Here is a 62,787-nt window from a genome sequence, read left to right on the forward strand (position 1 = left end):
TTTGATGTTTCTGTTGGATAAAGTTTTAGTTGACAATAATAAACTGGATTTTTGTGATAATTTATGGTTATTTTTCACTGTGGTCATCAGAAAACGTCAGAAGAAAATGATTAATGTTTTAGTGTTTTACACTGTAAGGTTCAGATGTAGAATGTAAACACTAGCATGGCGGCTAACGAACATAGAAACTTGACACAACATAACCCCGTTTAGTTCGCTTTAATCCAACTCCAGTCCATTTGTCTAGAAAGTCTGGTTCGCGTGGGGAGGCGTGAACGCTAATCGGATCAAAAAAATCCAAACCTCAACCTCAGTCTGGCTGAAGTGAACTCTGGTTCAGTTTGAATGCCTATGTGAACACCAAGCAGACCAGAGACTGCTCCAAAAGCAGGAACTGGACTACAGAGCAGGGTATTCTGGGTAAATGCAACCAAAGCATTATGCATTAGCCAAGCGCTAGCGCAGTGGTTTTGAGGTTCTTCCGGGGGAACCTCTAAGGAGGGGGCTGAACCGTTAGACTGGTCGGTTGGACGGTTGAATAAAAGTCTACACATGCTACGCTATTCCCTCTCAGTGTATGCTCTTTCTCTACCCACGACCTCCTATATTATTGTGACACTGATTTAGATCACTACACAGTGTTAACCTTTTTTGAGGTAACGAACCCCCCAGTTGCATATGCGCATTCACCAAACCCTTCTTATCCCCCCCTCCCCGACACACAAGATACTTTGTGGTATTCTGATTTAGTAATGTAATTTTATTAGCTGTGTTACCACCCCCACACCACTAGAGGCAGTAGCAACCCCGAAAAGATGCGACTAAGGAGCAGATTTAGATTATAGAATTTGGTAAAAACTGTGAGCTTTGCTGAAGTAATTAAAGACAGAAGTTCAAATCCATGCTGAGAGTGGAGCTCCTTCAATCAGGGCTACTCCGCAGCTCTGATTGGCTAAGCAATGCAACGTGATCCTCTGCAGCAAGTGACGGCAAAGCGGGGCGTCATCACGACTTTACACAAGTGTGTGTTTACCTCCGCGGTCGGCAGAGGCTCCGCCGAACCCCTGAGGCCGACTCACCGAACCCCTGGGGTTCGATCGAACCAGGTTGTTCAAAGGGTTTGGTTGGTTTGGGAACCACAGCAGCTGGAAACGTAACAAATGTAGCAGAATTAGTTGCAAATCGAACAGGGACTACTGGAACATTAAAGACCTTACCCAAGTTTAATTAGTAAAATGTCCATTTAAAGAAACTTTTAAAAAGATAAGTGTATTTATTTATTTCATGGCTCCAGTGCGAGCGCTGTTATCATAAAATAATTTAAACTGCCCAACTCAGCCAGAAGCTAACATGAAAACGTGTCTATGGTGCGTATTTGTGGTAAATTATTTCATGGTAAAAGTTTTTTCTCACAACTAAAACCCATAAATACTAGAAGTTCATTCTGGAGACTTATTACTCAAACGTAGAGCTGATTCTAGTGGTGAGATGTAAACAAAGTGAAGAAAAGCACAGAAAGAGGAAACCAGAGTCAGAATCCAACAGGTTGTTAATCATCACCAGTCGGACAAAAGCAGCAAAGCAAACAGAGCCTTTGATAATGGGACACCAGGAAGGACAAAGCAGCAAAATTAGTTTTGGGAATAGGCGATGAGCAAGCAAGCAATTAGTTCCCAAACACAATAAAGTGTCGCCTGGCGAAACAAAGGTCCAGCGTGAACCGACACATGATCTGAGCAGCTCCCCCCCCCGTGAGACGAAGATGTTAAAGAAAAGAAAAGCTGCACAAGGCCGCAACCCGTCTCACCCAGAGAGTCTCTATGTGCCGCTCAGGCCCAGTTTCGCGCCCCGAAGCTAACGCTGTTTGGGTCGGCCATGTTGAAAAGTTTTGCAGTGCGTTGTTTCCTATCAGCTGACACCGAATTATTGTTTCTTTTGCTCCATTTCTTTGGTTTAGCCTCAACATTTTGCAGCATCTTAATCTCTGTCCTCACATGTTGAACAAACCAGCTGCGAACGGATTCAGTCCCTCATGATGATGATGATGATGATGATGATGATGATATTCATGTAATCTGATTACTTATCACATCGTTGTTCCACCTGCAGCACAGCTGGAAACACAATTATTCATTTGTTGTTGTAAATAAACCATAACCTCTTGTGTTTTTTTTGTTTTCTGCGTACAGAAATTAAATTGTCAGGATTTAAAATTTAAGGACTGAAAGGAGCTCTGAGAAAACTGCAAATCAAACGAAGCCGTCTTTTAGTTTCCGTTTATTGTTTCTGGTTTTTGCATTGAAATAGTTTTTGGGTCTTTTGATAAACCTGTTTACTGCCCGTATTTTCTCAAGAAAAAAAACAAAAGTTTAACGTTTAAACATCATAAATCGGCTTCAGAAACGCAGCCGGGTCAGAAAAGGGTCGAATTATTTACCTTTTAGAGTAAATGACAGTCATGAATTCTGCCATCAGAGTGAGAGTTTCAGAGAAAACAGAAGAAAGGTGGATCTGAGAAGGTGTGAGAGGCAGCTGACCCCGAGGCGAACAGCTCAGAGAAACGCCTGACGGATGTTTAAAAGCTCTGCCGCTTCCAGCGTGGGCGGCGCTGTCAAACGGGTTCACCGGAGCCCAGCTTAAACCGTTTTAATGGAGCGTTTGGTGCTAAGCTGCATCTTTTGTCACAGCCGTAGGAAAACAGACTGTTTTATATCCCCTTATGCAACATTTGCATATGAAAGCGCCGCATGTTTTCATATCATCTCGGTGCTTGAAGTGGGCAAGAGCGCTGGGATTATTTCATAAACAAATCAATGGCACTTTAATTGGGAAAATCTGATGTCAGGTATTTCAGACTTTCTTTGCTTTGGAGCAGCGGTGGAAATTTGCATCACAATGGCTGCTGCGTTCAGAAACCTCAAACAAGCCGGCTCATTAGGATTCCAGAGGCGAACGCCAATTTACAGGGTGATCATGTGAGGAGATGCTCTCTAAAGTTGTGGGAAACAGTAAAGATAATGCAGCTTCTTGCAGAGTGAATAACTAAGCCAGGTAAATCAATGTGCAGGAATTCACCATAATCCTTCCTGAGGATCAGAGACTCTTCTCGAATATTGAAATTTTCACATGAGAACCTAAAGTGCTGCTTGGTTTTGTTGGGGATGTTTTTGGGGTTTTACGTTACTTGGATGCTGACGTAACGTGACGTCCTATGAACCTGTAAACTGCCTTCATGCATAAAATAATTAGTCTTGGTGCTTCCTGTCGCGGCCTGCAAACGGCTAACAGCTCCTAGTTTTAGTCCATTTCCCCAGAACAAACAGATTAGCTAAGCACTACAGCTGCTTTATTGTCTAATGATTTCAAATCTCCTTTGATCCCTGCAGTAATAACTCGACATGTTTCTGAATAGGGGCGGATAAATATTTGTCTGATTACACCGAGATGTTTCCCTTTGAGTCCGCTGTGGGATTTGGACTCGGTGAGTCTCGGTTTGTTTTGGTCGTATAAATAATAATGATAAAAGTAACGCTGGGAGGAAAAGTCTGAATGCTCCGATGAGGCAGAAGAGTCAGATTCTTGCTTTGTGTTTGACACCGAGGCGTGATCCGGGAGCCCGGTGGCTCCTGGCGCCGCAGAGGCAGCAGAACCAACACGGGCCTGTTTGAGCCCAGGATTAGACCCGTTCCACTAAATTAGCTGCAGCTTCTTAAACAGGATCTGCAGCAGTTCTTGTTTAGTTCATTATTCTGCTTCGCCTTCATCCACAGCAACACGCAGATTTCAGATGAATAATAAACCTTCTCCGTTTCCTAAAACATCATTTTTTCCCACTACGTCAAATTATTTCTGGTTGTCATTGACTCAATTTTACTGATTAAAAAAAAAAACAACTAGAATTGAAAAGCTAATTTGGTCCAAATAAAATGCAATTCAGTACGAAAATATATAGTTATGTCTGGATTTTTCTGTCGCTGTGGTTTTATTTTCAATCAATCAATCAAATTTAATTTGTATAGCACATTTCAGCAGCAATAATTAAAATAAAAACAGCATGTGACAGTGAATAAACAGAAAGACAAAGAGAATTTTTTTATTTTTTTTTAAGAAAAAGAAAAAAGGTTAAATAAAGATAACAACATTAAAACCCGCACCCCTTGTAGGACTTCAGTTAAACGTCTCACACCTCAGAGTTTTAGTTAAAACGCCATTTAACAAGGATTCTGACACCTCAGAGTTTTAGTTAAGATGTAATTTAACAAGGATTCTCACACCCCTACCTATAGATTACTTTAACTGGGACGTTTTCCCAGTTAAACGGGGCTTTACATAGACAGTGTGAAAGAGAAATAAAAAGAAGTTAATAACTAGATGAAAAGTAAAGATAAAAACATTAAAAACATCAAAGACATCAAAACCCGCACTCTAACCCTAATTTAGCCATAAGCAACTCTAAACAGGTGGGTTTTAAGTTGAGATTTAAAGGCTCTCAGTGTTTCAGCTGTTTTACAGTTTTCTGGAAGTTTGTTCCAAATCTGTGGTGCATAGAAACTGAATGCTGCTTCTCCTCGTTTGGTTCTGGTTCTGGTTCTGCTCTGCATCCCCAGAACCAGAAGATCTGAGGGGTCTAGACGGTTGGTACAGCAATAACAGATCTTTAATGTATTGTGGTGCTAAACCGTTCAGTGATTTATAAACTAACAACAGTATTTTAAAGTCTATTCTATTTTAATAAAAACTTCTCATGCTGCCATGGTGTTTTTTAAATTTGCTCATAATTAATAATTAATGCTATAAGGAAATTATTTCCTCTCTGTGTTTCCACAGCCAGAAGGTTGTTATATCACTGACACCTTACTAACTTAGTTTTTATAAAAGTAATACCAGCGCCACATTGCTAAAAAACAGTATTGTACTCAAAAACGTTTTCATCCACATGAACCAACACAAATCCGACCCTGAGCGTTGCTATGAACATGCCAGACCCATAGGGGGCAGTGCAGCGCAACGCTAAAACCCGTCAGCCAATCAGAATCCTTCAATACGGCGATGACTTCCTGTTAGGAGTCAAACATGGAGGTTCACTTGTGTGGATGAAGATTGTATTCATTATAGTTTAGTTTTATTTAGTTTTTAGAGTCTGTTTGATGGTTTTTATTTATTATTAGTTACATTTTATTGAGTATTACTTTAGTTTTTATTAGTTAGATCAGAAGTTTTAGTTTTTCCATATTTTGGTTCATTTTTAAGTGCAGAATTCAAAAAGTTCAAAGTATTGTGATTACTTGCACATCAGTTGGGTAATAAATAACTGAACAGAAGAAACAATTTTCAGAACAATTATATTTACTATAACAGTTAAAATCTAACCTGCTTCATTTATTCTCCTATATTTATAACACGAAGCTGCGACTTAATAAATTAGGTGTGTTTTTATTTTCATGTGTGCAGCAGTGACAGAATCATTTTCATGCGTATGTCAGACGATAAAGAGGATTTATGTGTGCGCTGCTGCCACATGTGCGCCGCCGCCGCGTTTCCATCAGGATGAGGGCCATGCAGGGATCTGATTGGCCGACGCCTGGATGAAGGAGGGGCCGTTTATGGGAAATGTAAATAAACCTGCCGGCGAGATTCCTTTCTTTCTTTCTTTTTTATTTTTTCGTGGTAATGCAGGCCAGACAGAAATCCACCAACGTGACAAATGAAGAGAATTTATTTTGTGTTGCAGCGATGAGAAGCAGAGCCTTCGTGTTTTTAAAGAACCAGACGGGTTTTGGCATCTCCATTTTTCCCACTTTGCTAAAAAGAAATGAAATAAACACACGGAGAGCTGCTTTCAGAGGCTCCAACTCACCAGGAGAGTCAGGTTTCATACATAAACTAAACATTTTTACAGAAAAATGGATTTTAATGTCAAACTTATGAGCACATCGTTAATGGAGGACATTTTTCTGCCTATAATGAGCTTCAAATTGGGTTGATAATGGATGGAACCTGGATTATTAGTGAAAATCATTGAATAGAACACAGTCTATTCAAGTAAATCCTCCCGTGGCTTTTGCAGGAGATTGAAAAGAGCTTTTTAGCTCCGTTTAGTTCGCTTTACTTCAACTCCAGTCCGTTTGTCTGGACAGTCTGGTTCGCTTGGGAGGTGTGAACGCTAATCGGACCAAACAACCGAACTCTGGTCCGCCTGCGAACCTCAGTCTGCATTTGGTTGAAGTGAACTCTGCTTTGATTTGAACGCATGTGTGAACACCAAACGGACTCAAAAAGCAGGAAGTGGACTACAGCGCAGGGCATTCTGGGTAACAAATGCGTTAGCTTAGCACTAGCGGGAGAAATGGCTGCTGTAATCGCTAAAATCTGACACCGCTCCATTTTTGATTACGTTTAGTGAAGGAAGCAGAGCTCAGTGTCTTCCTCTGAGGATTTTATGTCGTTTCCTTCAGTGGTTCTTGGTGCAGCGCCCCCACAGGCGAGGAGGGGAACAGGTTTTTCACAGGGTTAGTTGGTTTGAGAACCACAGCAGTTGAAAACGTAACAAATGTTGCAACTTTGGTCCAAATCTACGACGACGTATTAGGACCATTGTAGATAGGAAAAAGGAAGTAAATTTCTGCCCCAAACTCTTTTAGATAAATCTCAGAAATTTTCAAGAAAAAACACAAAAAAGTTGAAAATCTGCTGAAAAAAAACTCAGAAATTTCTAGAAAATTTTTTTCCTAGGAATTTCTGAGATTAATCTAGATTGTTTGAGTTTAAAACCGAGTCTACTGGACTACCAGGAGTGAAACTCACTAACATGGGAACATATTTGAGTTGCTGCTGCCAAACTCATGCAGGCAGATGGACCAAAACATGAACGCATCGACTCACTTTTACATACTTTAACTAGTTCAGTTACAACTTGCCTCCCGTTGACATTTAGCAAGCGGTTTTTCATTGGTAATTTTAATGTAGCAGCTGAGAAACACAGCAGAACCGCCATCTAAAACACTCATTACTTACTCATTCTGTCTAACTCAAAGAGCTTTTAGTCGCATCTCCTGCTGCTTTTGGTGGGAAGGCACCTCCCAGTTTGCTTCAGGAAATAATTGCAACCTTTTTTTTCAGTGTTTACACACCGGTTGGCAGTTCTGGGTCTTGAGTACTGCGTCCTTCATGTCTGAAATGTTTCGCTGCTTGAACACGGCTGATTAAAATAAATGTGTTATTAGCAGCAGAACAGGCGGAAGAGATTAAACTATTAGATTCAGACATGCTGAACGCTGCTCACAAAATAATTAAAGAGCTAGCTATGCTAACCCTGAAGCGCTAATTGTAAACATTAGTTCTGCTAACACTAAACCGTTACACCAAGTATTTAGCAGAAGCTAATGCTAAAACGCTAACTTTAATTGAAATTTGATCCCCCAAGCTCTATTTATAATTTACACATTCTATGATGCTCCAAGACATTTAATTTATGTTTATGTCTGTCTGTGTTTTATTCTGTTCCTATTTTAAATAAAGTTATTGGGGGGAAAAGTCAGAGAATGTGAGAAGAGGAAGCAGAACTACCGTCTTCCTGCACTTCAAAATAAGAGCTTGAATGTAAATTTTAAGATACTTGAATAATTCTTAACAGTGGATAAAGAAAACGTCATCACAGATGTCAAACTTTAGTCAATTGAAAGTTTATAAAACAGCAAAGTAAATTAGTGCTTTAGAATTTATCCCTTCTGAAGCTGCTGCCCCCGCAACCCGACCCCGGATAATGATGGATGGATGGATGGATGGATGGATGGATGGATGGATGGATGGATGGATGGATGGATGATGGATAGATGGATGAATGGATGGATGGATGGATGGATGGATGGATGGATGGATGGATGGATGGATGGATGGATGGATGATGGATAGATGGATGAATGGATGGATGATGGATGGATGATGATGGATGGATGGATGGATGGATGGATGGATGGATGGATGGATGGATGGATGGATGGATGGATGATGGATAGATGATGGATGATGATGGATGATGATGGATGGATGGATGATAGATGGATGATGGATGGATGGATGATGGATGGATGATGATGGATGGATGGATGATAGATGGATGATGGATGGATGATGGATGGATGATGGATAGATGGATGAATGGATGGATGATGGATGGATGATGATGGATGGATGGATGATAGATGGATGATGGATGATGATGATGGATGGATGATGGATGGATGATGGATGGATGAATGGATGGATGATGGATGGATGATGGATAGATGGATGAATGGATGGATGATGGATGGATGATGATGGATGGATGGATGATAGATGGATGATGGATGATGATGATGGATGGATGATGGATGGATGATGGATGGATGATGGATGGATGGATGGATGGATGGATGATGGATGGATGGATGGATGGATGGATGGATGGATGATGGATGATGGATGATGGATGGATGGATGGATGGATGGATGGATGGATGGATGGATGATGGATAGATGATGGATGATGATGGATGATGATGGATGGATGGATGATAGATGGATGATGGATGGATGATGGATGGATGATGGATAGATGGATGAATGGATGGATGATGGATGGATGATGATGGATGGATGGATGATAGATGGATGATGGATGATGATGATGGATGGATGATGGATGGATGATGGATGGATGAATGGATGGATGGATGGATGGATGGATGGATGGATGGATGGATGGATGGATGGATGGATGGATGGATGGATGGATGGATGGATGGATGGATGGATGGATGGATGATGGATAGATGATGGATGATGATGGATGATGGATAGATGGATGATGGATGGATGATGATGGATGGATGGATGATAGATGGATGATGGATGGATGATAGATGGATGGATGGATGGATGGATGGATGGACGGGCGGGCGGAAGGATGGATGGATGGATGGATGGATGGATGAATATGCTACACATTTTAAAAGCAAAGGAAATTGGCTACAGATTTGCTCTGCTGTTAGCGGATTAGCTCACCACTGGTGATAAACATTAAATTTCTCTCATTTGGATATACTTTATACCTCTAAAAGCACTAATAACTATTTTAATTGTGTAAACACAGAATATACCTTAATATGCATTAATAGAAACAGTATTAGCACTACGGTAGACGTTAGCATGGTCAGTCTTCCTGAGTTGAGGCTTCAGCCAATCAGATTCAAGGAAACTGAATGGTGCTACTGGATTGGCTGATTTGTAAATAAATACCAGCCTCAGCTTCCAAGCTGCATTTTCTTTTAAATATTTTAGAAATGCTCTTTAAAAACAATAAGAATATTGGTACAATTTTCCAGAAAAATTCACAAATATTGAACTATAAGTAAAAAATTTGCGAAAATCTCATGAAAAACTGTCCAATAGTTTGAGCTTCATGCAAAAGAAGAAACTGACCAAGTAAGGTTTTCTTTTTGATCTACTTCAGCAACTTGAATTGTACATTTGATCTCCTGCTGATGCATGAATGTGACTTGAATTCATTTTACTGAACAGGTCAAATAAATATGTCATCATCCTGATGGGTTTAGACAGTTTCTTCAGGCATAACTAGCTACACCGTCTTCAATTCAACGCCGTCAGATCAGAGCTTAAAATGTGGATGTTTTTCAGGGATTGAATTCATGAGGTTGAATAAAGAAGAAAATCTGCTGTTAATTACCAGAGCATGGCTGAGAGCCGTCAGTGGAAAACGGATCAGAACTCATTAAACCTTTTAAATACTGCAAGCAACAATACGAGAAACTAAGCGTGGAAAAAATGATTAAAGGAGAGTTAATTAAAACATGACAGGAGGGCTTTTTTAGTCATATCAGACATTAAAAAAAATTAATTAATGATTTAAAGAAAAAGTAGTCAAAGTAGAGGTGAAGAAATAAATAAAATAATGACTAATAATGAGAAGCAATTAGCATGATGAGGATAGTCCAACTCATCAGTATGTTTTTGAGATTTTAATTAAAATATTTCTATTTTAAGTCATTCTTAAGTTCTCAACTTGGACTTTTTAAACATTTTAAAATATTTTCTGATCACTGGATTCTGAATAAACGTTATTTGCTGCGCTGCATCACGACTGGAGAACATGTGGAGAGGAAACAGAACTGCTGCTTCAAAATAAGAGCCTGATTGGAAACACTTAACTGTTTGAACAATGTTTAACAGTCAATAACAAAACCTTAAACGCAGATCTTGAACTTTCCAGAAACAGCTCAGTAAATTAGCGTAATCTCGGAGAAGCTAGCTGCGCTAATCATTATAAGTTAGCAGAAACACCGTTTGTTTTGTTTTTGTTGTTTTCGCTTTCTCTGTTTGCCCTAAAAGCGCTAAAGGAAGTAAAAAGTAAAAACTAAAGTTAAATGCTAATGTGGTAAATGAAAAATTAGCTCCTCTATTAGCATTTTAATGGGAATGTGCACAGCACTGCTTTTAAAGCATAAAATCTTTGACTTTTGACTGTTAGAAAACTATTAAAATGAAAACAACTTAGAACAGACTTAATTGTTTCTGGAGAATATACTGAGATAATTGGATATGAACTTTTGGCATCTCTATGAGGGAACAAAAGATGTTAAACAGAAAAACAGCATGAAGGGTGGGATATTTTTCCCTTGGTCACCATTTTCCCTAACAGTGGCTTGTTGTGAAATGTAAGTGTTAAGCTCACAGAAGTGTTGACCCAGCCTCGCTGCTGCGCTGTGGCTAACAGGAGTGAACAGCAGGTCTGGGAGGCTGGGACTCTGCAGAGCCCTGAACCCTGCGGCAACCCAACAGCAGCTGGGTCCAGTTCCTCCAGGAGCCTCGTCTCAATTAACACCCAGCTGTTTTCCTCTGCAGAGCGCGGATCAAGGCCTCTGTGGCCTCTTCTTCTGCAACAGTCTGAAGAGTCAAGCCTCACACCGAGGATCTGCAGCCTTTTTCACACTTCAGAGCCAAGGCTGCTGCTCTGGCTCTGCAGTGCAGTGGTGTCAAGTGTGAAAGGAAAGAACGACGGGTCGGAGATTTTACCCGGATTCCCTGCAGATCAGCCTCTGAATCGTCAACAGAGGAAGGAACCAAGTCAAACTGGTGCCAACAGAGTATCTGTAGACCTCAGGAAATGTAAGACTTTTTAATGCCATTTACCTTAAATTTAAGACGGAAAAAGCTAAACGTAAGGGATGGTTGGGAGGACGTGCTTCATTACAATCAAGCATAGCAGAACCTGTGAACCTGGCTTCAGGTAGCCTGTAGTGAATAGTTCTAAGTTTTTGCAACTCGCATCATATGGACAACAGAAGTGAGCCGGCAATGAAAACAAACGTCATACAGCTAGCTGCAGGGTCTGATGTTTCATTTAAATGTTTTTGCTGAAACAGGGTATCAGTTCCAATTTAAGACTTTTTAAGACCCTATATTGGTCTTAAAACTATAAGAATTTAAGACCTATATCTCCATAGCAATGTATGAACTTCAACCAGCAACCGGCAAAACATCTGCACTTTCCCATTATAGCTGCAAACGAGCTAGCTAGCTACTAGGGATGTATTAGCAACCATTGACAGCTAGTTAGTGGATCCACAGAAATCAATCAATCAATCAATCTGCAGGTGACTAAAACTTTTGCCTGACAGAAAAGTCCCTCAAGAACCAAAACTACATTAAATAATCCAGCCACAGCATAATTTAAGACCTTTGATTAAGGTCTTTAAGACCAACTTACATGTTTTATTATGAATTTAAGGCATTTTAAGGATGTGCGGACACCCTGACCAATGTGTGCTGAGCTAACGCTCCTCGCCAAGTCAGGTCTGCAGTGGTTTAACAACTTCATTTTCTACGCCAATAAAGTTCAAGTAGTCTCTGAAAGGCCTTGTTTCATGTAATGATGTGGATGAAGTTGAGCATTAAATGGCGATGAACAACACTTCCCCCCCTGTGCAGAGTTTGCTGCAGTGAATCAGAGCCAAACTGTGATTGAAGCAGAACAATCCAAGGAGCTGAGACAGATGGGACGGCCTGGCGCGGCGCCACGGCGGGCCTCGGAGGTGAGACGCAGCACGCCTGCTGCAGGCGCCCAGGAGGGCCTGACCTAATTGACTGACGAAATACAAACGTAAACCTGCATGCCAACATTTAAAGCTTTTTCATCTCGCAGACAAAAAGAGAGCTGCTGCGGATTTTTACCCTTTAAACTTTCACATTTTGTTTCGTTCCAACTGCAGACAAAAGTGTGATTTGCTAGGATTTTATGTAACAGAGCAACAAAAAGTTGCTTTTTTCCGTGTTTTTAAACGAGTTTCTACAAGTAATACTCTGAGCTTAGCAGTGAGGCAACACACAGCAGGCGAATGCGACCCGAATCCGATGTTTTCTTTGCACATTGTTAAGAAAAATACGTTTAAAATATGCTAGTTTTAAAACTTAGCATGTTTGATTGAAATAGCCTAATTATAGTTTTAAAATGTATAACTTATTCTGGCCCATTGACCTTTATTTTACCTGTAGTTAAAGCAGATTGTTTGCCAAGATCTTTGATCTGCCCTCAGTAGCAATCAGTAGAAAGTTCCAGCTTTTCACACTGATCTGTGAAAGCCATGAAGCAGCAGGAGATCAGGAAAGTCTGTTTCCACCTTATTTAGATAATGGTGACAACTGGTGTTTGATCTTGTAAACAAGTTGCAGGGAGTTTCTAACTTTAAAAAGGGTCAGAGACCATGTCCTGGTTGGATGAGCAAAGATACGCCTTATTTGAATAAATTAAAAACAAAAAACACGCCTTCCCTGTAAAACTAGGGAACTTAGCTTCACATCGGTCCGAGGGTTCCCTTGTGACGCGATCTCCGAGGACGCATGCGTAGCGGTGAAATGCTTCCCCGTAATGTTTCGTCGTGTGTGTGGATGTCTGTCGTGTGAGGTAAATATTGCTGGTTTTATTCAGTTCTGTCAGTTTCAGTAGTTGTCTAATAAATGTTACGTTTTGGACTTGGAGAAACGTTTTGTCTTGTCTTCATGGTTCAGCTGATACAACGACGACTTCAATGAATCCGGGCAGAAGGGAAAATAAAACGAGTCAAAAGGTTTTTAAATATTCCTCTTCTGAACATTTTTAACAACATATCCCGACTTTTTGAGGAAGTTTTCTCCCCCAAACAAAATCAGAGCATTTTGTCCGTGGAACTAAATCGGATACGTATCTGATAGTTTCAAGGCATCTGAAGTCTGAACGGTCATGTCGCATTTTATCCGACTGTGACGTTAATTCTGCTCCAGAAGAAGCCGAACGAACGCGAGGTGAATCTAGACATGAACGGCAGCTGACGCGAGCTTCCCTTCGTCTCATGATGATCTGGTGATGATTCTGTCGGCTCCACAGACGGCGGCGGCCATTTTTACTTCCATGAACATAGAGCTGCGGTGTGACATCTACGTTGTTGTTCTGCGTGTGTGGGTCGTTCTGGGGCCAGAAGGCGTTCACACTGAAGTCTGACTGCAGTCGCAACACAATCACACAAAAAAGAAACTGGATTTCAGTAAAAATCTAAATGTGACACAGATCCAACTCTCACAGATGTCTGAATAACCCTTTTCACCTAAAATAAATCTGATTCGTGTCACTTCCTTCCATAATGACCACGCAAAGAAAAAAAAGTACTTCAGCAAAAGAATCAGATGTTTTTCTCCCATAGTCGATTCTTTTGAACGGCCCAAAAACATTTTTACCAAACAATAAAAATCAGATCCGCATGTGGAACTGGATTTATTACTGTTGCTAAACTCTAAAATCGGTCCATAATGGCGGCGTCCAGTAAACATGGCGCTGCTGTGACGTCGTCGTCGTTCTTCTGCGTGTCGCTCTGAAGTCGTAAACCGCAAACAGAAATCTGACTGTAGTTGCATTTAGTTAGAAGCACAAACAACAACGTAAAACATAATCACAATTCAACAAAAACATGAGTTTGAGCGAATGAGATCCAAATCCGGTTTCCTTCGCTCATATTCAGCTCTTACTCAGGAGTGTGAAAGGCCCGGTTCTGATGTCGAGCCTCTTCCATGTAAATCTGACATCTGATTGATTCCAAAGCTTTTTCTTTGCCTCATTCCATAGAAGAGTAAAAACACGCAGCGCTAACACTTAGCTTTCCTCTCTTAGCGTCGATGCTGTTGCTTTCTGTCACTCGGCAGCTTTAAAATCCTTATTACTCCATTTCACTTCTGCTGCTGTTTCACGTTTTTCTGATTCTGACTTTAATTAGTAGAAGGACCAAAAAATGTCCCAAACGTTTCACAAAGAAACTGTTCAACTTCTGGAAATGGGTCCGAAATGATTTTATATTTGTAATAAAGCTCTGAAGTGAACGTCAAAGCAGGAAGGTTTTTTTTATTTACTTGCCTCTCTCTCTCTATTTGTGTCATCTTGACAGGATCAATAGATAACGCAGCTGCATCCAGAATCTGATGCCTTGCTGGTAATTTTTAGCCCAACCTGGAGATAAATGGCTGAGCGTTTTATCACTGATGTCATCTGAAAACAGAGAATCAGGCTGCAGCGAGCTGCGCTGCGAGAGCTTTGACTGACAGGTGAGCCCAGCAGGAGTTTGTCCTGAGGGCTGGATCTTTAATGTTGTCTCCCAGTCTGGATTGTTCTTTTTTTCGGCTGCTGAGAGGAGGGAATCGCAGATAAAAAGCCAGAGCTTTAGGGGAAGAAGTCTGCTCTGCATCTTTAAGCTGCATTTAAACATTTTTTGACAATATTTGTCAGAAGAGAGGCTGGTGTTTGCCTTCAGTTCTCAGCCATCTTGGTTAAAATTCAAAGCCGTCTCCAATCAGACGTGGGTCAGCGTGCCGTTCCTCCATCCGCTGTGATTATCCAGTTACCCAAATGGATCCCGACAATCCGCCACCTAATCATTTGTCTCATTCTGAGACGTGTTGCTGTGTGAACTGAATATCAGGTTGGAAGCCTGTCATTTTCCATTTCTAAATCAAACCCAGCATGACAATGTGTGCACAGCCCACAGATCCTCCCATCAGCTTTTGTCCACAGCGAGAGGGAGCCGACGCTGCGGCCAGTGATGCAGGTCACAAGCGACAAGACGAGAGCACTCGGCTTATTTTCTGCCTGTGCCTTTCCTTGCTCCACCGGAGGCACGGCGGAGACCTGCCACTGTCTCCATCCATCATCTTACCTCATCTTTGATCGTCCTTTATTCCTGTTTTGGTCTGCTGTCCCCCACAGAGGTCTCTCACTGATCTTTTACCCTCTTTTGTTCTCTCTGTTTCCACCTTGTAGCCTGAAACTTCTCAGCAGTCGTCTGAAGGTTGAATAAAGGATTTAAATGCTTTACTCCAAAATAACTGCTTCCACTGGTTGGCATTAGCCCCCAGAAGGTTAAATAAATGCACATTTTATTGCAGCAGCATGAACTCAGAGCACAGTCAGTTGGAAAATAGCTACACGGTCTAGTTTCCAGTGCAGATATATTCGCATGTTTGATATAAGACACTTGCCTCTTTGGTAAATTTTCAGTTGAATAAAGTCTAAAATGTTACGAATTCTTTAAGTAGTTAGGTGTTTACATTCATGCTCTTATTTTGAAGTGGACGCAGCTGTTCCGCTTCCTGTTCACACGCTGGTGCAGCAAATGATGTTTATTCTGTACCCATAATGCATTGCATAAATATCTTCTGTGTGCTTTCACAGTAGCTCCTGATAAATACAGTGATAGCGCTTTAGCGTTAGCAGAGCTACTGGCTATGATTAGCGTTTCAGTGTTACAGCAGCTAACGTTTTAGCTAGCAGTAACTCTATTGGCACGCCCAGCACTTCCTATGTTAAAGTTTACGTATCTGAAGCTTTGTGGCTTTCATACTTTACTTTTTCAAATCAAATCAAATTTTATTTGTATAGCACATTTCAGCAGCAAGGCATTTCAAAGTGCTTTACATAATTAAAATAAAAACAGAAATAATCAGTGAGAAAGAGAGAGATTTAAAAAAATAAAAAAACAAAATAAAAATAAAAACAAAAAAGCAAAAAACATTACATTATTAAAACGTCGAAAAGAAATAAGAAGAAATTAAAAACATTAAAGACATAAAAAGATGGAAGACATCAAAACCTGCACTCTAACCCTAATTTAGCCATAAGCAACTCTGAACAGGTGAGTTTTAAGTTGAGATTTAAAGGCACCCAGTGTTTCAGCTGTTTTACAGTTTTCTGGAAGTTTGTTCCAAATCTGTGGTGCATAGAAGCTGAATGCTGCTTCTCCTCGTTTGGTTCTGGTTCTGGGGATGCAGAGCAGACCAGAACCATCAGGGTTTTTATGATCTTCAGAGATTTCTGATCCTTGCTTAGACTCACGGAGGAGTTTTAGCTAGCAAGGATGATGGTAACGGAGCTAAAAACATCTCGAGATATTTTGTAGAAATGTGCATGTATTCATTTATGTTACAGTATTTAATTACAGTTACAACAGCAAACACTCTCAGGAATCCAGTTTAAAGGAGAAACATGATAAAACCATAGCAGATACAAATATCTTCATTTGTTTATCAAGACACGTTTTACACAAATTTATGTTCCATGAATCATAAAGTTATACATTTATGCAGCAGGTACTTGACCTGGTTCATGTTTGAATTTATTTAAGCCGTGTTTGATTGTAGTGACCTTTATCTGGAATAAATCAAACTTCAGAGGATATATATGGATTGTGTTTCATTTTTTATCTGATTTCCCTTTTAAAGATGCCTCCCCGTCAAATAAATGTGAACAAATGACACTTTCCATTCAGATCCATTCTTCCTCTGCTGCAGCTTACAGGTGGAATATGGATACATGTTAGAAAGCACTTAAAATAACCCCCAATTTGAGGCTCATGGCGACTGGAGCTCAGCCTGATCAAAGAACATCAGTCCCACTGATTGTTGGTTACAGCAGCTAACAAAGCCTCTTTGTGCTCCTCAAGCAATCCTGCAGCTACTGAAGTGTGCAGAGCTGAAATAATTCAGCAATGAGCTGAATGTCTCCTTTCAATAGTCCACAGAGTTCGGTTTGATTCTGCAAAAACGCTGGACTGAAATATTCACTGGTACAACGAGGTTATGTTAATTTCATTTTATGATAAAGAAAGTTTATTCATTTAGAACAGTGGTTCTTAACCTTCGGTACCGAACCCACCAGTTTCATATGCGCATTCACTAAACCCTTCTGTAGTGATAAATATAATATGATTTTTTTCCCCCACAAATTCAAGACATAGGGGTGACTGAACTAGAGTCCAGTTGGGTCACCCCAAGATCACTAAGTCTTCTTAAAAGGTAGAGTCTCTGACAACAGTTCTTCAAAATATAGTCAGTGTTTTCAGCAAAGTTGAGCTGGAACGACCAGGACCAGGAACGACCAAAGGTATTTAAAATTTGCCACAGTTTGTTAGCTGGAGATCGGCACCAGCAACCCTCCCGACCCCACTAAGGGACAAGGGTGTAAAGAAAATGGACGGATGGACAGATATAGAGAGAAACTGGAACCACTTTAAGGTCTCGTTTAGATCATTTAATTAGCTCTACATTCTTAAGAGAATGAAAAATTAATAAAAAATAATGAAGACTTGGCGGTATTCTGATTTAGTAATGTAATTATATTAGTTGTGTTACCACCTCCACGCCACTAGAGGCAGTAGCAACCCTGAAAAGATGCGACTAAGGAGCAGATTTAGAAGTTCACCGAAAGCTACAGGATTTGGTAAAAACTGTGAGCTTTGCTGAAGTAACAAAAGTCACAAGTTCAAATCCATGCTGAGAGTGGAGCTCCTTCAATCAGGGCTCCTCCACAGCTCTGATTGGCTAAGCAATGTAACGTGATCCTCTGATTGGCTAAGCTATGTAACGTGATCCTCTGATTGGCTAAGCAATGTAACGTGATCCTCTGATTGGCTAAGCAATGTAACGTGATCCTCTGATTGGCTAAGCAATGTAACGTGATCCTCTGATTGGCTAAACAATGTAACGTGATCCTCTGATTGGCTAAACAATGTAACGTGATCCTCTGATTGGCTAAACAATGTAACGTGATCCTCTGATTGGCTAAACAATGTAACGTGATCCTCTGCAGCAAGTGATGGCAAAGCGGGGCGTCATCACGACTTTACACAAGTGTGTCTTTACCTCCGAGGCAGAGGCTCCGCCGAACCCCTGAGACCGACTCACCGAACCCCTGGGGTTCGATCGAACCCAGGTTAAGAACCACTGCTTTAGAAGTATATGGAAGAAAATAAAATATAGATTAGAAGAAGAGCGATACCGTTTGTTGTCCTACTGTGAGGACAACAAAGGATGTGAAATATATGAAAACAGAATAAAGAATAACATGCTGCACAGTGAGGGCAACACTAATACTGTGTTGTTTTTAAAAATAGCGATCCAAAGGAATGTGCAACTGGGTCGGTTAATTAAAAAAAAAAAATTTATGCATTAAATACAATAAGTTACAATAAGCTACTGCAAAAACTGTGCAACAACAGAAATGTTCTTTAAAACGAGCAAAAACTGCAAATACCAGCAAAGATTTAAACACATTGAATTGGATGGGAGCAGTGATGCTGGGAGGAAGGATCTGCGATGACGCCCCTTTGTGCACCTTGGATGCAGCAAAATTCAAGATCTTCAATTTCCCCCAAAGTATTTCACTCTCACTTGAGGCGATCTTAATGTGCTGAAGGGGAAATGGAAACACATTTCCCAAATAAGCTCTGACCTAAAGAACTTTCCCATGCACCAGTGGGTCTGTGCCTAACCAGAGGCACGAAACGCTGGAAAAGTCCAAACCTCCAACTCAGACAGAGGACTCTTCATTTTCATGACATGTCTCATCCATGCTGCACTTCCTGTTTATTATTAGCAATTTGTAGCGTCAACATCTGGCGAAATGATGCTTTGAGGTTTTCTGTTTCATTCGCTCTGAACCAGCAGATGGAAACACGTTATTTGCATTTTCTTCTTCTGTTTTGCTGCATTTCAAAAGTTTTCTTCACATGACATTTAAATGGAATCAGATACTGAAGCAGATCTTTATTTTAGCCATTTCACATTTAGCATTTCCAGTTTACAGAAATTGAATCAGTAAAGGGCTGCACAGTGGCGCAGTTGGTAAAGCTGTTGCCTTGCAGCAAGAAGGTTCTGGGTTCGATTCCCGGCCCCGGTCTTTCTGCATGGAGTTTGCATGTTCTCCCTGTGCATGGTGGGTTTTCTCCGGGTACTCCGGTTTCCTCCCACAGTCCAAAAACATGACTGTCAGGTTAATTGGTCTGTCTAAATTGCCCCTAGGTGTGAGTGTGTGTGTGCATGGTTGTGTGTCCTGTGTGTCCTGTGTGTCTCTGTGTTGCCCTGTGACAGACTGGCGACCTGTTCAGGGTGACCCCGCCCCTCGCCCGGCATGCTAGCTGGAGATAGGCACCAGCAACCCTCCCAACCCCACTGAGGGACAAGCATGAAAGAAAATGGATGGGTGGATGAATCAGTAAAAGTGACTAAAGTTTTTAAACAGACGTCTTAAAATGGTTGCTATCTGGGTTAAGTTGGTCATACTCTGATTCGATGTGAAGGTTTAAATAATGTCCAGAAGAAGCAGTCCCAGTGACCAGCGCTGGACAACACATCCTCAGTAAAAGCACGCGATGCAGAGATTAGACAGCTGCAGGGTTTTGAATTAAATCTGAAAGTATCCTGGATGCTAACCAAGAACCCTATGCTTCATCATTAAGTTTACATTACAGGAAGTGCTGGATAAATCTCTGCCGGATCGCTCCTAAAGGTGTTTTACTGACGCCGTTTGCTTTTTATAGTGCGTTCTTAAACTTCCCCACAAGAAGCTTAAATATTCTGTTTAATATCATCATTATAGAGCCTCGTTGTGTGGAGATGCGGATCCAGAATCCATGTTTAAACACGTTGCTGCCAAGTGGTGTGACTTCAAAGCTAATTATGTAACTAAATATATCCAGAAATCCAAGGTTGGAGGCAGTGCACCTTTGCTTACCAGGCTTTAATAGTAATAGTTCAATAATGGATTTATTCATAAGGAGAGCAGCCTTATTAAGCTAATGATGCCCCTTAAATTGGAGTGTATGTGCAAAAGGAGAACTGGCAGAAGGTGCTGGCAGCGCAGCTTGACGGGGTTTTTGGCAGCTTTTCTGCAGGTTTCTGGTTCCTCAGCTGGAGAGATGGAGCATCAGCAGAGACGAGGAAACAGACTCTGCCACACTTCCTGTCTGCGCCGAGCGCACTGGCAGCGCGGCGACATGAGCAGAGACACTTCCTGTCAGAAGTGAAGCCCAGAAGTTAAATACTTTCGACAGCTGCCTCTGTTCCAGTTTTCAAAAAAAGGGCAAATTCATAATTGAATGCCAGATTTTTAAAATCAGAAACGTGTTTCGGCGCCTTTTCCAGCTCCAGGGGATTTATGTGACATACATTTAAGCCTCAGTCTGGTTTAACTTTATACAAGCAGATTTTTTGTTTTGTTTTTACTTTTAAAAAACAGAAATGCAAATAAGCATAAACAGCATTTTGTATCTGCTGCACAGAACACATGGTGATATTCTAAACAAGTTAAAAAAGATTAGAAAACACCAATTAGATTTCTTACGTCAACCTGAATTTTTATTTTTTTAAATAATGGTGGAAAAGCTAATAAGTTTTTATATTTTTCCTTCCAAAACAGTAACTTAAAGGTCTATAATTGGTGCAGGTAATAACTCTGAAACCTGAGTTTGGCTTTAAGTGATGCAGCATCTTTGCAGACAACCAGCTGCTGCCAGTGAGAATTTACTCACCTGAAAATCTCCAGAATTATTCATATCTTTGGAACAAAACTTAATAATTCATTTGGTTTTATTTAGACGAAGAGGGAAGACGCTGAGCCAAATTCAGATATAATTTCGTCTCTCTGAAGCTCCAACTTCTGCAGATAAAACCCCAGCATTTTCAACTTATAAGAAGTTGCTCTGCTGGTTTAGAGGTTATTTTTCCGAGGTAATGCGGAAATCAGACACTATTTTAATTTAACAAAGAAATATCTGATTAAATATTGCAGCTGCGGATTAAAAATAAAATATTTTCCGAGCATTAACTTCCAGGTTGAAAAAATAAAGCTGGATGGTGTTTCAGAATCATCCCTTTGTGGTATTTTATCACAACAGGGAGCTGAATCTCTGTGGCCGGCTGACACTAATATATTGGCTCCTGGTGAATCGGACTTCAGACAGAAAGAGTAAAAGAGCCGTCAGGAGGCGACGGAGGGCTGATTACACCCACACACTCACACCTGAGCCCTTCCCTGCAAAATACAGCCTGGTGCACACATGCAGCTACATGCCGGCCATGCATAAACATGTTAAATATAATTTCACCATGGCAACAGAGATGTCTGGGCCTCCGTCCAGCTTTTACAGGTGCAAACAGCTGGTTACGCTTTCATCTTTTCATTTATTAAAGTAATAAAACCTGTCCTGTTTTGCTCAACACGCATGCTTTCCACCGCAACTAGATCTTTATTTAAGAATTTCAAAAAATAGAATATATAAAAAAGTTGACTAGAATTCATTGAGATTAATATGTTGGAGATGAAATATTTAATGTCTTTATTCAGATAAAGTGAAACTAAAAAGTTGGTCCATTAACTGTTTCTCTTTTCTATTTATTGGTGTATAAATAAACCAAACTAAATATAATTGCTAATGTATCTGCTCTTCTAACATTCTAAGAAATCTGTATTTATGCTTTTATTTAGAAGGTTTTCTGTGCAGTTGCTTCCTTTTTCCACGTTTTAAAGTTGCAGCCATGTAATGAATGAATGTGGAAACGTTGCTCGCCGCTTCTGATGGTTGTTTAGTGATGGGTGTGAAATTACAGCCTTTAAAATGTCCGTTTTTACTTGTTAGCATGATCGCGATTTAGCATCATTTAAGCTAGTTAGCTTAAACTGACTTGTATGTGTAGACGTTAGCCTTTAGCTGCTAGCCGTTAGCACCTAGCTGTAAGCTGAGGAAGCTACATTGCTCAGCTTTAAACAGCATTTATGGCTATTAGATTATGCATACTGATGTTTATTTATTCACACTGATGTTTATTTATTCACTGGTAAGTGTTAATTTTTCTATTTAATTCACCACGATGCTAACAAGCTGCTCTATTTGTAACCAGAATGCATCTCTGTTATACAGTAAACAAGTTAGACCTTCTGATGACCTTTTGTTTTCTGACTGAAGCCCAGCAGGCTAAAATACATTAACAACATATAAGAGAACAAATAAAACACATGACTCAGAATAAACTACTCAAAACCGATTTATTTTGAGCCAAACCATCAGAGCGCTGCTACCACTAAAGATGCACTGATTTTATGAGTCAACTGTTAAATTAGATTCAGTCATTAAAGCCATACAAAGCAGAATGTAGCAGACATCTAACAAGTTTGCCTGTCTAAAATCATGTTTTTATGCCATCATGCATTGGTTTTATTGCTGCTCTCCATTATGTGGAAGAACCGCCCCTATAAAAGCCTCTGTTCACATAATGACACAGGTTCCTGCTTCACAAAACAAAACCAGCTGAATGTAACATCAGAAATGTCATCTCTGCTCATTTTTCATATCTTGTGGCTGCGGTGGAGCCCTGCGAACGAGCAGGTACCTCCAGCCTTTCCGGGTGTGTGTAATTGAGGAGGACAGGTTGAATCGACTATGGCAGACATCAAGTATCTCCGCATCACAGAAATGAGACAATGAAATGCACACCGCCTCCGTGTCAACACGCTGGGAGAAAGGTCATCTATTTTTGAGTCAGAACGGAGTAAATGTGATGGAAAGGTGATTTTGATTGAGATTTGAAACTTTTGGTTTGTTGGCAGCACAAGGATTAACTTCAGTGGGTTGAAATGTTTGTGGGCAAAAGGCCGGAACGAAGTGAGTCATTATTCTGAGCTGAACGTATTTTATCAGCATTACATAGAGGAAGAATGTAAATTGTGATAAATGGAGCCATTTTTGAGCACATGAATAATAAGAACACCTTTATTGTTTTAAAGAGACTTCATAGTTGTAAATTGCTTGGAGACATATTTTGTTTCAGCTGCAGATCCAAAGGTACATTTACTTTTCATGAACCAGCATCAAGAGCAAAGATTTGATTTCCAAGCATTTATATTACATGTTCCAAAAACCACAAACATGTCGGATATGATCATGATAAACTGACTTTCTCCTCCTCTCTCCATGCTACTGATGGTTTAAACCCTGCAGTCGGTTGTCATGAAGACTCATCAGTCTCAGTTTTAACATCATATTGATATAAAGGCAACTGTTGATTAGCTGAACTTCATGATTTTGAGTCGGAAAAGGGAGAAGGGCAGGTCGAGTCTCTGAATCGGGGAGGATGTGGGGCAGTTTAGGCGTCTAACCCTTGTTTACGGATCATTATTGCCTTCCTACACATTTCTGTGAAATTATCATCTCCCTTCAGTTCTCTGTCTGGGATTTCTCACATTCAGCTGAGTTTAGATTTCAGCCGGGCCAATCAGAGAACAGAAGGACTGAACGATGGCGTTGGTTTTCTGTTCTGGAGTTGGAGTTTGCCTTTGTAGTTTACCAAGGAAGTGAACGAAGCCGTTCAGATTCTGAATTGACATCAGCAGCCATCTTGTTCAGCTTGGTTCTTCCCTCTTAGCTGTTCACAGGCGATTTCCAGAAAGCTTCATAGCGTCAATCTGGCGTATTGCGTATGTCGCAGAGAAACGGTCAGGGCAAAATGGAGTAGGAGATCTGCAGGCGTCTGCAGTGGTGCAGCGCAGCACCGGTCTGTTGTCATGAAGAATCAAATCCTGCCTTCCACCTGGTCTCAGTGTCTGGGTAGTGACTGAAAGAACAAGATCATGAAGCTGGTTTCGTCTTCAGGGTGTCGATCAGCCAGGGGGGGGATCAGAGTAGTAGTCCTCTCCGTGACGACTCGGTCCAACCCACCGGGATGAAACCCGGAGGACGATCCAGGACACGATGGAGGGACTGTGGGAGGAGATGGTCCATGTAGCTGGACAGAGGGAATCTGGGCCTCACTGGTTCACCTGACAGGTGGTAGAGAAACCAACAGTTAAACTCTGGTAAGAGCAGAACTACTTCAGAATGTTTTAACCAAGTAAGAGGAACAAAGTATTTGGTAAAACGTCTAACTGATCAAATTATCAATCATTTTAATATTTAAAAATTCCATCATTACATTAGATGGATCAAACTATTAAATTATGTAAACATTTTGGTAATTTATGGACCAAAATAATTTGCATAGATAAAATAATAAAATTAGGCAAAATAAAAAAATTTCAAATCAGTTTCTTTCAATAAAAAACTTCAGAAACTAAAGTTTTTTAGTTTCTACACACTGAGTGTGTCAGTGGGTAGAAAATCCAGAAATTTACTCAAGTAAGGGCAGAAATACTTCATAGTAAAATCCATCCATCCATTTTCTTGACACCCTTGTTCCTTAGTGGGGTCAGGAGGGTTGCTGGTTCCTCTCCAGCTTGCGTGCCGGGCGAGAGGCGGGGTCACCCTGGACAGGTCGCCAGTCTGTCGCAGGGCAACACAGAGACACACAGGACACACAACCATGCACACTCACACCTAGGGGCAATTTGGAGAAGCCAGTTAATCATGTTTTTGGAATGTGGGAGGAAACCGGAGTACCTGGAGAAAACCCACCATGCACAGGGAGAACATGGAGACTCCATGCAGAAAGACCGGGGCTGGGAATTGAACCCAGAACCTTCTTGCTGCAAGGCAACAGCTCTACCAACTGCACCACTGTGCAGCCCCATAATAAAATCAAAAAGTAAAAATACTCCGAAACGTACATTGTGTTTCTCCAAAAACGTTACTCAGGTAAATGTAATGCAGTAAATTTAACTAGTTACTACCCAAGTCTGTTTAGTTTACTGTGCCGGATTAAGTGGAAGATGGATGGATGGACGGATGGATGGACGGACCAAGCTAAGCTGATCTTCCTGCTGAGTCTGATGGAAAGTTGCTCCAGGTTTTGTTGTACTTTTCCTCCCATGTGCAAAGCAGCAGCTACAGTAACTTGTGGGGAGAAACTGAGGACATCTTGACCCTGAAGCACGGAGGTCATTCCTCCATGTGCAGCTTTCGCTCTCCCACCTGCAGCAGCAGCAGCAGAGTCAGCATGCTGTCAAGTGTCGACATGAATCCAGCTTCTTTACCGGCTTTCTTCATATTTCCTTTGATTTGTTGCAACAACAAAAAAAGGAAAACATACCTGTTAAAAATGGTCAGTTGGGGGATTGGAGCTCTGCAGATGAGACACAAGTCAGCAAAAAGATACAAAGTGCACACAGGAAGCTAAATGTCAAAACTATACAACATTTAGCAAGAAGTTTTATTTGGCTTTCTGGTTCCAGCAGAAACGGTTTGAGTCCAACCTGCTGAGTCATTCACATCCCTATCAAAGAGCTGTGGAGATTAGCAGAGAGAGACAAAGCTACCAGAAAGGAAAGGTCTTCCTTCTGCAGCCCTGCAGAGTCAGACTGCGCTCAGGCAATTACTGTAATGCTGCAGGGACATGTATCACTGCGCATCCCTCATATTGATAGTAGAAAATAACAGATGTAGTCAACATGCTGCACACTCATCCACTCCGCCCACACATATGCATCTCAGTTACTCCATTATCAACAAAGTGAAGAAACGCTCCCAAGCTAACGCCACTTGTTGGAACATTAAAGGAAATGTTCACACTTTTATTAATAGTTTTGTGGATAAACAAAGTCTGTTGGGTAACTCCCGTCTTTCCGACCACACCTCGTTTCTGCAGCATTGCTTCCTGCGGTTTCTCATTTATGGAGCCACATTCCCAGAAACTGTACAAACATGCAGGCAGGTGAGCTGAAAAAACAATTGTTGTCATTAAATTTAATGTCGAGTATCTTTCCAGGCAGGAAGCAGTTTGAATGTGAGCAGAAGATGCAGCGGTCCACGCTTAAATTAATGTAGGAGAGGATGTCATTTATAGTCATACTGTGAGCAACCCAACCCCACACACACACACACACATAGTCTCAGCCATCCGACCACTATCTCTGTTGGTGTTCACGTTTCCCCTGGAGTGTTTGCTTCCGGAACTCAATTATGCCGTACGAGCAAATTAGCCACCATTAGCAAGCCACCAACGTGCATCACCGGGGGAGGAGAGTGAGGCCTTTATCTCATCTTCTGGCCTGTTTTCCTGCACACCAAAACACTGATTAGCTTATATTTCACACTAATGCAAAAACGATTGCCTTAAATCTCCACACTCTTATTACTATCCAGAGTTATCTGCACACATTACATGGGTTACATCATTCTGTGTTTCTCACCTTCAGCTGGGCTGGGTCTCCTTGTGTGATCGTTTGTCGCTACATTTCAGGAGTGGGGGAGTGTGAAAGATGCCGTGGACTGCAGGCTGCAGCTCTCACAAAGTAAACAGTTATTTTCAAACAAGGTCCCCAGGAATCACACAAATGAAGCTGTTTATTTCATCTTTCTGCCACCTTCTGACGCGTTAATTACATGTGCAAACAGCATGTGGCTGCTAAACTTTTCTCCGGACATGTAGCAGTGGATCTGCATGCTGCTGGATTCTCCTGATTGTTTTACAGCCACGGCTTCTTCTGTTCGGGTCACTGAGCAGCTCGCCTCATAGCCGACTCATACTTTCCTCCTCCTGATGCGTTTGTTGATTTGATCAAATCAAGACTTTGCCTGAATTAATGCCACATAATTTATACCATTTAATCATAAAACCAAAAGTCCGGATGCTTAGCAGGATATGGCTACATGATGGAGGGACGTTTTCTCCATTGCTGCTCATTATTCCTCGTCTGTAACACAATATTTGCGTGTTGACCTTTTGAACGTGACGTCACGCCCTGCAGAGCTCCGCCCACTCCGCCATGACGGACAAAAACAACCAATACCTCATCTGTAAGCTACTTCACTTCTGTTTAATTAGAAATTAAACAGAGATTAAACGTTTTCTCCATTGCTGCTCATTATTCCTCGTTCGCAACACAATATTTGCGTGTTGACCTTTTGAACGTGACGTCACGCCCTGCAGAGCTCCGCCCACTTCCGCCATGACGGACAAAAACAACCAATGCCTCCTCTGAAGTTGGTCTAAAACCAGACATCTGTAAGCTACTATCACTTCTGTTTAATTTCACTTTAGAAATGGCGACAGGTTGCTGCACAAAACAGACAAGGTTGCAAACCAAACCTGCCATTTGATTGTTTAACTTCTCCTGAGGAAAGATGCGGCTGATTTCAGCAGCCAATCATGACGACTGTTACACTTTTTACAAGGTAAGAAAACTAACATTCATATACTTTATCAGTAAACATGATTAGAAACATGTCAAATATCGCATTAAGGAGAAGTGACGCGTCTCTGATCATTGGTAACCATGGAGACAGTGCAGCACCGTCATGTAGCCTAGCATGTATGGGGAAAAAAACCTGTTAGCATCTGGTCGTTTGTACGTTTGTAAGGTTTCTCTGGTGAAACGGGAAACTGATTGTGAAATGGTGAAATAAACCATGTGGCGTGAATTCAGGCAAAGTCGGTCATTTGATCAACATTTTCATGTAACGGTAAAATACTGCAAGTACACTTTCAGAGATTCATAAACTTTAAATTCTCATGAACATTTAACACTGGAGCTGGAAGAAAATTTTAAATATCCAAAGTAAAACGACAGAAACGACAAATGAAATGAATTATTTAGTTTCAGCAAACAATGGTGGCTAGTTGAGACCAAAACACCAAACTGAAGAGTTTTATCATCCAGTTCCTGGTAGAAAGAGAAAAACTATAAACTGTCCAAATGGAAATCATTGAGTTCGTTGAAGTTTATCATGTGATTAACTGAGTTATTGCTAATTGCGGCAGGCCGGGTTATAACTTCCTGTTGTTTGGGACGTTGTTGGAATCCAAGTCCATCCATCTTGAATTATAATGTTCTTTAAAACCACACAGGACCAGCGAGAGGTAGAAAGGCATCAAACAATGATGTAAAAACAATAACTAAGACACACATAACAGGGTTAACAACCTGCCGTGTCCTTTGTGTTTCATGCGTTTGGTTTTTATCTTGTCTGATCTCTGAATAAATTGCGTCTTTGCGAAGTTGCTGTGCCAGTCCCCATTATAACATGGCTCTCCCTGTTACACCAGACTTTAATGGCAAAATATCCCTCTGGAGAAAAATTCAGCCTCATTATTTAGAAACGGGAAGCCATTAAGGCTTTGTGGAGGAGAACAGAACAAAAGCAACATGTTCATTTTGGCTTACTTTTGACTCCAATGTGAAACTGGCACATCTCGCTTTGTTGTGCCTTCATGAAAGGAGTTTTCATCACTTTGTTGTTTTTATTTTCATTGTATTTGCAATTTTAATGAAGATGTGGTAGAGAAAGCATAGCACTGTGTTTACAGGGTTATGAAACAGAACGTGCTAATATAACACATATCCTATATATTGTGAAGACTAATTAATTTGTGTAATTGCACTGATCACATCTGTGTTAGTCATCTTAATTACACAGTTCTTGGAAACAAACGGCATTTATGCAACATTTGAAAGATGGTTAAACCTTTTTCACAACGCCTTTTTGCATTTTTGTCTTTATACACCAGAGCGAAGCGGAGGCCCAGAAATTTACTCAACCAGGAGAAACTTATGTCAGCATATGTTTAAAAGGCAGTCATCCAGAAATTACTCAAGATTGAAAAGTATTTAGTAAAACAGCGACTCAAAACTTCAACCGTCTAATGTTTAAAAATTACATCATCAGACAAAAGTTATGTGGGATTTTGGTCATTTTAACAACCAAAATGACAATAATTCCTGTAGATCACACGATTACAATATAACATGATGAAGCAAAAGAAACATTTTTTAAAGTTTTGTTCGATATAAAACTTCAGAAACTTTAACAGAAGCTGCAGGTCTGTGTCTGTGTCCGGTGTGTTTTGGTTAAAACATGTTTGTTCTTCATTCAGCAGGAAGAAAATCCAGAAATTTTACTCAAAAATATTCTTACAAATACAATGTTTCTCCAAAATGTTACCTGATTATATGGAGCTGAATAAATGTAACCAGTTATGGTGGACACAACGCGACAGGAAGTCAGAGCTTTTATTTTGACATTATTGCATATACATTGTATTTATTTTATATATATATTTTAGTTACTCTTTAACGGTTTTTCTGAATAACTCAAACCCACTCTCTCTCTCTCTCTCTCTCTCTCTGTCGGCTGCGTTACACACACACTCGTTGCCATAGCAACAGATGATCTGTCAAGAGTTGTGTGTGTGACGCCTTTTTATTTTCTATCCATCCATCCATTTTCTTACACCCTTGTCCCTCAGTGGGGTCGGGAGGGTTGCTGGTTCCTCTCCAGCTAGCGTACCAGGTGAGAGGCGGGGTCACCTGGACAGGTCGCCAGTCTGTCGCAGGGCAACACAGAGACACACAACCATGCACACACACACTCACACCTAGGGACAATTTAGACAGACCAATTAACCTAACAGTCATGTTTTTGGACTGTGGGAGGAAACCGGACTACTTGGAGAAAACCCACCATGCACAGGGAGAACATGGAGACTCCATGCAGAAAGACCGGGGCCGGGAATCGAACCCAGAACCTTCTTGCTGCAAGGCAACAGCTCTACCAACTGCGCCACTGTGCAGCCCTTTTTATTTTCTAACTAAACCCAAACATTGAATTCCACAGCACATCTACATGTCAAGCTAGCATGACCTGCTTCTCTCTCCCTCGGTACTTTTTTCGTCGTTAAAACTTTTCCTGATGGTGTTATTTAGTTTTCGTAAAGCACTGCATCCTTTTTCTTTGAAATATCATGCGTACTTTTAAGATTGAGCGCGTTACGTTGATAACATAACAGCCGAAACCGATGCTAGTCATCGCTAGCCAGCAGCTTTTAGGCCTCCAGCAGGCAGACGGGGACGTGACGCCCCCGTGTCCGTAGCTCAAACCACCTGGATGAAAAACCTGCAGTGCTTCATGTTAAAATGTAAACAAACAGTTTAAATAAAGCCTTTAGTCCAGTTGTTCCCTCTGACTAGATGATCTGAGGTCAACAATGTCCAAACCAGACCAAGCCGGGCTTCAAAGGTGAGAACTAAGATCTTCAGTAGTAACATGAATATGGAGCCAATATAAAAACACCAGAACAGAAGTCATGTTTCGTTTAAAAGCCTCACTGCAGCGTTTTGGACTGACTGAAGTCTCTTAATGTCTGACTGGGAGCTCGTTAAAAAGCTCTTCCACAAACCCAGAAAAGAGGAGACAACGTGTGACTAATCGCCTCCATCTCCGTAGTTTGGAGACATTCCTCAGCTAAAGGAAGCAGTTATTAATCTTTTTTTTATTATTATTTATCTCCAGGGAAAAATCGGAGTCCAAACCCACAGCAAGGTTTCTGAGAGGCGAAGAAACCTGCTGGAAACGAGAACAGCGTCCGTCAGGAGCCATGATCAGTTTGTGATTCGTTCCAGTTAAACTGTTTTTATTAAACCTCGACTTCATCTGCTAGTGACTCCAATTCAAAAAGTCCAGCTTTCCTAAATAAGTCGTAAAAATCACCGGGATTTTATGGAGATCAGTGACCGTGTCTACAAATACTTCTAAAAATTTTTTAAAAATGCCAACTTTAACTGTTTAAAGACCAACTATAAGGAGGCTCAATTCGTTGAAATATTAAAATATATAAAGTAATTTTATTAATGAATAACTAAAATTGACTAGACCCAAAAAACTTAAAAAAATAAAAGTTCATGAAATATGTAAAATAGCTCTACAAAATAAAAGTGGTACAAGCTAAATTATTAAATAAACTAAACCCATTAAAATAGTTGTTTTATATGTTGAACAGAATTAGTTTTTTCTTTTGGAGGTGATATCAGTGACATGTTTTTGTGGTTGTCTCTTCTTGAATGTTTGTGATGATCAATAATTCAGTCGATTTGTTTGGTGATTGTGCTGCGGTTCTTCCTCTCTGCTCTGAGTCAAACCAACCTGTTCCCCTCCCGGCCTGTGGGGGCGCTGCACCAAGAACCACTGAAGGAAACAACACGGAAACCTCTGAAGACACTGAGCGCAACAAAACTGGAGTTGCGGTTGGAAGATTTCTCCTTAGTTTTTGGTTAAAGACCACGAGCCATTTCCCCCGCTAGAGCTAGCCTAGAGTGTTTGTTTTGGTTGTATTTACCCAGAATGCCCTGCGCTGTAGCCCACTTCCTTCTTTGGTTCGGTTGGTATTCACACATACATTCGAACCGAACCAGAGTTCACTTCCACTGAACTGAGACTGAGGCTCGTAGACGGACCGGAGTCCGATTAGCATTCACACGTCCCAAACCGAACCGGATTTTCTGGACAAGCGGACTGGAGCTGGATTAGAGCGGATTAAACGCGTCTGGTGTTATTTTATCGGTAAACTGGAAACATCCTGGCAGTGGAACTGAACTCCAAAGCCGTAGCTGGAACCGCAGTTAATTTCCAAACGGTCTGACAGGAAGTGGTTTGTCACCCTGAAGACGGTTCAGGTCTCCACCGCGAGGAAGACGTGTCGCGTTTGACGGTTTCCCGGGTGTTTCTGAGAAACGACCCGTTCTCGGAGGCCATCTTGTCCCTCGGCTTCTCAAACTCTCTTTTTTTTAATTTTCTGAATTAGGATGTAAGTGCTGACTCGTACCTCTGAGCCGCTGACCTGCGCTGCATTCATGAGGCGTTCAGCTTCAAATGTGCTGTTTAACAGTTGCCTGCTTTGCAGCCTAATGAGCTGCGCCTCTGGAATATCAAATCAATACTGAAAGGCATCATCGGGCGAAGTGAAATAATTGGATGTTTGAAGGCCTCCTGCATTGTGACTGTACAACTTGACAGTATTTATATTAATTTTGATGGATTGAGCTTTAATTAAAAGGGGAATATGCGTCAGGCAGCCATTAGCTCTCTGAAAAGAACAAGTCCTTAAGTTTTAAAAACCCGGTTACGTCCGAATCAAGACGTCATCAGCCGGTAACCTGGTGGTGTTTGTGTTTTCAGAGGCCAAGTGAGGTTCAGATCAAACACAAACATCTGTGGATGCAGCATCCATCATTCCCGTGGATCAATGTTGACGTTTATTCAGCAGTGGGAGCCGACAGTATCGTCACAACAAGACGAGGGAAGCTGATGAAAACGAACAGCAACGGCCTTCGGTTGAGAGTTAAGCTTTCGTAGAGAAAAGCATCTGGATGTAAATCGGTGGGACTGTGATGCACTTCACTGACTCACACGTCCTTCATGACTTCATAATTGCATTTTTCAGTTGTTTACGTCCAGATTTGCCGCGTCGGACTTCTGGTGCAGAATTATGACACGTTTCTCACGTCTGCTGCGTAAAAGTTGGGTTAAGATGGCCGTTCAGACTGCAGGCGCTTTGACGACTATCAGACATGGAAGTGGCTCAAAGTGGATTCCTTTGGAGTGAAAAGATCAGCATTTGGTGGTTCAGACTGATTTAGATCAGATTCAGCTGCTGTGACTTTGCCGTCGAGTAAAACACTTAATTGGGGTCAGAGTTCAAACCCAGACCCTTCCTGCTACCAACCGCTCTGCCGTTTAGCCTCAGACTTTACATTTGCTGTGTTTTTCGCAGGATTTCCAGATATTCTATTTCTAAGACATGAACCATTTTACAAATATTTACCAAAGCAAAGACGAACTGTGATGTAAACAGACTGGACTCGGTAGAAGCAGCAGAGGAAGACGCATCAGCAGCTTTCAGAGATCGAGACCGAACCTCTGATTGGCGTCGTTCTTCAGTTTGTGTTCAACTTCCTCCCCTTCTCTCTCTAACCAGCCGGTAACGTCTAGCTGCCTGGAGACCCTCATGCAAAGTCTGATTCATTACATTTCTGCATTTCTTCAGACGAGATGAAGCTGTCAAAGCTGAAAATCCTCCTTATTCCTCCTCCACGCTCAGTCTGAACCAATCAGACGCGTCTGTCGGCGGTCAGCAGGAGCTCTGCTTTGATCAAGTGTCACGCCGGATGATAGGCGCTGCTCTATGAAAATGGAAAGAAAATTCAATTATCCTCAGCTTTGTTGTTGCATATTAATTATGGTACAAAGTGGAAGCAGCGGCGGCGGATGGTGTGACGATGGATTTAAATAGATTACAGGGCGACTGGGTGAGTGTGTTAAGAGCTGAGCGAGTGTGTTTGTTCGCTTGTTAAGTGTCGCTTTTACACATATTTGTTTAGCCGAATTGGGGATGTGGTGTCGACGCTTAATGGAGATGAATGAGCGCCGAGGCTTTCAGTGGCCGGGTTCTGCTGGAGGCAGCGGGGGCACTGCGGTCATCCGGAGACCGGTTCTGACCCAACATGACCGGTTCTGACCCAACATGACCGGTTCTGGCCCAACATGAGGGGTTCTGGCCCAACATGACCGGTTCTGACCTAACATGACCGGTTCTGGTCCAACATGACCGGTTCTGGTCCAACATGAGTGGTTCTGGTTCAACATGAGTGGTTCTGGTTCAACATGACCGGTTCTGGTCCAACATGAGTGGTTTTGGTCCAACATGACCGGTTCTGGTCCAACATGAGTGGTTCAGGTCCAACATGAGTGGTTCTGGTCCAACATGACCGGTTCTGATCCAACATGAGTGGTTTTGGTCCAACATGACCGGTTCTGGCCCAACATGACCAGTTCTGATCCACCATGACCGGTTCTGGTCCAGCATGACCGGTTCTGACCCACCTGACCGGTTCTGGTCCAGCATGACCGGTTCTGACCCACCTCAGCAGGATTTGCTCGGTTCAAACACTCGCTGGCTGAAACCAGATGCTCACAAGCACCAAATAAACAAACATCCGACACGACCAGTGAGAGAAATCGATCAAATGCTGCTGAACTTTGACTCAGAAACTGAAACAAAGTTGTTTTAAAGCATTAATTTTGATTAATTGCATAGATTGTCACGTGTTAAAAATTTTGACTCAATTATTCAGTTTTTTAAAATTATAAACTCCTAAGCCGGAACCTTTGTTTTGTGTTTCCGGTACGCCAATAAATCTGACGCACCATGTACATCCACCATCACCAAAGGACAATGAAGCTTCGTCTCTTATTTTTATTAAATACTGTTACTGTAATTAATCACTTTTTTTTCTCTCTTTATACACAAATCTCCCAAGCCGGAACCTTTGTTTTGTGTTTCCGGTACGCCTGTAAATCTGATGCACAAGCTACATACAGCGGAGGACGACGAAGCCGCTTCTCGTGGCTCACTGGGGGTTAATTTCTGCTTCTAAACGTGATCTGATTGGACGCTGGAAAAGACTGTTGTGTTCAAGTTGTGCTAAAAGGAGTTAGCTTATTAGCAAAGCTATGCTAGGCTAAAATAGCATGTAATGCTAACATGTAGCAGTTAGCCGGTTCTACGAATTATCAGGTTAATGAAACACTTTAAAACTGAAAAGGTACCAATCTGATGGTTGAGTAACAGATTAAAAACAATAAATTTATTTGTTGAGTTCATATTTCTGTTCAACAATTTAGCAGCAAAAAGAGTTTTTAATTGAAAATGTTGCTTATTTTTTATTTTGATTGTTTTTTGATTAAAATGTAATTAATCAATTACAGATCCTGGTATTAAATAAATTAAAAATTTTACTCAAGTCTCCTAAAAAGATTGTTCCTGCTCTAAAAATCCTTTTTGCCTTGTAATTGTGTGTAATAACTCATGACGCCTCACACAGGAAGTGCTTTTGACTTTTATTCATACGGACCATCTGAGCGCCATCTCATGTTTATCAGCGTAATTTTCTGAGAACTCCCTGTTCTGCCCGGAAGCTCAAACCCTTTTAATACTGACACACTTTGATGCATCACTAATAATGTCTGCAACACAGGGTATTAATAATTAATTGTAGTTTCTGTTAAGTGGTGAAGCGTTACTGAAATGACAATATCTGGAGCTTCAGGATTGGAGGAATCATCTCTGAATGTTTGAATCGTCGCTTCTCGTCCGTCGACCTCCAGAATCTGGAAGATGATTTCAACAGGAGGGAAATGAATCCAGGCATGAAAACTAAAACACAAACAGTTCATCAATCATTAGATCTTCAAATCTCCTGTATTTACTTCATGTTGACGCAACCAGTTGCTCTTTTGTAGTCACAGATTTGCACATCCTGGCTAATCCGCTAACAGTGGAGCTAACTGTCTGTTTTTGCTAGCTTTGAAACACGTTGCTTCCTCTGAATTAATTTTCCAGATAAATTTTAAAGCACTAATTAATTTAGCTGTTTTGTAAACTTTTATTTGAGTAAAGTTTGACATCTGTGTTTAAGTTTTGCTTGAATCCTTCAAGTAGTTTGACGTTTGTCTCTATTTATGAAACAAAACATTGTACTTTAGCATTAGCTTCTGCTGAATTCCGTGTTGCTGTGGCGCTTTAGCATTAGCGGAACTATTGTTTCTGTTTAGCGTTTTTGTATTAGCTTCTGCCAAGCTAATTTTTACCTTTCGCTGTTGCTAACTTTGAAAACGATTAGCACACGTAGCTTCCTGCTAAATAAACTTTTCCAGATAAACTCTAAAGCTCCGTTTTATTTTGCCGTTTTCTTTGGGTTTTTCCATGACGTCTCAGAATCACGCCGTGGGTTTGACGTGCAAGAAAAGCAGTGGCACGAAAAAATGTAATGCTTAATTTATTGTATGACAGAACAGTACAGTTTCTCCATTTCTCTCCCTAAATTAGTTCAATGGAAGCGTTGATATCAAAGTTCTGTGCAGAACCGAGTTTAAATTCATGAATCGGGCTTGAAACGGTCCGATGGTTCCCATCCATCCACAGTGATGTGCTGTGTGTCCCTGAGTATTTACTTTTCAACCCGAAGCCTTTTATTAGCAGCGCACAAATCAATATTTGCCTCTGTTCCCTCCCTCTCCTGCAGATTTCCAGACAAGTTTAGACTTGGGTGATATCACAGATGAAACAAAGTCACTTGAAAGTAATTCAGACTGAGCCGCAGGCGACCAAACTCCCTGACAGCTCTGCTTTGTGAAGCAGAGGAGCTGTTTTTTCCCTCCCCGCACTGACCTTTGTCGGGTTTTTGCAGCGTCGGAGTAAGCAGTCATCTGCAGAGTTCTGAACTTTCATTAGCTGGATGCTTTTACATCCCGAGGCCAAAGAGTCACCGCGGTTCATCTTAACAAGACAAGACTAATGTCGGCTGTAATTAGCAACCAGAAACGGTTGCAGCAATCAGAGGATCTCCCGGTTTGTTTGAGGCCGCAGTTTGATTGATTGAAGTTTTAGCTTTCAAACAACCGTGGTGCAAATCAAAACGTCAGCCACATTGACGAATGTCTTGCTTCCCGGTGTTGGCGGACAGGTTACACACACTCGCTGGAATGTGCAACCCGAGCGGCTTCATCTCGAAGACAAACATCCTGAAGGCGGCGTTGCCTCGGGCCGCGGCGGCGGCGGGGGGGTCGGCTCTGCGGCTCCTCAGTCTCCTGAAAGTCTCAGTCGTGTGCCAGGAGTGAACGGCGTGTCTGTCATCGGCCGTTATCCTCCGTGTTTCAGGTGATTGCGGAGACTTTGCTGATCGTGTTTTAGTTTCATCCAAACAAGCTCCAGGTTCGCGATGGCGGCGGCGGCGGCTTGCTTCTCGTCTCCAAGCTGCTCCGTTTGATTTATTATCTCGATCGTTCCAAGGCATCAACATGTGACGCTCGGCTTTCAATGGGAGGTTAACTCCACAATTAACCTTGGCGCCTGTGGAATTAACAGGAATGCTTGCATAATTCCCTTCCCATGGAAGCTCAGCTGGAAGTACAGCAGAGGCAAAATGGCTCCTATTGGAGGGACAGTTTTAGGTCATTATGGATTATTTTGGTATTTTACATCTTTTGGTACATAAAATTTAAATGTTGTGTAATTTACATTGTTCTAAATTTTATTTAGTATGATTCAAGCAGACATTTCACGATGCAACATGGAAGTTTTTGCAAGAAATGTTTTAAATTGGCATTTTTTTGTTCTATGAAATTTCTGAAAAACGGTTTATTTTGGAAAAGTTTAAGATTACTTCCTTTAGTGGATTAGGTGCTAAAGTGATCCAGGATCAGCAACAAACTTTGAGAAATGTTTATTTCACATTTCAAAACAATGTAGCAGAAATATTGTTGTGATGTTATACATTAATAAGTTACCAGATGGACGTCGCCATGTTTGTGCTGCAATGCATCATGGGTAGCCGAAGTATGCTAGGTGCTGCAGCGCTAGCTCCGTCCGGCTGTAGCAGCAAGTCACACTCAGACCTTTCAGTTTAAACCGGAGTGAAATAGAAATATAAAATAATGCCTAAATGATGAGGAAGACAAATGGATGGAGAGAATCGTCTTGAAAAGCTGCTGAATGATTCGCTACAAACATTTCAAGATGCTAGCTCCAGATCAGAAGGTCAGCGATACCTGGATAAACACAGAGACGTAGAAATGACCGAATATTTACAACAAAACGCCTCATAAAAGCTTTTTATTGCTCTACTTTCCTCCATGAAGGAACTTGGTGGTAAATCGTAATATTTAACAGGCGTGAGTTTATCTGTAAAGGTGTTGAAAGGTAATGTGGGTCAAACCGGTTTGGGTTCTCCGATTGAAATCACATGGTGTTTGGACCAAGATTTCTAATTCAATTTGAAATCCAATTATGGGAATGGTAATGAAATTTCCAAACGGGGGAAAGTGGTAATCTGCTCATTGAGGTGTTTAATTACAACGAGGTTTGCTCCTCTCAGATCCGTCACACCTCCGGATTCGCTGGACTCGAGTTTGATCGTCGGAGTTCGTCAGAAAGACGGCGGCACTTTGCTACATTTATTTATTTTTAATCACATGACCTCAATCTGGACTAAACTTCACAGCTTGGTTCCTGTTCAGGACATAATTCAACGAATAAAGTCAGAGAAAGATAAATGTGTTTGTAAATAAACTGCTGAAGTATTTATCTTTTCATGTTGAGCCCAGTTATGAACATTCCTCCGTTTAAACTGAACTGGGTTATCAATTATTCTACTCATTTACTAATACTGACCTAATTGTTTGGTGTAAGTGGATCAGAACAGTTGCTGCTCTAATTAGGATCGTCAGCCGTGAGAAAATGAGTTTATGAAAAACAGTAAATAATAATTTCATCATTACTGGATGGATAAAACCAATTAAACGCCAGTGTTACGGATTAGAATGTGGTAAAAATAATAAATTAAACTTTATTAGGTCTGTTTGCACACGGTGAGTCAGAACAAAAGGAAAACACAGACAATAAACGAGGGGTGTCCAACCTGTGGCTCAGGGGCCAATTTTGGTCCTCAGTTATTTTCAGGGTCCAACAACTGAAATTCATAAACCAACCAAAATCACAGCTTTTCCTAATTGAACTTAAATAATTACGTGGAATCTGTTGTTTTTGTTCAGTTCTTTGATTTGTTGTTATAGTAAACTTTATTTGAGAAACATTTATTTCACATGTAACAACAATACAGCACAATCCTGTAGACTACTTGGGTTTTAATGAGCTGAATTAAAACATTGTGTCACGGATGGCGCCATGTCATTTACGCTGCAATGAATCCTGGGTAGATTACATATGCTATGAAGCTAGCTGTGTCCAGTGTGTTCTGGCCTTTAAATTAGAACCAGAACGAGTTGAAATAATAATAAATACAGAAAGGACCAGGAAATGGATGGAATGGAGAGAGCCGGCCAAAAAGCTGCTGCTGGTGGCAGGAAACGCTAACCAGGAAGTAGAGCGTCTGCCACAAGAAGCTCCAGTTCCTGCTGCTTACGGCTAGCATCACTATCAAAACATTTTCTCAAATATATTACAATAGTTTGTTGCAGACATTTTACCTCAAAGTAATGATCAATCAATCAAATGTTATTTGTATAGCACATTTCAGCAGCAAGGCATTTCAAAGTGCTTTACATAATTAAAATAAAAACAGCATGTGGCAGTGAATAAACAGAAAGACAAAGAGAATTTCATTTTATTTTTAAAGAAAAAAAAAGGTTGGAAAAGATAAAAACATTAAAACCCGCACCCCTTGTAGGACTTCAGTTAAACGTCTCACACCTCAGAGTTTTAGTTAAAACGCCATTTAACAAGGATTCTCACACCACAGAGTTTTAGCTAAGATGTCATTTAACAAAGATTCTCACACCTCAGAGTTTTAGCTAAGATGTCATTTAACAAGGATTCTCACACCACAGAGTTTTAGTTAAAATGTCATTTAACAAGGATTCTCGCACCTCAGAGTTTTCGTTAAGATGTAATTTAACAAAGATTCTCACACCCCTAGATATAGATTTGTTTAACTGGGACGTTTTCCGGGGGGCTTTACATACAGTGTGAAAGAGAAATAAAAAGAAGTTAATAACTAGATGAAAATTAAGACATCAAAACCCGCACTCTAAACCTAATTTAGCCATAAGCAACTCTGATGTTAGCTCCTGCTAATGATGTTAGCTCCTGCTAATGATGTTAGCTCCTGCTAATGATGTTAGCTCCTGCTAATGATGTTAGCTCCATTAGCAGTAGATCTCAAGCCGATCATGTTAGTTTGTTTCAGCAGATTTCTTGTGTTTAACGTCATGAAAACGTTGACTTTAAAAGTCTCAATCCAGGCGTTTCTTCAAGTAAAATCGTTTTCAGTACCACAACCACAACTTTTAGGTTGCAAAGTATTTAGGCCAAAATGTTGAACTAGTTGGAGATCCCTACTTAAAAAAACTTTAGAACCTGGAACTGGAACGTTTCTTAATTTTGGGAAATATTTATTCCTCCCTCTCATCGGAAAGGTTGGCTGGAGATCGGCACCAGCCCCCTGCCGACCCCGTTAGGGTGTAAGGGAATGGATGGATGGATTTATTCCTCAGAACGGCCACATGGTCCAAAAGTTAGAAACTGAGGTAAATAAGTAGAAGTAGATGAATTTGTAAGACCAACCAGCCGAGGGTTACGGCTGCAGATTCATGGTAAGGAACCAACTTTGGCTGGTCTTCCTCGGCTCTGGCCGTAAATCCACGTCGTCGTAGCTCGGCTCGACGGTTCTGGACAGTCTCTTCACCTTTCACCAACACATGGCTGTTCTCAAACACGTCGTCACAGCTGGAAACATTCAGCTTGGTGTTTCTCCAAGTGTCAAATATTTAACTTTTGGCCCCACATCCTTGGGAATTCGTCCAGCTCTTGTTGAAGTGAAACTGAAATTAGCCGTAAACTGAAGGCGTGTGGCTGTGATTAAATTCATATTCGGTATATTCTCCTGTCGTTTTCCTTGCTGATCTCTGTGATCCCCATGTGGTTTTGTTCTCATGCCGCTTTGAGTCTTTCTGTCTCCCTCCAGCTTTGTCCCGATCGGCCGCCCCGCCTGTAACTCGCTGTACGCGGCCTCGTTTGCGTCTCTGTCGCCCGGTTCACGATAAAAGCCGTCCTTCAGGGTCTCTGCACCTCGACCCGGCTCTCTTCAAACATCTCCAAGGTTGGTCACTGGAAAACAGAAAACATCCCAGATGAGGCACCACTGAGTGCTGTTGGAGAGTTACGGATAATAAGAAAGACGTGTGGGAGAAGATGCGAGTAAAATTAAGCTTCTAAAGATTAAAAACAAAAACAAGCAATGAGATATAATATTGGGCATGAAAAACAGTTTTTAAAAAGTTGAGTTGGGATTTAAAGATGTTTTTCCACCTGAAGCTTCGGTGGAGTCGGATCGATTGGGAGCAAAGTTCTCACTTTTGTTCCCACCAGCTGCCTGTCTCTCCGTCTCTCTGCTCTCCGTCAAACCAACCCAACCCTTTGAAAACCTGTTCCCCTCCTGGCCTGTGGGGGCGCTGCACCAAGATCCACTGAAGGAAACTCTGAGTGCAGCTTCCGTCTTCACAACTTCCTCTTTAACAAAATGGAGTCGCATCAGATTTTAGCGGTTCTAGGACGACGTGTCATTTCTCCCGCTGATGCTAACATGTTTGTTTTGGTTGTATTTACCCAGAATGCTTTGCACTGTAGTCCAGTCTCTGTATTTGGAGCGGTCTCTCCAGTCCTCTTGGCGCGCCAGAGTTGAGCCGAACCGAGACCGAGGTCTGTAGACGGGCCAGACATCCACATCTCACCAACCGAACCGAACCGGACTTTGTAGAAAAACGGATTCAAGTTTTCTGAGTTCAGCAGAACATCGCTGCTCGTTTTGCTGCCTGTTGTTGCACGACTTTCCATCACCAGGAAAACAGTTTGGGCAAATCCAGGACTTTCTCATGACACCAACTCCAACCTGTCCATCCGCACCAATATTTTTCTTCTTGTCTTGTTGAAACTGGGTGACAGTTTCAGTGACATCCTGTTGCTTTTCACAAATCATGACAGTTTCTGCTGAGCAGGGGGAAATGTCCACCCGGCGAGGAATCGCAGTGTTTCCTGGAAAACAATGACTGTCGGCTGAAAGACGAAGGAAATGATGAAATAAACTCAAAAGAAAATTAATTCGGCCAACCATGACTCTACTAATCATCGTCTTCACTAGAGAGCAATCAATGTTTGTTGCTCAGATTCCCTCCATGATGTAAATTCATGGTAACATTACAGTTTTCCCTGCATTGTTTTGTTTCTTGGAAGTCTTTACAGAACGTGAATCACGGCCGGTCCAGTCCCAGAACCCTTCTGTTTATCACAATGCATGCCAACCGATAACTCAGCCGGCGCCGCCCACTCTCTATTTTTTTTTCACGAGTTGATGAAATGTAAATGCTGCTGTCTTCTCTTTAAAAATATCTTGGAGAGGACGGTGACCATGAGCGACGCCGAGCAATTGAAGAGGAAACGAGATCCAGAAACGGTGCAGCTGCCATCATGTGCGGGAAAATATCAGGTTTTAACAACATTAGTTCAGTTATTTTTAACTTTTTCATTGTCCTTCATTTTGTCGGCCTGTTGGAGATGAAGCATTCACCTCAGTTCTGCTGAAAATAAACGGTTATATAACTGATCTTCTACATAAACAGCCAAGCCAAAAATCCTTCTTTATTACTGACATTTCCACTGTTTCCCCTTCGCTCAGATTATGGGTCTTGGATAGCAATTTCTTTCACCGCTCCAATAAGTAATTTCATCTGGGCTGCTAAATTCCCCCAACAACGCCTTTAAAAAGTATACACTCCTCTTCGTCTGTTCCCCATATTGTCAGGTTTCAGCCACATACTTCGCTTCAATTTATTAGGACTTTATGTGACTTTGTGTTCGACCCCCGTGAGTCAGAGCAGCTTTGCAACCGAAGCTCCACGTCAAGCTGGATGGAAGAACATCCACTGCCAAGTGATGCCTAACTATCCACCTTTAGACCTTTTTCTCACTTTTAACCCCGTGCAGTCGCTGCCCGCCACGGGGAGTAAGTGCATGTGACGCATTAATAAGGCTTCGTAACAACACGGACGCATACCGAGTTTTCATTTCAACTCTGTTGGACAGCACGGACTTCAAACTTTATAAAAGTGGTGTTTTTATATTGGCTTTGTGGTTATTTACTTCAAAATAAAGCCAGAAATATGATCGATCATTTCCGCCTTATTTTGTGGGGTCTAAATGTACCACATTTCGTAACAACCAATTAAAATGTGTTGACGGTCTGTTGCTAGGTAGAACAGAGACACGCGGAGAGAGACGAGGGGGGGGGATTGGGATACGACAAGAGACTAGGGTGCAGCGATGCTGTGGATTTTACTAAGAGTGTTTCGATGGGTTTTTCAGACTATAAGCGTGTTAGTTAGAGTTCGTGGTGTGTGCAGGGGTAGTAGTAGTTTTGCTAGCTATCGCTGCATGGCTTCATAGCGAGCGCTGACGAACTGAGAAGAGAGACTGGGACGGCCATTTAGACCTCGTCTTGAAAGGGTTTTAACCTGCGTTCACACCGGCCCCGTTTAGTCCAGTTTAATCCAACTCCGGTCCGTTTGTCCTGAAAATCCGGTTCGTTCAGGGAGGCGTGAACTGAGATCTGATGTGAACCAAAAAAACGAACTCTGATCCGCCTGAAAACTTTGGTCTCAGTTCAGAACAAACCTCTGGTTTGGTTCGAATGCATATGTGAATGCCAGGTGGACCTGGAGACGGTTCCAAAACTAGGAAGTGGACTACAGCGCAGGGAATTCTGGGTAAATGCAATCAAACCAAATGCACTAGGCTAACGCTAGCAGGAGAAAATCAAAAGAGAAATCTTCCAAAATCACTCAAACCATTTTGTTTTCCGTTTGGTGAGGAAGGAAGTTGCTCTCAGTGTCTTCAGAGGTTTTTGTGTTGTTTTCTCCAGTGGATCTTGGTGCAGCGCCCCCACAGGTGAGGAGGGGAACAGGTTGGTTTGGCTCAGAGCAGAGAGAAGCAGAACCACAAACGTTTTACTTTTGCTCCCCAATCAAACTGCACCCACCAGACAATCAGGTGGGAAAACATCTCAAATCCAGACCATAATATTCCTTATCCAATCAGAGAAAGCAAACACTTCTTAATGCGCCTGAAATAAAATCCTGTTTTTCCTGTTTAGCTGGTTTTTCGCTAATGAAACCCAAATATGTGTTTAAGATCCGACTCGCTGCTTGTTGCTGTTTTGTTCTGAACAGAAATTCAACAATCAGAGACGATGATTCATATCCTGTTCATGCCTCTAGAATAAAAACAATCATTGCAGGCTAATGACACAAAATGACTGTTCTGGGGTTTGTCAGTTTAATAAAGTAAACATGTTACCTAACATTTGCATTTGGGTTATGACTCCACCAGCTTCACACGCCAAGAAGCTGAAGCTGTTTTTCCATTGATGGTTTTTCTGCACATTTCAATGTTTCACAACAGAAAAGTTTGATACATTCGAAATAACTTCCTCAGTTTTGCTAAAATGTTGACTACAGTTGGGTCCAGCTTGTCTTTGGCTTTTCCAGAAAATGGGAGCATTTTCAACCTGAACTTCCTGTTTTTAGTAGAGTGTCTTTTTTTTTAACGACATTTTAAAAGTTTGCTCAAATTTGCCTGACAGAAGAAACAGCTGGAGAGTTTTTCCCCCTTTCTTCTTTGCAAAACGGCACAAACTCTGTGTGACTGGAGTTTGAGGACAGAAACATCAGATTTAAACTCTTCTGGCTGATTTTCAGGTCAGTCCTGTCAGTTTGGACCGGCGGCCATCTTTTATTGGGATTGTTTTCAACCATTATGCATATTCCTGTCGCAATAAATCAATTAATCACACGATAAATTATTAAAATAAGCTCCACTTGCTTTCTACCAAAACCCGAATGGTAAAAGTTTTCAGTCCAGTGTTTTGGTCTCAACTTGCTCCGTTTTTGAAGGATAATTTTGCTTACAGAGACTAAAACATTCATCTTATTTGTTGTTTCTGTTGGTTTTTGGTTTTTTTTTTTAAAGGATTTTCAGTTGTATTGTTAAATGTTCATTAGAATTTAAAGTTTATTGAATGCCATTTACCATTATCACTGGAAAACCAGTGTTCTGGTCCAGCTTCTAGTGAAAATATCTCAGTAAACTTGAAATAAGACGAAACTTACTTAGTTTCAGGTAAACAATTCCTTATTATTGATTAACAGGTTCTTGTTCTATTGGCAGATAAATTAACTCATAACTTCTCATTAGTTACATAATCTGCCAATGAAACTAGAACCTTTTCATCCGTATTAATTGACGTAAAACCGAACGTAGGGATTTGAGTTTTCTGCGTTTCTTCAGGATCGTGTGTCCGCTGGGTCTCCGTGTCGTCCGGTCCACCCTGGGTTGATCCCAGCCGTGTTTTTATACCCACCTCCGGTTCTCTGTCCGGTCCTCGTCTGACTCCTGACCAGATGCTACCAGCTTTGCTAACCTGACTGCCTGGATTTCTTTTGTTCCTCTGACTTGCCGTTGAATCCGTGAACCTCGACTATCTTGCAGAGAAGCTAGTTGCAAGTTAGTTTGTCTTTTTTCCAACTGTGCTATGATATTTGAGATAGAAACTAGGCCCAAAATACTTGGTCTGGTTTTGCATTTTCCAGTGAAATGGCCTCAAAACAGTAATATTGCGATTAAATCCAGTTACATTGTTTTTAGCTGTTGCTGCAGGATTAATTATGGGCCACTTTGTGCTGCTTCGCCGTCTCACCGCTACTGATTTCATGAACTGCAGCTGCTGAGAAGCGTCGGGTATTTCCAGGAGATGATCTGTTTTTATTAACATGAGGGGAAGACGCTGGTTGGGAAGGAGAAGCGGGGAGCCGGCGGTTTGAAGCCGGTGGGCGGAGACCCTGTGATGAGCCTCGGATCAAACATCAAGCTCGGGTCGGGAACAGAATCATTTGCTCCTTTGTTTCCGTTTGTGTTTCCTGGCTCGGCTGCAGCCGGCTGCTTTGATCGCTGCCTCAGAGGCTGTAATGCTGCAAAGCGCTGCATGCGTCAGATTACCGAGGAAGGGCTGCAGGGGCGTTCCCCGCCTCGCCCCCCCGCGGAGGCAGCCGCCACAAAAAAAGATCTGGATCTCCGCAGCCATTGATCCGGATCCTTATTTTTAGGTTTCACTTTGGCTTTAAGGCATCATGGAGTCCAAAAGAGACGAAACGGTGGCAAAGTCTTAAGGTTTTTGTGGAATAAAAAGTCTAAATTAAACGTATTTCTTTTCCGAACATTCAGAAAAATGAATGAATGAATGTTCAACCTCCTGTTACTCATTTGAAAAGTTTGGTTTTTTTTTACAGTTGATTCTGGACGTTGTGCAGGTGTAAAGGTTTTCGCTCTGACTTTTGCTGTTCTGATGCGTAACCACGGCAACGAGGCGTCATTTTTTTTTACAGCTCCACAGCTGATTAGCATCTGAAACGCTTGAATGACGCCTGACCTACGACCCCAAGTTCAAGTTCAGCTGAAGAGGAGGAGGAAGTTCAAACCGTCTCTTCCGTTATCCATAATTGGTAAAAAACCGAATCCGTCCACTCCAACGTCTTTCTAACCAGAGATATGAAGAGGAGCAGCAAAAGCAAATGAGGTGGATTAGCAGAGCTCCGACATCTTACTGCGAAATATCGTCTCTGCTTTCTGGACACTGAGGTGTTGGCATGTCCTAATAGAAATATGACCGTCTTCAGTCAGAGGCCTCTTCAGATTAGCTGCATGACTGACTGCTACAGAACATCCTTCTTCCCCACAGCATCACAGTTCCCACATTTGCCCTCCCTTCGGGACGATTTCTGATCTGAATTGAATTAACTTGAAATTACAGCTGGGCAGAGAGTTAAAAGATTTAACGTTTCGTTGCTCGGTTTACTTCCGTCCTCCACACCGAGGAGGAGCTGCGGGTTTGAAGGCTGTGGTTTCCAGTTCGGCCGTTTTGTGGTTGTTTGGTGATTTCGGATGTTGAGCTTCTGTTCGCTTGGAGACGTTACGCCGAGTGACGTTACCTTCAAGACTCTGACGGAGGCTGGAAGAACAGGCTGAGCCTCTGCGGCGCTCAACCTGATCGAAATGCTGATTTTTTTATTTTTTTTTTAGTTTGGCTCTGCAGGTAGACAGAGAAGATGGTCGCATGAGCCAGGCAGCTCTGCTCTGCGTAAAGGGTGTCTGAAGATGCTGTCATAGCTGCATGGTTGACTTTATTGAATCAAGACCGCAGCTGGTTTCAGGCCAAGGGAATAATAACCTGGATTTGTTTGACCTCGAGCCGATTGAAGCCTGTGGTTTGTGTCTGGTGAGACCCAGAGAGAACGAGGCTCATCCTCTCACCACCAGTCTGATGAAAGGGTGTTGGTGCAGAAATCAGGGTTTCCCTCAGTGTATCCTCAGCCTGGCGGGCCACCAGGCTTAGCATTCCCTATCTATTTTAAATAATTTTGTTAATATACATCAGTAATGGTGATATTTAGAGCAGAGTTTTGGAAACCCGACTGCTTCTACAGCAGTTTATCTCCAAACCTGAGGCCAGAGGAGGGGCAGGCCTCTCCTCTGACCGTTTATAAAACGTTTATAAAACGTTTTATAAACGTTTTATAGTAACGTTTATAAAAACACATAAAAACGACACCAGGTTTATCAGGATCAACCTTTATCGTTATTGTACAGAAGCACAACAAAATTAGTGTCCTACACATTTGTTAAACGTGTCACTGCTACGCTATAGCTAGTTCAGACTAATGGAGCCTGTTGGGAATGCTAATGCTAGTTAGCGTAGCCACTTATGATGGCGGATAAATGGGTTGTTTCTCTGCCATTAGCACATTAAGCAGCTCCTACACGAGGGTGATTCTCAGCGCTAAGCCCCGCCTCCTGGCTCTGATTGGTTGTTTTTGTGCATGTCTTCAGAGACCAACAGCAGCTCAGAGAGGAGAAGATCGATCCGTTCACATAGCTTTAGCAATTATGGAGAATAATTTTCTTTCTAAAAGTTGGATTGATTCTCGCGCTGCGTATTTTAAAATGGCTTCATTTCTGCCTGGTTCTTGTTTTGAGGTGCATTACCTCCTAAAATGGCTCCTCCAGTCGATCAGGCTTGTACTTCAGATGAGCGTTGGAGCTAAAAACGAGCCCAGCATCATTTGACCATGACTCTGGGATGCTGCTTTAATGAGCCCGACGTTTGGGGCTCCGCTGAATATTCTCCACACGAACCTTTTTAGAAAAGTCTTTGTTGCACAGTCTGGACCCAATTTCCCTTCTCTCTCTCTAAATAAAAAAAAAGAGTCGTTATCAGTGCTCATTTGAGGCAAACTGTTGAAGGAACAAACTGTCCCGACCCATTACCACGCAGGACTCCATCAAACTTCCAAATTACAGCAAAATTACGGCTTTAAGGAGAGTTTCGCCGCCCATTAAGCCAACCTGTGGACAGATTGTGCCATCAGAACTCCGAGTCATTTGTGAGAGCTACATTTAATTCGACTTCATAATTACTCTCACTTCCTGTCCCCAGTGGCCAGCCAAATTAAAGAGGGGGCCGAATTAACTCTGCCTAACCAATTAGCCGAGCGGGCCGCTCAAGCAAATGACATGACACGTCTGCGGCTGCTGCGCCGCTGCCGGAAACCCCGAGGTCTGCGGCGGCGTCCCTCCCTCGCAGATGAGATGATTTAAAAAGCATTTCGGAGGCCGGGCCAACTGGAGTTTTAATTACTTTAAGGGGTCTGGAGGATGATGTAGCTTCTCCGCCCTCCGGGGCCACAATTGAATTTAGTTCAATTGACCTGTAGCAGAAGATTTAAACAAGCCGACGATAAAAGGAGCTACCTGCAGAGAGACGAGCCTCACATGCACCGAGCAGAAACAACCAGGCGTTGGGTTAAGCACCAGCTGGATGGCCTTATTTCTTTTTTTATGTCCCCCTCCCGCCCCCGGCTGCCTGAGGCCAGAGGAAAATGGTTCCTGGATTGTTTCCTACTGGTGTGAAATTCATTGTAAATGGTTTAAAATTGTAATGGTCTCATGCCGGGGAGTCGGTAAAGCTGCAGGTCACATTTTATTCACACAGAGAGAGAGAGAGAGAGAGAGAGAGAGAGAGAGAGAGAGAGAGAGATGAATATCTGCAGAGCAAAATCATCGTCCTAAATTCAGCCGTCAGGGTTAACAGTTTTATTCTAACACAGGAAGATCCAATAACAATAAATTAATCTCATAATATCGACTTTAAAACCAGTGAGAAGATCTGCAGTCATTCTGTAAAACTAGAGCTGAATCATCAGAATAATCACACTAAAAACATGTAAAACATTCAGGATTTCAAAGTTTATCTGAAATGTTTCAGCTGATTTTACCTGCTGGGGGTTTAAGGCTACATGTTTCCACCACTGATGGCGGTCAGCCATTTTGTTAGCATCCTCAACTAGCATCCTCTGCTAGCATCCTATGTTAGCATCCTCTGCTAGCATCCTCTGCTAGCATCCTATGTTGGCATCCTCTTCTAGCATCCTCTGTTTGCATCCTATGTTAGCATCCTCTCTTAGCATCCTCTGTTTGCAACCTCTGTTTGCATCCTATGTTTGCATCCTATGTTAGCATCCTATGTTAGCATCCTCTGCTAGCATCCTCTCTTAGCATCCTCTGCTAGCATCCTCTGTTTGCAACCTCTGTTTGCATCCTATGTTAGCATCCTATGTTAGCATCCTCTGATAGCATCCTATGTTAGCATCCTCTTCTAGCATCCTCTGTTTGCATCCTCTGCTAGCATCCTCTGTTAGCATCCTCTGCTAGCATCCTCTGTTAGCATCCTGTTAGCATCCTCTGTTAGCATCCTATGTTAGCATCCTCTGCTAGCATCCTCGTTTACCTTCTAAGTTGAAATTGTTTATGGGATAGATCACCTTGTTGGTTTCCATAGCGACCACCAAACCCATCATTCTGACCCTCATCTGTCGTTAAACATCCACTTCATTCCAGTTTCCATGTTTTTCTTCTCATCTTGTTCTGCTGCACCAGAGACAAACCTCCCTCTGTTCTCCACATTTATTTATCTGTTAATAATTCAGAAACACGACATAAAGGAGGTTTAAGTATCAGCTTCAGACATATAAATGCTCTTATTTATATGTATTTATATAAATAAGAGACATATAAATGCTCTTATTTATATGTCTGAAGGTTTCACCACAGCTTTTCATTTCATTGTTACAGGAAATAAATTCATTGTGATTATAAATCTCTTTTCCAAGGATGTCTTGACCAAGATAAAAGCACTAGAGATTAAACAAACTCTAACAATGTTATAAAATTACAGTAACTGCACGGTATTAAGTTTTAAAGCTCCTTCTCCTCTTTTTTTATTTGTTTTAACTACAAACTACCCATAATGCTTCATAGAGATGCCAACACTGGTGATAATCTAACAAATCAATGCATTTGATCACCAATTTCTGGAAGCTACTGTGTGTAATAACAAATCTGGCCCAGAGGTCAGAGGTCATGCATTATGTTGTAGCAAATTATTTAGCATTAGCTTCTGCTAAATGCCATGTTGTGATAGCGCTTTGGCGTTAGCAGAGCTAATGTTTATGTTTATGGCTTAAGGTTAGCGCACCACTGGACATTCGCCGTAAAAACAAGAAAAAATTGTTAAAATTTCTCTCAAAATTCACTTCATGCTGTAAAAAGAAACATTTTCAGGGGTTAAAATGGGATTTTATTTTAGCTACTTTCTCCTTTTCTCCTCAGCTAGCATTCGCATCTGGGCGGATTAAGTAACCGGAGCTCTAAATGTTTTTTCTGTTTGGGGCCTGATTGGAAACGTTGCACAGATATTGGCACCATGTGGCAAACTAAATGTCTTCAGTTTGAATTTACTCTCAGATGAAGTGAAGGAGCCACTTAGCCTCACAGATTCACATGAAAACATTTCTTACAGGCAGTTTCTCCTGGTTTAGTTACATGTTAAGGCCTCGTCTCTGGTGTAAACCAGGATTAAGAAGAAAAGGAAACACTTGGTAATTGATGTTCAGGTATTCCAGCAGCAGTGGATGTGAAGTTAAATCCTTAAATCTGTGAGAAACCCTTCCTCTCTGGACGTGACCTGATTCATGTGTGACTGACGGATCGAGGCAAAGGAAACAGTCCTGAGGCCTGAATCCAAAGTTGAGATTTTCTTGGAAATCAAGGCTCCAGATCTTAACTTTGTGTTAGAAATAGCAGAAGACCTTGAAAGTCAGCGCATGTTGTACAATGGCAGCTCTGTCGTTTGCTTCTGCAGCTATTGGAAGCATAAAAAGCCCTGCTAACCTCAAGATATGAGGAAAATACTACAAGGACGGGGTGTAGTGGCGTGTTTAAAGAGCGTTACGCCTGGAGGGATTTGCTTCGTTTGACTCGGAGAAGCTGCTGGAGGAAACATGTAAAGAAACTGTAAAGTAGATTTCCAGGACGAATGTAAACTGGGTAAATAATCTGCCGGGTTCTGGGTCTGGACCTGCTGAGTTACAGACGCCGACGGGAACTTTTCACACACACATGGCTTCATTTTCGCTCTGACAAACACCTTCGGCTCGCTGCTGACAGGTGTGTGATGTTAATTATGCGCTCAGGTGGCTCCACAGGTGGATTCTTGTTTGGAAACAGAAGCAGCACAACAGCGGCTGGGGGAACGAATCAAACCGTACAGGGACTGAAACTTAACGCAGAGGAGTTCCTGCATTTCCTTATGTTTGTATTCAACTTATTAAAATCAACTTTTTTATCTTTACATCGTGTAATAAAGTTATTCCCTCATCAAAAACAAACCTGGAGTGTTGCTTTCATTCTTTTATACATGTTTGAGAAATCCTTGAATCTCCCTGGCAACCATTCAGCTTTCCAAAACGTCTGGGCAGACCTAGCCCCGCCTTCCAGGATGAAGCTCCACCCCTTCCAGGATGAAGCTCCTCCCCTACTCAGCTCCTTCAGACTAGCCAGCAGCAATTAGCATCTGCTGGGCTCATTATAGGAGCTACATCTCAGAGCAACTACAGAACACCAGTCAGTGATTGAAGCTGTTGCGTTTAGGAGTTTCCAACTCAACTAGAATATAATAAAAATATCCCTTATTGTCCTAAATTGGAGAATAAACAAGCCAAAGTGACAGGCAGCCTGGATAGATATAAAAACTATTGTCGGGACTTTAATGTGTTAATTCTGATTAATTACATAGATTTTAATGTAATTAAAAAGAGTTTTTAAAAATATATTTTTACATGCAAATATTCCAGCCAGAACCTTCGTAGCTGCACGTTTCTGGTACGCCCGTAAATCTGACGCACAAGCTACATCTGCTAGCAACAGCCACGTCTTTTGGCCAACCGGGGGTTAATTTCTGCCCCTAAATCCGATCTGATTGGACGCTGGAAAAGACTGTTGTTGTTTCGTAGTTGTGCTAAAAGGAGTTAGCATATCAGCAAAGCTATGCTAATGTAGCAGCTAGCTAGTTCCATAGATGATTGGTTCCTGAAACAACGTAAAGCTGGATGGATGGAAAATCTGAATTACAGATTAAGAACTATGTAATTTGTTTTCGAATTTAAAATGTTGCTCATTTAGATTTTTAATGTTTTTATCTTTTTATCTATTAATGTCAAATAAAATTTGACATTTTTCTATTAAATTGTGATTAATTATACATCCTCAGATTAACTCGATAAAAATAAACAACGTAATGTACAGTAAGGACAAAATATCAAGGTAAACACATTTATTAGAAAACAGATTAATATGTAGGTTAATTTTAAAAATGTACAAAATGTGAATTTTTGCCTTAGAAACTACAGATTATCTTCAAATTACGAAAAAAAGGAAAAAAGGAATGAAAACTGAGTTTGTCGTGAGCAGTGATGGTGAAACATCTGGGAGGAAGGCCCTGTGTTCGGGTCAAAGGTCATGATGTCTTCTCATCATGCTGGAAAATAAAGAAATAAAGTCTTTAACTGACGTGTTGCTCAGAAACAAACGGCCCGGCCCGTTTTAGTTTCCTCGCACTGGAGGGAAACCGAAACGCTTTCAGTCGTGGATCTGAACCGACGACCTTCTGACTAATCAACCAGGTCAAAACCTGGAGACGTTTGATGGTTTCCGTCCCGCCTCCGTCTGTGCCGTGGCCTGGATTCATGAGTATAATCTGGATATAGTTCCTCCCTTTGCCAGTGGCTGTTACTCCTCAGAACAAGCGGCTGCCGCCCTACAAACCCTGTTCCGAGCTGAAACGGTTTCACTGAAACTCGCCTGCGGAGACGCAGTCGGACTGACGCACCTTCATATGAAGAAGCAACTTTCTTCTGCCAGTGCAAAACTTTTGGTTTTCTCTCTGCATTTGGTTTGAAAAGAAAACTTTGATCAACTTTTATTTAATCTTGAGGACATTTGCGATGGAAACGTATTTGGAAGAAAATTACTTTTCACTGAACCACGGCTACGTCTCCTGGTTGTTTTGAGGATTTTTGCCTTTTTTTTTTTACTTAATTTGAGTTTTGTATTCTGCTCCCGAGCTTCGGCCTGGTTGAGCTGGACCAACCCACCGGCTGATCGGTGTTGCAGCGGGTCGGGTCGGGCCGCAGGCTTCACGCCGTCTGTCCTCCCCGTGAAAACAAACCGTTCTCGGTTAGACAGCAGCTGATTGGACCAGAGTGCATCTCGTTGGCTCCGGTGATGTGAAAGTTGCTGATGCGCTGAGCCTCACACGTTGCACCAGTGTGAACATCTGTCCCTATATAATTACTTCGGAGCATATGCCCACGAATGCACACACTCAGGTACATGAATGTAATTACAGCAGGGAGTGCCGATTCTTTCCTTTACAGGAAAATCAAGCAAGTGAAGCAGGAACCATGTTGTTCCATTTCTCTGGCCGTGATTCAGATTTACTGACGACAGCAGAGAACAAACTGAAAAGTGACGCTGAAGTCCAGGAAAAATTTAAATTTTTAACGTTTCAGGTGTTGAACAGCGAGAATTATGAGTCGCTTTGTAACATTAAAGTGTTTTAATGGCTGGATGGTTTTTTACATTTGTAGCATTATGGGCTGTATCCTACCTAAAACACCACACAGGCACATTTAACGTATTTCTTTTTATTTTTCACCCATTTTTACCGCTTTTGCTGACTCATCGTTAGCTAATGCTAACCAGTGATGGCTAGCATCGGGTTTAGCTGTCACGTCGTCATCAATATAACTCGCAAAATCTCAAATATGTAAAAGAAAAATGGACGCAGTGCTTTGCTACTAATGGTTATAAACTATGACTGGTAGATAAGTTCAGGAAATGGTTTTAATTAAGAAAGGAAAGAGATGCTAAGTCAGTTATGCTAGCTTGACTTTGACAATCCTTACATGTAGATGTGCTGCAGAATTCAGTGTTTTAGTCCAGTTTAAAAAGAAACTAAAGCGACTCGAACCAGCTGCCTGACGGGAGTTTAAATTAGTTTGTTCAGATGATCAATTATTAAAGCAAACCTGAAAACATGAAACTGTAACTCGCTATTATGAGAATAAACTCCCAATATTACCACAACAAACAAACAAACGTAATAAACGAGAATAAAGTCGTAATGTTTTGAGAAAAGTCATAATATTAACAGAATAAAGTTATAATATTCCCAATAAGGTCATTTATCAGTAGAATAACTCATTTTAATAGAATTCCTACATATATAAATACAAAATAAAGTGCAGGATGTCGAGCATCTTGTGAAGTTTTGCTTTATTACAAGTGCTGCAACTGATAATAATAATTTGATGCTAAAAGATGAACTATGTCCTCATTTATGAAATAAAAAAACAGACGGACATCAGACGGACATTGCTGACTCATCGTTAGCTAATGCTAACCAGTGATGGCTAGCATCGGGTTTAGCTGTCACGTCGTCATCAATATAACTCGCAAAATCTCAAATATGTAAAAGAAAAATGGACGCAGTGCTTTGCTACTAATGGTTATAAACTATGACTGGTAGATAAGTTCAGGAAATGGTTTTAATTAAGAAAGGAAAGAGATGCTAAGTCAGTTATGCTAGCTTGACTTTGACAATCCTTACATGTAGATGTGCTGCAGAATTCAGTGTTTTAGTCCAGTTTAAAAAGAAACTAAAGCGACTCGAACCAGCTGCCTGACGGGAGTTTAAATTAGTTTGTTCAGATGATCAATTATTAAAGCAAACCTGAAAACATGAAACTGTAACTCGCTATTATGAGAATAAACTCCCAATATTACCACAACAAACAAACAAACGTAATAAACGAGAATAAAGTCGTAATGTTTTGAGAAAAGTCATAATATTAACAGAATAAAGTTATAATATTCCCAATAAGGTCATTTATCAGTAGAATAACTCATTTTAATAGAATTCCTACATATATAAATACAAAATAAAGTGCAGGATGTCGAGCATCTTGTGAAGTTTTGCTTTATTACAAGTGCTGCAACTGATAATAATAATTTGATGCTAAAAGATGAACTATGTCCTCATTTATGAAATAAAAAAACAGACGGACATCAGACGGACATTGCTGACTCATCGTTAGCTAATGCTAACCAGTGATGGCTAGCATCGGGTTTAGCTGTCACGTCATCAATATAACTCGCTAAATCTCAAATATGTAAAAGAAAATGGAAAAAATCAAAGCTTTTCTCTCTTCAAAGAAACTTTTTTAAATAATTTTCTTATGGTGATTTTATGACTTTACTCTCATAATTAAAAGAAAAAACTTGATCTGACTCTAATACTTTGTCGTAGTTGTACTTTTTAAAGCTTTCGGTAAAAACCTTCAGCGCGCATTTCCCAGCATGCCTTGCGGCTCTCCGGCAGCAGACGGAGCTTGAGGCGTTAAAACGCTCAGATCTCTGTCGCGAAGCGCCGCGGCGACGTGTTCAGACGCGTCCGCAGGAATGTGAGCGGAGTAATTAAAACGCCTTCTGGAGGTGAATTCAGATCGATTTCACTCGTAATTCCTCAGTGACTGACTGATGTCATGGAAACGCTCCAGGATTTGACTCTGATTTCAGCGAGGCGAGCGACCGACCAGGAGATGAAGAGTTAAACACGAGCATCAACGCCAACTATTTAGGTTTAAAGTTTTTACACTTGAAATAAGACAAAACTGACTTTTTAGGAAGATGTAGGGGTTTTGTTTGAGTCACTAATTCCTCGGTTTAGATAAATTAAGTTTTAGTAAGTGAAATAATCTGCCAGAGGAAACGATGCGTTTTCACCAACCATGACGAACTATATGAGGATTAAGTTGTTAATTTGCTGCTCCGGCCGGATAACAACTTCAAACATGTAAGCTAAGCTCCACCGTTAGCCTCCATGTTTACTTCCGCAAACACTGAGCTCTTCTTCTTCTTCTTCTTCTTATGGCGGTTGGCAGAACACTGAGATCGCTGACGCTATTGCGCCCTCTAGTGCGCAGGCGGGACACGTTCAGGTCGTTTGGCCGTTTACACTGCAGAACCCATACAGGTCGCATTTACTGGCAGTGTGAACGACACCGGCAAATAAAATCGGAATTGAGTCACTTCAGGCTGCAGTGTGAACTTAGTTTTGTCTTATTTCATGTGTGCAAAGTTTTTTTTTTCACTATAAACTGAACCAAATCACCTGGTAAAATGTTGTTTTTCAGAGCTGACGGTTGTTTTGGGCTGAAGCTCACAGACGTTTCCATTTCCCAGATTCCCAACCACCACGACGACGACGCCTGCTTCTTATTTCTGTGCTCACACACACAAACAGACGGATGCAGTTTCAGGATCCAGGGATCAAGTTGTGATGAAGCATCTCAGCAGCAAATGACACAATCACACAGCAGCGCGCCGCCACACGTGCACTCTAACCTTTCAGCCTTCGCAGCGGGTAACGGACACCAGCGACCGATTCCCAGGACGAGGCCAGCTCCAGGATTTTCAAAATAAATGGATGATTTATTAATACATCAAAGTAATTATGAGGTAAAAAATCAATCAGCAGCTACCCAATCCAGGGTTGAGTGTTATTCCAGAACGTCCTCTCAGGAGACGGTGTCCATTTCAGCAAGTCAGAAATGTAATTAGCCTTTCGCCTGGGGGGCTGCAGGCTGCGTTCAGGGCGACGAGCCGCCGATTCCAGACCTCATGTTCAGGCTGCAGACACAGACAAGCCAAAGAACAAAGACACGTTTTATGTCTGGTTTAGCCCATTCACAGATTCATGGATAAGAAAAATCAGCTGCAGCATTCCTGAACTGTTCATAAGCCAGGAGATAAACAAACATGGCTGACTGCAAGTCCAGGCCTCAGCTGCTGTAAAGGTGCAGAGTTACACCCGATTCAAATGTACGGTGGCCCAGACGGGTCACCAATGCCAGAACATAAGAATATGTGGTAAGATGAAAGTTACGCTAAATTTAAAGCAATGCTAAAATGGACGTGTGCTAAAGCAGAAGTTGTAGTAAAACAGATTTTTTCGCTAAAACAGAAGTTATGTTGTAACAGATTTTCCACTAATTAGCAGCAAACTGCTAACTGAAAAGTTAGTTGCGCTAACTCTAATGTAGCAGCCGTAAGCATAAGTTCTGCTAACGCTAATGAGCTACACCAACAGCATTTAGCTGGAGCTAAAGCCAAACGCTAAATTCAACCATGTTGCCTCCCAGCAGGTGTCACGAGGAGAACGAGAGGAAAGGCTTTATATGTGAAGGTTTGTATGTACTTTAGCACAATAAACACACAAGTTAAACAGTCTTCTGCCACTTCAAAATAAGAGCATGAATATATCTGTCTAACTTTTTTTTTTTTAAATCCCTCATAATCAAGGACCAAAACACAGATGTTGAACTTTATTCAACTGAAAATTTACAAAACGGCCAAAAACATGTTGTCAAAGTCAACAAACATGCTATTAGCGAGTTAGCGTAAGGGTGTCCACTGCTTTAAAGCAAATAAAAATGCATTTAAAACGGATGAAATAGAAAACTTTAATTTTAACACAGCTGTGTTGTAACTTTTTAACTCTACTGGGATGTTAATGGTTAATTTTTCTCCCAGTTGGTCACAAAGTTCAGGCAGCAGAAACTCACTGCTGTTGATCGATCCTCATTCTGTTGAGCAAAACTGGAAAAAAATAAAAGCTGCAAACTTCACCTCGGCGTTTGTAAAATGTGCCTGAAACAATAAAACGAAATGAAACATGCAAATGAATTGATAGTTGAGTGTTTGTAGATCTTAGCAGGCAGGAAACGTCAACAGGAGAGCCGTCAGAGGAAGAACTGCCAAGAAGTTAAGAAATGAAATCAACCTGCAGCTCTTAACAAAAACGGAAAGATGCAAAGAGGGAAACGCACAAACGCGCCCAGGAGGCTTTTAATGTGAACAGAAAGCTAAAAGCAAAGTGTTTACTCCTAAAAAAAACCCAATCTTTTTAAACATTTCTGACCCAGGAGAAGATCAGCTAAAAGGAAATGGAGTTTAAACAGAGAAACTTCCCAAAATACGAATTTAACCCAGAAAAAGCTTAAAATGTGAAGTTTAGAGTTCAACAGAAAAACTACTGGTTTCATCACACCTTCATGTTCTTCAAGCTAAGGTGTACAAGACACTATGGACTTTCTTTAACCCTTACCCTGACCAGTACCTTTACAAAATGATTATTTCCTCTATAGCATCTCTGGATTTTGCTACAAGATGAGGAAATATTGAGAAAATCAAACTAAAGCAGATTAACTTTATTCCAGCTTGATTAGATTCCTTGTATTTAATTACATTGATTTCACAATGAATTAATGCTAGAAATAAATAAAAAAAGTTACTCAAAAACTAAGGATTTAGTTATTAGTTTAAAGAAATGACAGATTTTGTTTGGGTTTTTAGTTAAATTGTACCCAAAAAAAAGTTTTTTTCACTAAATATGTAATAATTTCTCCAGTTATTTTCAACACTTTTCGCTTTTCTCTCCCTCACATTTTATGTTTTGCTTTTTAATTTGCGTTCTCTGCGTTGCTTAAACTGTTGCCGACATCTGGTGTGGATTTTATATGTTGGAAATTATATTTGCTGTGAAAATATAATAATCCTTATTTTACCGGTTTTGTTGCACATTACTGTGATTGGCTGCCCAACTGCGTCGTTTTAACAGAATTAACACAAGGCTCCGGTTTTATGCAGCTACTTTTACGTCCAAAAGAAAAATGAAAAACGTGTGGCGTGGATCCACAGGTCAAACCTTTCTTGTAAAAACAGTTTAAACACTAAAAAACTCTGAATATTCCTCGTTTTGATTACATTTTTCTGCCAGGGTTGTTTATTTCTCCAGTTTCTTGCTACATATCAACTGAAAACTTGATTCTGTGAAGCAGAAACTTTGTTTGGATTAAACTTTGTGACCGTCTGTCTCCGTCGTTCCTCGTCATGTTGCTTAAAAACGTCGTGTGACTGTTCTTAACTCTGTTTGGGTTTTGTTCTGGTTCCGTCTGTCTCTGGTCCAAATCCTGGGAGTCGTCCAGGAGAATCTTTGTTTCGGCGTTTTGGCTCATACAGCCGAAGCTTTGTTTACGTTACCTGCAGGTAAATAATCATAAACAAACCTGCGAATGTTTGATAAAATTCACATTTCTAGAAAGGCTGATCAGTAAATTATTGATGAGAGCAAAAACAGAAGTAAAAAATATTACTAAAACTTTTATAAACAATCAGAATATTTTTTGATTATTTGAAATAAATAAAAATAAAAACTATGTTGGCGTAGCGCTTTAGCATTAGTGGAATTATTGTTTATGATTAGCATCTTATCGATAGCTTTCCTTAAATACCCTACTGGTATAGCACTTTAGCATTAGCAGAACTAACATTGATGATTAGCGCTTTAGCATTAGCTTTCCCTAATTTAAATGTTGTATTGCTTTAGTGTTAGCATATCCAATGCTTAATATTAGTGCTTTAGCATTAGCTTCCCCTAGTTACCATGTCAGGGTAGGAGCATTAGCATTAGCAGAACTATTGTTTATGATTAGCACTTAGTATTAGCTTTTCTTAAATACCATGCTGGTGTAGTGCTTTAGCATTAGCTTCCCATAATTACCATATTAGTGTGCTGTTTTAGAACTCATGTTTAATGTTAGTGCTTTAGCATTAGCCTCCCCTAACTGCTATGTTGGTGTAATGATTTAGCATTAATATTGTTTGTGATTAGTGCTTTTGGGTTAGCATCACTAACTGTTTAGTTTAAAGCTAATATTGCCATAAGAGTGAATAGTTTTTTCTCAGAAAAGGGAAGCCGGGGTTAAAAATGGGCTCCACTGATGTTGTGAACAAGCCATGAGGAAAGGGTTAGAGAAACAATCCCTCTTCTGTCGGGGCTTAAAAAGCATAATCTTGTTTTTCTCTTTAAGAAATCGACTGAGATGTAACACCATGAAGTATAGAAAATGAGCTACAGCTCAGATTTAGCAAAGATTGGCAGCTTCTCCTACTTCTATCTTATTACTCAAAATAGAAACACAACAAATTAAGGACTCTGCGGCTTCTGCAGCTATTGATTGAAGCCACTTTACACATTTTGTCACACTGAAACTGTGACGTTTTTGTTTTTTTCTTCTTCTCTGATTGTATTTACAGATTATATACGGGGTTGAGTGGAAAGCAGCAGCAGCGGCTCAGTTTGCCCAAATGATTCAGGGAACAAGGAAAAAACGCAGCAAGCAAAGAGAGCAAGTTTGGTTTGAAATGAGAATTAAACCAGAACAAAGCAACCCTGGTTCTGCTTTCCTCCCGCTCTGCTGGTTAGCCTCGCGTTTCCACTTCCACGCCGCTCTTTCAACCCACTCTGTGGATATTTGTTCAGCTTACGCTGCACTTCGGTGAAAGGACTGAATAAATGGAACCATGGACTTCATTTGCATGGCGCTCTCCTCGTGTTCTTGACCTCTAAAGAGCGCTTTACACTGCAAACTATGCTCACTCATTGATATAACACTTAGCGCTCCTTTACAGGTGATGCAGCTGGAGGAAACGCTACCTGCAGCTTATCATTTAAAACATAAAAACGCAGAAGTGAGGAATCAAACCTGCGACCTTCAGGATGGCAGACCATTAAACTTCATTTTCATCTGCAGCTGACCAAAATACAAATCACAATTTAATGTTTCAGAGGCTCTCGGGAAATCACTTGACCGTAGTTTCATAAATGGCCTCCAATTAAGGACTTTAGCCTTTAAGTTAGCGCTGATAAAACATTGTTTTTGCACCAAGATGGTCCAAAAAGCTACGAAATATCCACACATTTCTGCAGTGGCAAATATTTGTATTATTTATTCTCCAAATACATTAGCATCAAATAATTAGCATCTATATTGAAGCTTTAAAGAGTTTTTCTGCCTGGTTACTAAAAGGTGCAGCTTGTCAAAAATTAACAATTATAATTTTTATAAAGCAAAAAGATAGTGGTCAAGTTTTCAAAATAATATTTACACAGTGTTATTAATCCATTCATAAATGTCACAGTTTAACACAAAAAATGTAATTAATCAACAAAATATTTTGCAAATTATTCATATTTACCAAACAAACCAATTTTAGCTTCTGACTAAATATTTGGGTTCCAAACTATTTAGCTTCAAAGTAAATATTTAGTTAGCCTGCTACACATGCTACTAGCTAATATGCTAATCCATGTGCTGATAACCAGAAGTGCGCTGTCAAAATAAAAGCATAGTCTTGCGGCCTCTAAATAAACTCCTGCTGGTGATGAAGAGGCGACATGAACGACGATTAAAGTAAGTCAGAGACGCCGCCTGGCTTTTATTTTGACAGTCCACTTCCAGTTCTCGGCAAGTAAATTTGCATTTTAGCTAAATGTTTAGCTCTGAGCCACATATTTAGTTTGGAGCTAAACGTATAGCTTGTTAATTAAATAGTCTAAAACTGTGTCATTGAAAGAATGAAATGTTGAAATTAGTCCTTGTTTTTTCTCTTAAAGCAGAATAAATAAAGCCAGTTATTGCTGGGATTTTTGAGCGTTTGAGAATAAAATAAATCATTTAAGTAGCTCAACACAACAAGAGGTATGAGCTTCTTCAGGAGGTGTTTGTGCCGTTTCCTTCAGTGGCTCTTGGTGCAGCGCCCCCACAGGCCAGGAGGGGAACAGGTTTTTCAAAATGTTTGGTTTGCTTGACTCCGAGTTGACAGGAAGAGAACCACAGCAGCTGGAGATGGAACAAATGTTGCAGTTTTGGTTCCCAACCCATCCGAATCCACTGGACTATCGGGTCTGGAAACGGTCGTAGAATCGGACGTTTTCGTGCAACATCAGTGTTTGATCTCACAAATGTGCCTCTGAAAAACACCTTAGATTTACACCTAAACTTTGTAAACGGATTCCTAGAAGAGTTAAGGATGTTTTAGCTGTTATTTCAACAACTGGAGATGAAGAGTGGAAGAACTGCTGGCGTTTGTCTGAGAAGCTGCGAGGAGAAACCATGAAGGAATCCGTAATCAGCGAGCAACAAAAAGATTATTTGTTTAAAAACATTTGCAGCTTTTCTCCCCTAGAGCATCATGAGGTCAAGTTCCTTTCCCAACCGATTTGCTCCAACGGGGGCAAATCGAACACTTGACCTCTTGACCTCCTTCAGATGTGGGACGATCCGCGACAACAACGGCTGATTCCAGGACGCCTCCCGGAAACGACGCCGCAGCCTGCGGGAGTTATTTCTGGAGAGGTAGAGAGACGGTGTTGTTTCAGAGAGGAGCCTGCTGGACAATAACGCCGCATGTGTGTGTGTGTGTGTGTGTGTGTGTGTGTGTGTGTGTGTGTGTGTGTGTGTGTGTGTGTGTGTGTGTGTGTGTGTGTGTGGCAGAAATCAGCAGCACACTGAGCCTTTTATAGCTCCTCTCTGTGGTTTTGCTTTTTATTTCCTTCAGCCTGTAGCCGTTCACTGTGCTGCAGTTTTAGAACCAGGCTGAGAAAATTAAGAACATTTAAAAATTCAAAGACTGAAGTCATAGTTTTTTACGTTATTCATCCGGATATTAACTCTATTCTTGTTTTAATTTTACTTTATTTTTTTACTTTCATGTTGGATATTTTTTTAAATATATTTTTCTATTTTTGACTTTATT

At 41.1% G+C, this 62,787-nt stretch overlaps 2 long non-coding RNA genes across 5 annotated transcripts in view; both read left to right on the forward strand.

Annotated features, from left to right (window-relative positions):
- LOC145550888 (uncharacterized) overlaps positions 1-15,932 on the forward strand; it is an 18,626-nt gene extending 2,694 nt beyond the window's left edge. Inside the window, exons 2-4 of one of the 3 annotated variants that reach the window (XR_014086698.1) lie at positions 10,903-11,166; positions 11,989-12,092; positions 14,469-15,932. This is a non-coding gene — a long non-coding RNA (uncharacterized LOC145550888). Of the gene's footprint in view, positions 1-9,327; positions 9,466-10,902; positions 11,167-11,988; positions 13,860-14,468 lie in introns of those variants that run through there. The other 2 variants (XR_014086697.1, XR_014086696.1) reach the window with 2 other exon arrangements.
- Positions 15,933-25,570: 9,638 nt separating this feature from the next.
- On the forward strand, positions 25,571-60,562 carry LOC103461895 (uncharacterized). 2 transcript variants are annotated; one of them, XR_014086700.1, is made up of 3 exons: positions 27,102-27,452; positions 56,371-56,646; positions 60,286-60,562. It is a non-coding gene; the product is annotated as an uncharacterized LOC103461895 (long non-coding RNA). The 2 variants fall into 2 exon arrangements; XR_014086699.1 differs by lacking the exon at positions 60,286-60,562 and having other exon boundaries at positions 25,571-27,452; positions 56,371-56,628.
- The last annotated feature ends 2,225 nt before the right edge of the window (positions 60,563-62,787 follow it).

The sequence above is a fragment of the Poecilia reticulata genome, chromosome 2 (assembly GCF_904066995.2).
Source record: "Poecilia reticulata chromosome 2, P_reticulata-male-v2, whole genome shotgun sequence".
Classification (NCBI taxonomy): domain Eukaryota; kingdom Metazoa; phylum Chordata; class Actinopteri; order Cyprinodontiformes; family Poeciliidae; genus Poecilia; species Poecilia reticulata.